The sequence below is a fragment of the Crinia signifera genome, chromosome 8, assembly GCF_055691185.1.
Source record: "Crinia signifera chromosome 8, ASM5569118v1, whole genome shotgun sequence".
Lineage (NCBI taxonomy): Eukaryota > Metazoa > Chordata > Amphibia > Anura > Myobatrachidae > Crinia > Crinia signifera.
The window spans coordinates 16,962,601-17,034,689 of record NC_139224.1 but is presented as its reverse complement, the minus strand read 5'-3'; the positions used below and the strand labels follow the sequence as shown (position 1 = coordinate 17,034,689).

The following is a 72,089-nucleotide window of genomic DNA, read 5'->3' as shown; positions in this document are numbered from 1 at the left end:
CCTGCTGTAACCACACCTAAAACCTGCTGTAACCACTCCTCTCACTCCTGCTGTAACCACTCCTCTCACTCCTGCTGTAACCAATCCTCTGTTCTGCTGTAACCACTCCTCTCACTCCTGCTGTAACTACTCCTCTCACTGCTGCTATACCCACTCCTCTCACTCCTGCTGTAACCACACCTCGCTCCTGCTGTAACCACTCCTGCTGTGGCCATTCCACTCTCCTACTGTATTCTCTCCTCTCTCTCCTGCTGTAGCCACTCCACTCCTGCTGTAACCACTCCTCTCACTCCCGTTGTAACCACATCTCTTTCCTGCTGTAACCACACCTCACTACTGCTGTTTGTCTACTATAACCACTCCTCTTTCCTGCTGTAGCCACTCCTCACTCTATGACCACTCTTCTCACTCCTGCTGTAACCACATCTCTCTCCTGCTGTAACCACATCTCTCTCCTGCTGTAACCACTCTTCTCCTACTGCAACCACATCTCTCTCCTGCTGTTACCACACCTCACTCCTGCTGTTTGTCTCCTACTATAACCACTCCTTTTTCCTGCTGTAGCCACTCCTCACTCTACTCTCCTGCTGTAACCACTCCACTCTCTCCTGCTGTAACAATGGCCTGTCTCCTAATGTAATGTAACCACATCTCTTCTCCTGCTGTAACTAAACCTCGCCTCTTGTAAATGCTCCTCACTCCTGCTGTAAACACACTTCACTCCTACTGTGTCACTCCTAATATAACCACTCCTGAGGCCCCAACATGAAGGGGCAGTGACATGATGTGGGACGACCTATAATATTGTACCTAGGGGCAGCCTGGACCCTAAAATGTACCCCTAGATGCTGGAAGGCACACTGACTGCTGGTAAATGTAGTTCTGACATCCGCTGCCTCCACTACACGACATGTGTAGTGGAGGCAGCGGATTAATACACTACATGTGGGGTAGGGTGTCACACACACACACACACAAATATATTACTATACTCGCCCTGCTGCAGTAACCTGGCTCCCATCACTAGATTCAGATGTGGAAGCTGAATAATTATAGACTAATTAAGCTAATTGGTGAATTAGACCTCAGGGGGAGTGCCACTGGGGTCCCGCATATATGTCCTAAAATAAATGGCTTTAGGATAAATGGACCAGTAGTGATATCATGGGTCCGCCGCAGGCCCACAGCCCCATGTGGAGCGTCACAGGGGTGAGCATCTGATCATCAGCCACCTTTGGTATCGATGTTATACAATGTGGGTGTTACCCAACCCACGTCCGAAAACATGTTGGAATGTGAAAGTGGCCTCACAGTGTATGCACTGCAGACACTATGCATACATAATAAGCATCTGGCTGCCGTCACATTTAAAGCTGCAGAACCAGTTTCTGATTAATATGGGGGGGGGGGGGGGGGGGTCTGAGATGAAGCTCTATGGGGGGGGGGTCCATGACTAATATTTAGATATCAAAATCTTGATAAAGAACTGAGTATACAGTATAATATACATTATGAAAGATATATATTAAATTAGTCTATTTATCTAGGCTTCCTTGTCAGGTCCATTTACCATATGGGCACATTGGAGAAAACACATGAAATGAATACCAGTGGTGGGGCTGGCTTACTGTCTGTAGTGGCCCCAGCGCAACTTGTGTGGACCCTAACCAATGAATTGTCAATAAGACATGCTGGCGATTTTATTAGAGGACTCCCAGCACACTCTGTGGTGCCCCCCAGTCCACACTGGGCCACACAGATACACATTCCACACTGGGCCACACAGATACACATTCCACACTGGGCCACACAGATTCAGGAGCCTGTTGGATGTCCTTACCCCCTACCCTGCATCTATTACTATGTCCTTACCCCCCTACCCTGCAACTAATATTGTGTCCTTACCCCCTACCCTGCACCTAATACTGTGTCCTTACCCCCCTACCCTGCACCTAATACTGTCTCCTTACCCCCCTACCCTGCATTTATTACTGTCCTTACCCCCTACCCTGCAACTATTACAGTATCGTTACCCCCTACCCCGCAACTATTACTGTGTCCTTACCCCCTACCCTGCATCTATAACTGTGTCCTTACCCCCTACCCTGCACCCAATACTGTGTCCTTACCCCCTACCCTGCATCTATAACTGTGTCCTTACCCCCTACCCTGCATCTATAACTGTGTCCTTACCCCCTACCCTGCATCTATTACTGTGTCCTTACCCCCCTTCCCTGCATCTATTACTGTGTCCTTACCCCCTACCCTGCATCTATTACTGTGTCCTTACCCCCTACCCTGCATCTATTACTATGTCCTTACCCCCTACCCTGCAACTAATACTGTGTCATTACCCCCTACCCTGCACCCAATACTGTGTCCTTATCCCCTACCCTGCATCTAATACTGTCCTTACCCCCCCTACCCTGCATCGAATACTGTCTCCTTACCCCCCTAACCTGCATCTAATACTGTGTCTTTACCCCCCCTACCCTGCATATAATACTGCATCCTTACCCCCTACCCTGCATCTATTACTGTGTCCTTACCCCCTACCCTGCATCTATTACTGTGTCCTTACCCCCTATCTTGCATCTGATTCTGTCCTTGCCCCCTACCCTGCATTTATTACTGTGTCCTTACCCCCTACCCTGCACATAATACTGTGTCCTTACCCCCTACCCTGCAACCCAATACTGTCCTTACCCCCCCACACCCTCAGTAGCGCACGCAGGGGGGGTTTCTGAGTATCCAGAAACCCCCCCAGGAGTCCAAGGGCCCTAGGCTGAAATCTGAGGGTCTCCTCTTTCCATCGGTATAAGAATTTTAAAAATCGGCCCTGGGGAACCGGAGATATCTGACTTCAAAGCAGTGGTCCCCATCCAAGCCTGTTAATTGCTCTTCCCAGTCAGATATTTCAGGTTCTGTCTGACTTATGCTGTGTACACACGGGGGCGATAGGGGCTGAAATCGCTGGGAATATGGTCGCTGAGCGACCATATTGCCAGTGATTGGAGTGTGCACCAGCGATAAATCGCTCGGTGCGCGCTCCCGTTTTCAGCCCCTGAATGGTCGCTGGTCGGAGGAACATGCTCCTCCGACCAGCGACATCCCCTGCCTCTTCACCCAGCAGTGTTTAAATTTTCATCTGCGACTATCTCTGGTCGCAGATGAAAACGGGACATGGGGCAATATGATTGCTGAGCAATATATTGCTAGCAATATATTGCCAGCGATCATATTGCCCCGTGTGTACACAGCATTAGAGTTTTGCTGAGGGTATATTCCAAAAGCTGGGACTCTCCCCCTTTGATGGACACTAGAAGCTTGTCTCTCCTGTTCCCAGAACCAGAGATATCAGCCTTCCAGCAGCTGGTTACTGCTCCAGCTCCACACACCTGGTATGTAGTATTATATACTCGTTGGCAGATTGCTCTGCCTCCTGAACTCTGATCCCCTAGTCCCCAATACCATTTGGTGGGATTCTCTAGTTTTTAATTCCATTAAAATCTAAGAAATCTATTTCCGAGAACTGGAGATATCTGCAGTCAAGCAAGCTGTCCTCCCACCAGAAAGTTATGAATAATAAGCCCACTCCACTATACACCCCTCCTCTGCATATTAAACATCCTCTACCACCCTGAAAGTTATTTATCAGGGCCCCTTCATTCAGCCCAATGTCCCCTTCTCTCACCCCATCACCCCCCATCTGTGCAGTAAAGGTGTAATTAGTGGAAATCGCTGATCCAAGCCCTACATGCTGAGTGGTTGATATAATACCCCCAACCACCTGGGGGACATCAAAGCTTCCCCCACCCCGCTGGAGGATCGGTAGGGGCCCCAATACATTGCTATGCCCAGGGGTCTACACTGCTGTTGACGCCCCTGTATATATATATATATATATATATATATATATATATATATATATATATATATATATGTGTGTGTATGTATATATATATATTATTATTATTTATATACATTTGGTCCATCTATAATACTTTAACTGATCCGGCATATACTGTGTCACCTGTCCATCTCCGTGCTTTGCTCCGCCCCTCTGGAAACCCCCTTCTGAAAATCCTGCGTTTGCCACTGACCCTGCACCTAATACTGTGTCCTTACCCCCTACACTGCACCCTATACTGTCCTTACCCCCTACCCTGCACCCTATACTGTATCCTTACCTCCCACCCTGCAGCCACTAAATACTATTGGATACGAATCACTACGACATCAGAGAATACGAATGAGAAGAATACGACAGTTTTGTAACTGTATTCTCTTATCACTGTGCGTGGATTAGGGATGGCCATCGTTGCCATTGCCATTGATAGTGCTAAACTATGCAATGGATGACCATCGATATTTTTACATATCGATGGTCCTCCATTGTGTTTGATTGATTGGCCTGTGGGCCAATAAAAACACGGGGGCGGGGCTTCACGGGTGTCGGGGGCGGAGCTATGCTCCGTGTCCCGGCACTTTGCAAAAAAAAAAAAGCAAAACATCGTTTTGCTATTCCATCCATGGAGGGAAATCATCTGGTTCTCCCCCATCGATGGCAAAAGTATTCGACATCGGCCATGGACCATCAATGATTTCAAATCATCGATGGTCGATGGCCATCCCTAGCGTGGATCGGCCGTATATAGGGGTCTTAATAAATTTCCCCCTTAGTGTCTACAAAAGTGTACAATAATGTGTGGCAGAAACAGAAAGCAGGACACAAGCTCACGTCACAGGCAGAGGATGTGGGATTATAAATCATGTATGAGTGTTTACAATGCTTTGTGGTTTATACAGCAAACCACAGTCATTAGGGATTATCGGGCAGAGAGAGGCGGCTTTTAGACACATTTCTATTAAGTATAAACCACATAGATGGTAACTAGGCAGGAAATACAGCACGGAAGCTTGTGGCCAATGTGCCCAGTACACAACGATGGACATATCTGGAATCGCAAATCATACATACCATTACCAACACATTATTGTGGCCAGTTCAAAGTCAGTCATAAAATGCTATAAGATCCCTCCCCTCAACTGCAGCTTCCTCCCATTGGCTGCAAATCCCTCTCCCTGGCGGCAGCTTCTTTCTCCCATTGGCTGCAGATCCCTCCAATCAGCTGCAGATCTCTCCCATTAGCTGCAGATCCCTCCCTCTAGCTGCAGCTACCTCCCATTGGCTGCAGATCCCTCCCCCTGGCTGCAGATCCCTCCCCCTGACTGCAGCTTCCTCCCCTCGGCTGCAGATTCCTCCCCTCGGCTGCAGATCCCTCCCCCTGACTGTAGCTTTCTCCCCTCAGCTGCAGATCCCTCCAATCAGCTGCAGATCTCTCCCATTAGCTGCAGATCCCTCCCTCTAGCTGCAGCTACCTCCCATTGGCTGCAGATCCCTCCCCCTGACTGCAGCTTCTTCCCCTCGGCTGCAGATCCCTCCCCCTGGCTGCAGAACCCTCCCCTCGGCTACAGATCCCTCCCCCTGACTGCAGCTTCTTCCCCTCAGCAGCAGATCCCTCCCCTTAACTGCGGATCCCTCTCCTCAGCTGCAGATCCCTCCCTTAATATACAGATCCCTCCCATAGGCTGCAGATCCCTCCCTTGGCTGCAGACTAGGATGGCCATTGACCATCAGTGATTCTAAATCATCGATGGTTTATGGCAATGTCAAATACATTTGCATTCAATGGGGGGAGAACCAGGTGGTTTCCCTCCATCGATGGCACAGTAGAACCAATGTTTTTTTTCAAGGTGCCGTAACACAGAGCATAGCTCCGCGTCCTGACAAGCCTGAAGTCCCGCCCCCACATTCTGATTGGCCCACGAGCCAGTCAGTCAAAGAAAATGTATAGCCATCGATAGCTAAAACTATCAGTCATCCCACACATCGTTTATTACCATTGATGGCTGATTGCAGTATCACCATCGATGACAACCATCAATGGTGACTGCCACCCCTACTGCAGACCCCTCACCCTGGCTATTATAGAGTAGGAGGCACCGGCATAATGCGGACCGGGGGATTTTCCTATGGGAACACCCAGGATTTCATGGACGTTCCCATGATAATTCCCCTAGGAGGTCGGAACGGGCAGCTTATGTCAGCTGTCCGCCCTGTCCTTGCACATGGTGCCCGCAGCTCTGAGATGCCACAGAGGTGTCTCTGATCTGCGAGCGATGAAGAAATCATTCGATGGTCACAGCAGCATTGCGACTCAACCAGAATAAGGACCATTGTGTAATGCACTATGAGCTGCCTGTGATCTGGGTGAATGTATTACAGAGAAGGAGGCACCGGTGTAATGTGAGGCACAGGCAGGTAGGTGGACTCTCCGGGACATTGCACTATGTGCTGCCTGTGATCTGGGTGGAGTAATGTATTACAGAGAAGGAGGCACTGGTGTAATGTATTACAGAGAAGGAGGCACCGGTGTAATGTATTCCAGAGAAGGAGGCACCAGTGTAATGTATTCCAGAGAAGGAGGCACCGGTGTAATGTGAGGCACAGGCAGGTAGGTGGAGTCTCCGGGACATTGCACTATGTGCTGCCTGTGATCTGGGTGAATGTATTACAGAGAAGGAGGCACCAGTGTCATGTGAGGCACAGGCAGGTAGGTGGACTCTCCGGGACATTGCACTATGAGCTGCCTGTAATCTGGGTGAATGTATTACAGAGAAGGAGGCACCGGTGTCATGTGAGGCACAGGCAGGTAGGTGGACTCTCCGGGACATTGCACTATGAGCTGCCTGTAATCTGGGTGAATGTATTACAGAGAAGGAGGCACCGGTGTAATGTGAGGCACAGGCAGGTAGGTGGACTCTCCGGGACTTTGCACTATGAGCTGCCTGTAATCTGGGTGAATGTATTACAGAGAAGGAGGCACCGGTGTAATGTGAGGCACAGGCAGGTAGGTGGACTCTCCGGGACATTGCACTATGAGCTGCCTGTAATCTGGGTGAATGTATTACAGAGAAGGAGGCACCGGTGTAATGTGAGGCACAGGCAGGTAGGTGGACTCTCCAGGACATTGCACTATGAGCTCCCTGTAATCTGGGTGAATGTATTACAGAGAAGGAGGCACCGGTGTAATGTGAGGCACAGGCAGGTAGGTGGACTCTCCGGGACATTGCACTATGAGCTGCCTGTAATCTGGGTGAATGTATTACAGAGAAGGAGGCACCGGTGTAATGTGAGGCACAGGCAGGTAGGTGGACTCTACAGGACATTGCACTATGAGCTGCCTGTAATCTGGGTGGAGTAATGTATTACAGAGAAGGAGGCACCGGTGTAATGTGAGGCACAGGCAGGTAGGTGGACTCTCCAGGACATTGCACTATGTGCTGCCTGTGCTCTGGGTGGAGTAATGTATTACAGAGAAGGAGGCACTGGTGTAATGTGAGGCACAGGCAGGTAGGTGGACTCTCCAGGACATTGCACTATGTGCTGCCTGTGATCTGGGTGAATGTATTACAGAGAAGGAGGCACCAGTGTCATGTGAGGCACAGGCAGGTAGGTGGACTCTCCGGGACATTGCACTATGAGCTGCCTGTAATCTGGGTGAATGTATTACAGAGAAGGAGGCACCGGTGTAATGTGAGGCACAGGCAGGTAGGTGGACTCTCCGGGACATTGCACTATGAGCTCCCTGTAATCTGGGTGAATGTATTACAGAGAAGGAGGCGCCGGTGTAATGTGAGGCACAGGCAGGTAGGTGGACTCTACAGGACATTGCACTATGAGCTGCCTGTAATCTGGGTGGAGTAATGTATTACAGAGAAGGAGGCACCGGTGTAATGTGAGGCACAGGCAGGTAGGTGGACTCTCCAGGACATTGCACTATGTGCTGCCTGTGCTCTGGGTGGAGTAATGTATTACAGAGAAGGAGGCACTGGTGTAATGTGAGGCACAGGCAGGTAGGTGGACTCTCCAGGACATTGCACTATGTGCTGCCTGTGATCTGGGTGAATGTATTACAGAGAAGGAGGCACCGGTGTCATGTGAGGCACAGGCAGGTAGGTGGACTCTCCAGGACATTGCACTATGAGCTGCCTGTGATCTGGGTGAATGTATTACAGAGAAGGAGGCACCGGTGTAATGTGAGGCACAGGCAGGTAGGTGGACTCTCCGGGACATTGCACTATGAGCTGCCTGTAATCTGGGTGGAGTAATGTATTACAGAGAAGGAGGCACCGGTGTAATGTGAGGCACAGGCAGGTAGGTGGACTCTCCGGGACATTGCACTATGTGCTGCCTGTGATCTGGGTGGAGTAATGTATTACAGAGAAGGAGGCACCGGTGTAATGTGAGGCACAGGCAGGTAGGTGGACTCTCCGGGACATTGCACTATGAGCTGCCTGTGATCTGGGTGGATTAATGTATTACAGAGAAGGAGGCACCGGTGTAATGTGAGGCACAGGCAGGTAGGTGGACTCTCCGGGACATTGCACTATGAGCTGCCTGTAATCTGGGTGAATGTATTACAGAGTAGGAGGCACCGGTGTAATGTGAGGCACAGGCAGGTAGGTGGACTCTCCGGGACATTGCACTATGAGCTGCCTGTAATCTGGGTGAATGTATTACAGAGAAGGAGGCACCGGTGTAATGTGAGGCACAGGCAGGTAGGTGGACTCTCCAGGACATTGCACTATGAGCTCCCTGTAATCTGGGTGAATGTATTACAGAGAAGGAGGCACCGGTATAATGTGAGGCACAGGCAGGTAGGTGGACTCTCCGGGACATTGCACTATGAGCTCCCTGTAATCTGGGTGAATGTATTACAGAGAAGGAGGCGCCGGTGTAATGTGAGGCACAGGCAGGTAGGTGGACTCTCCAGGACATTGCACTATGAGCTGCCTGTAATCTGGGTGAATGTATTACAGAGAAGGAGGCACCGGTGTAATGTGAGGCACAGGCAGGTAGGTGGACTCTACAGGACATTGCACTATGTGCTGCCTGTGATCTGGGTGGAGTAATGTATTACAGAGAAGGAGGCACCGGTGTAATGTGAGGCACAGGCAGGTAGGTGGACTCTCCAGGACATTGCACTATGTGCTGCCTGTGCTCTGGGTGGAGTAATGTATTACAGAGAAGGAGGCACTGGTGTAATGTGAGGCACAGGCAGGTAGGTGGACTCTCCAGGACATTGCACTATGTGCTGCCTGTGATCTGGGTGAATGTATTACAGAGAAGGAGGCACCGGTGTCATGTGAGGCACAGGCAGGTAGGTGGACTCTCCAGGACATTGCACTATGAGCTGCCTGTGATCTGGGTGAATGTATTACAGAGAAGGAGGCACCGGTGTAATGTGAGGCACAGGCAGGTAGGTGGACTCTCCGGGACATTGCACTATGAGCTGCCTGTAATCTGGGTGGAGTAATGTATTACAGAGAAGGAGGCACCGGTGTAATGTGAGGCACAGGCAGGTAGGTGGACTCTCCGGGACATTGCACTATGTGCTGCCTGTGATCTGGGTGGAGTAATGTATTACAGAGAAGGAGGCACCGGTGTAATGTGAGGCACAGGCAGGTAGGTGGACTCTCCGGGACATTGCACTATGTGCTGCCTGTGATCTGGGTGGATTAATGTATTACAGAGAAGGAGGCACCGGTGTAATGTGAGGCACAGGCAGGTAGGTGGACTCTCCGGGACATTTCACTATAAGCTACCTGTGCTCTGGGTGGAGTAATGTATTATAGAGAAGGAGGCACCAGTGTAATGTATTCCAGAGAAGGAGGCACCGGTGTAATGTGAGGCACAGGCAGGTAGGTGGACTCTCCGGGACATTGCACTATGAGCTGCCTGTAATCTGGGTGAATGTATTACAGAGAAGGAGGCACCGGTGTAATGTGAGGCACAGGCAGGTAGGTGGACTCTCCGGGACATTGCACTATGAGCTGCCTGTAATCTGGGTGAATGTATTACAGAGAAGGAGGCACCAGTGTAATGTATTACAGAGAAGGAGGCACCGGTGTAATGTGAGGCACAGGCAGGTAGGTGGACTCTCCGGGACATTTCACTATGAGCTGCCTGTGCTCTGGGTGGAGTAATGTATTATAGAGAAGGAGGCACCAGTGTAATGTATTCCAGAGAAGGAGGCACCGGTGTAATGTGAGGCACAGGCAGGTAGGTGGACTCTCCGGGACATTGCACTGTGAGCTGCCTGTAATCTGGGTGGAGTAATGTATTACAGAGAAGGAGGCACCGGTGTAATGTGAGGCACAGGCAGGTAGGTGGACTCTCCAGGACATTTCACTATGAGCTACCCGTGCTCTGGTTGGAGTAATGTATTACAGAGAAGGAGGCACCGGTGTCATGTGAGGCACAGGCAGGTAGGTGGACTCTCCGGGACATTGCACTATGAGCTACCTGTGCTCTGGGTGGAGTAATGTATTATAGAGAAGGAGGCACCAGTGTAATGTATTCCAGAGAAGGAGGCACCGGTGTAATGTGAGGCACAGGCAGGTAGGTGGACTCTACAGGACATTGCACTATGAGCTACCCGTGCTCTGGTTGGAGTAATGTATTACAGAGAAGGAGGCACCGGTGTCATGTGAGGCACAGGCAGGTAGGTGGACTCTCCGGGACATTGCACTATGAGCTGCCTGTAATCTGGGTGAATGTATTACAGAGAAGGAGGCACCGGTGTAATGTGAGGCACAGGCAGGTAGGTGGACTCTCCAGGACATTGCACTATGAGCTGCCTGTAATCTGGGTGAATGTATTACAGAGAAGGAGGCACCGGTGTAATGTGAGGCACAGGCAGGTAGGTGGACTCTCCGGGACATTGCACTATGTGCTGCCTGTGATCTGGGTGGATTAATGTATTCCAGAGAAGGAGGCACCGGTGTAATGTGAGGCACAGGCAGGTAGGTGGACTCTCCGGGACATTGCACTATGAGCTGCCTGTAATCTGGGTGAATGTATTACAGAGAAGGAGGCACTGGTGTAATGTGAGGCACAGGCAGGTAGGTGGAGTCTCCGGCACATTGCACTATGAGCTGCCTGTAATCTGGGTGAATGTATTACAGAGAAGGAGGCACCGGTGTAATGTGAGGCACAGGCAGGTAGGTGGACTCTCCGGGACATTTCACTATGAGCTACCTGTGCTCTGGGTGGAGTAATGTATTATAAAGAAGGAGGCACCAGTGTAATGTATTCCAGAGAAGGAGGCACCGGTGTAATGTGAGGCACAGGCAGGTAGGTGGACTCTCCGGGACATTGCACTATGAGCTGCCTGTAATCTGGGTGAATGTATTACAGAGAAGGAGGCACCGGTGTAATGTGAGGCACAGGCAGGTAGGTGGACTCTCCGGGACATTGCACTATGAGCTACCTGTGCTCTGGGTGGAGTAATGTATTATAAAGAAGGAGGCACCAGTGTAATGTATTCCAGAGAAGGAGGCACCGGTGTAATGTGAGGCACAGGCAGGTAGGTGGACTCTCCGGGACATTGCACTATGAGCTGCCTGTAATCTGGGTGAATGTATTACAGAGAAGGAGGCACCAGTGTAATGTATTACAGAGAAGGAGGCACCGGTGTAATGTGAGGCACAGGCAGGTAGGTGGACTCTCCGGGACATTTCACTATGAGCTGCCTGTGCTCTGGGTGGAGTAATGTATTATAGAGAAGGAGGCACCAGTGTAATGTATTCCAGAGAAGGAGGCACCGGTGTAATGTGAGGCACAGGCAGGTAGGTGGACTCTCCGGGACATTGCACTATGAGCTGCCTGTAATCTGGGTGGAGTAATGTATTACAGAGAAGGAGGCATCGGTGTAATGTGAGGCACAGGCAGGTAGGTGGACTCTCCAGGACATTTCACTATGAGCTACCCGTGCTCTGGTTGGAGTAATGTATTACAGAGAAGGAGGCACCGGTGTCATGTGAGGCACAGGCAGGTAGGTGGACTCTCCGGGACATTGCACTATGAGCTGCCTGTAATCTGGGTGGAGTAATGTATTACAGAGAAGGAGGCACCGGTGTAATGTGAGGCACAGGCAGGTAGGTGGACTCTCCAGGACATTGCACTATGTGCTGCCTGTGATCTGGGTGAATGTATTACAGAGAAGGAGGCACCGGTGTAATGTGAGGCACAGGCAGGTAGGTGGACTCTCCAGGACATTGCACTATGAGCTGCCTGTAATCTGGGTGAATGTATTATTACAGAGAAGGAGGCACCGGTGTAATGTGAGGCACAGGCAGGTAGGTGGACTCTCCAGGACATTGCACTATGAGCTGCCTGTAATCTGGGTGGAGTTGTCTCTCTCCCTCCCTGTCTCACTTGATACTTCCCTACACTGGAGCCTCAGGGAACAATCTCCACCTCCTCCCAGTTCCCCGTCCCAGTCTAACCAGAAGTTCCAGTGAGTAGGAGAAGCAACAGCCGGACCCCGAGTCTCCCTGCACCTGGGCTGCCCAGGTAAGTGCCTCTGTGGTGTGTGTTGGGATTTGGGCTGAGTGCTCCTCTGTCCGGCTGGTTGCTGTTGGATATGGTCTGTGCTGCAGGAACACTCTAGGAAAGTGTATGTGATAGGGAAAGTGTATGTGATAAGGAAAGTGTATGTGATAAGGAATGCAGTACCTAAAGGCGGCTCCCTTTCCATAGAGCTGAAGAATGCTGCAATCACCTATGTACTGGACACCCTGTAGCTGGAGTACCGGCAGCAGCTGTGATTAATAGTCAGGCCTGAGGTATATTACGCTGCGCACCTATCAGTCAGTAACAGGAGCTCCAGCATCTTATGTTTTAGTATGTGCCTCCATGGGGTGCGAGGTGAAACCTTGCAATGCTGATGAATGTGACTGTCAGGCTCTGATGATCGCTGCGCAGTGATTCCACATATCGGGATAAGGAATCTCCCCAATCACCGCTCTATACACTCCCACATGTAAACACAGATGTCTGCAGCTCAAGGAGGGGTGCAGGCAGGGCCCCATGTAAAGATTCTGGGTCCCTGATAAACTGTGATTTTGAGGCCCCATCCTGAAAGAGAATTTGGAAAATGTTCCGTCTCTGTGTCCTGCAATAATTCTATGTTCTGGGTTGGAAGCAATAAAACATCACATTTGGTCTCTCTGGGGCGTATTCACATAGCTGCCTGACTTGTGCTGTATATCCCGGGTAAGTACCCGGAGTCATGCAGCTACTGCCCGCAGTTATCACCTCACTTATAATGAGGAGAAATATGATGTAAGTGAATAGATCTGGGCACACTCTGGAATCTGTGCCTTACCTATATGTTAGCCACGGGGCATGCCACGGAATATGGGGCTTATCTATACATTGGCCACGGAATATGGGGCACTCCACGGAATATGGGGCTTACCTATACGTTGGCCACAGGGCATGACACGGAATATGGGGCTTATCTATACATTGGCCACGGAATATGGGGTTTACCTATACATTGGCCACAGGGCATGCCGCAGAATATGGGGTTTACCTATATGCTGGCCACAGGGCACACCACAGTATATGGGGGCTTATCTGTACATTGGCCACAGGGCATGCCACGGAATATGGAGATTACCTATACATTGGCCACAGGGCATGCCACGGAATATGGAGCTTACCTATACATTGGCCACAGGGCATGCCACGGAATATAGAGCTTACTGTGGGATATAAGTAAACCTGAGCGGTAAGTCCTGCCCCATGGGGTGAGCTGGGGGTCCCAGTGGCTGCACGTGGGGTGCTAATTGTTCCTGTATAGTACTCATTGGATCTGTGTTACCGCAGGCCTGTGTGTCGGTGCTGTGCTGGTCCCCCGGCATGTGAGCGGACCGATGCCTGGCAGGCTGGCAGCCATATTGCCCACGTCAGACATGACTGGCACCGCAGCAATGCCGTCTACACGTGGACATGCGTTTTTTTTTCTATTTGTTTGGTGTCATTGTTGACACCTGTGCACGTGGCCCCCAATTAATGTACAGGGGCCCCTCGCATGACTTGCTTTTCTCGTTGTCCAAAGTATCAAGAAAAAATTGTGAAAACTCATGTCAACCTTTTCTTGTGTCAACCTTTTTTCAGTGTTGGACATTTTGGGGTCGTCCTATCATCCAGATACCGTGCCACGGGACCCCAAACGGTGTGTATCCACCCATAATGGCGGGGTATGGTGCCCTTACAGCCAGCAATAGATCTGATCCCCTCTTGGTGTGTACAGCTCCCAGTATTAGAATGTGGGGCCCGCTGGTGCACCCAGGGAATGGGTTAGACCAGTGCTTGGACTTGTAGTTCTTCTGCAGGTAGACAGCTGCCGAGTGTGCTGGGCCTTGCAGTCCTCCCAGAGCCCTTTATCATATGGCAGAAGGCATCTGTGTGTTACATGGTTGACCACCTGGTACCAGCTGGCACCGAGTATCCCAGAGGTGGAGATTGCAGGTCCCTGGGGGTGGGGGGCTGGTGGGATTGCAGGCCCTGGGGTGGGGGGCTGGTGGGATTGCAGGTCCCTGCGGAGTCACGTTCCCCTCTGCGATGTTTGCTTTATGTAATATCATTTCTGTGTCACCATCGGTAGCAGACACTCCTTTATTTACTTAGTTTCCCCGTAAGGCTGCATTTCCTCTGCACTAACAGCCGCGGTTATTACATAACTGCAGCCATGTACAGCAGAGGTCACCCAGACTGTTATGGCACTACAAGTAACAGCAGGCAACTTGTAATTCATAGGTTGTGCTTGGACATGTAGTTCCAGAGAAAGTGGATTGCTGGATGGGTTTGCTGATACTTATAGTTTCCCAGCACTTTCATAGTGTGTCTGGGGCGGTACACGTGAAACCATAATGCTGGTGTACTAAGGCGAGTGTGGGGGGTGGGGGGCGGTAGTAGAATGCCTGTATTATTTGTAGAATTGTCAGTGTGCTGGGACCTATGTAAATGCTGGACCTGTGGTCAGAGGCAGAACTCTGGGAGGCAATGGAGTCATCTGCCACCGGGCTCCTGCTCCCAAAGGGGCACCTCTCCCTCGGAGTTTAAATCAGTTATTTAAAAGCCAACGATATTGCTTCTGTGGCTGAGTTCTGAAATATATATATATGTTCTATCTATCTATCTATCTTCTGAACATAATATACATATTTTATATAAGTTATATAGGGTTGTGTGTGTACGTATGTGTGTGTGTGGGGGGGCACCAATATATATCTTGCCTCCGGGCAACTAGAACGAACTTACGCCACTGCCTGTGGTATCAGGTCAGGGAGAGCCCTATCGGCATCTGTCAGCAGAGAAAGGAAATACAGACACAGGAGAAAAGGAAGACACAGATACTCGGAGGCCGGGAAGTGAGGTCACGCTCACTGCCAGCAACTACAGTGCACTGAACCACTGCAGGGACACAGCAAGGTCTGGGTGCAATGCTGCTCGGCAATCTGTGACTAAGGGCCCAATTCAGACCACTAGCTGTGAGTGCTCGCAGCCCAGTGAGCAGGTAGCTGCTACCTGCCAAACGCATGCCCCCCTATGCCGTGGCTTATGAGTGGCTGGGCGGAGGCCTTCACTGGGCGATGCTCTGGCCTATGGGTGACTGGGCGGAGGTCTGCACTGGCCGATGCCGGGGCCTCTGGGTGCCTGGGCCGAGGCCTGCAATGGCCAGTGCCGTGGCCTCTGGGTGGCTGGCCGTGGCCTCTGGGTGGCTGATCAGAGGCCTGCACTGGCCGATGCCGTGGCCTCTGGGTGGCTGATCAGAGGCCTGCACTGGCCGATGCCGTGGCCTCTGGGTGGCTGGGCTGCGGGCTACCATAAGCTATGCTTAGCCCTGGGCCTTGCATTGCACACAGAGATTCTCCAGCTGTGACCCTGTCTGACATCCGGATGGTAATGACCTCGGCTAGAGATCACACTTTGTGCATTGTAGTACAGAGTCCACACTGCACATATGGGATCACTTATAGCAATTCCACAGTGACTGAGACCTGCTTCCTGAGCCTTATGGTGTGTACACACTTGTACAATGTGCATGAGATTTTGACTATATAGTCAAAATCTCATCTGGATCGCATGCAGATCGCACAGGTTTTAATCCTTGCGATCCTGATGCGCGCTCCCGTATCGCAGCCAGAAAGTCTTGGCTGCATAGATTATATAGTGCAGATCTGCACTATATAGTCTAAATTGTATGCAGATAGTCTGAATTGTAATATAGTCTAAATTGTACAAGTGTGTACACACCTTTAGACTGCTTATAGTTCGTACAAACCTTTAGCACAAATCTCAGTGTGTGTATGCCCTTAAGTGCTGCAAATGTTTTGCTATTTACTATTTGTGGGTCTCTTCCTAGTGATGTCACCGATCCCTAGTGACTGGAAAAAGGTGCACTCTCAGTGATGTCACTGGCTCCTAGTGACTGGATAGGCCACACTCTCAGTGATGTCACTGGCTCCTAGCCGCACTCTGTGATGTCACTGGCTCCTAGTGACTGGATAGGCCCACTCTTGGTGATGTCACTGGCTCCTAGTGACTGGATAGGCCCACTCTTGGTGATGTCACTGGCTCCTAGTGACTGAATAGGCCCACTCTTGGTGATGTCACTGGCTCCTAGTGACTGCATAGGCCTCACTCTCAGTGATGTCACTGGCTCCTAGTGACTGCATAGGCCTCACTCTCAGTGATGTCACTGGCTCCTAGTGACTGCATAGGCCGCACTCTCAGTGATGTCACTGGCTCCTAGTGACTGGACAGGCCGCACTCTCAGTGATGTCACTGGCTCCTAGTGACTTAGCAGGCCGCACTCTCAGTGATGTCACTGGCTCCTAGTGACTGGACATGCCGCACACTCAGTGATGTCACTGGCTCCTAGTGACTGGAAAGGCTGCACTCTCACTGATGTCATTGGGTTTTGGTTGGAATGTCTCCTCTGTTATTTACCTGGTCATGTCTGTTGCTCTGAGACCTGTTGCTCGTACCTTACTTGCAGAGCTCTTGTTTGTAACGTGCCGGGTGGGATGCGCTAAGCATGGTGTCCTGTCACTCTCAGAATGCATATCGGCCAAACGCCACATGCATGAAGACACAGGACACACAGGACAGCTCTTGCGGTAAGAGCCATATGTCCTATCTGTGTATTGGGGTACTGGGAGGGATCTAACTGGATCCCTCCCAGCTGGTAGGTGCGACAGAAGCCCATAAGCTACTATAGAGCATCGCCATTTAGATGTGCTTTGCCGGATTACGCCATATCACTATTCTAAGTGACACATTTATTGCCCACATGCGCCTGGATACTCAGCATCCCACTCTCACTCATATCCGATCGATGATGTCTAGATTAACAATCATGTGGTTGACAACTAATGGTCAAATGTTAGTTAGATGCCTAAACATAGTCGACAGTAAAAAAAAATCGATGCAAACAAAAGGTCGACGGGCAGTGACGAGGTCGACATGAGTTTTTCCAGATTTTTTGTTTTGTTTTTGTCGACCTGTTCATACTTTACCTTCCAAGTGCCTGAAGCACCTGTGTCAACAGACATAAAAATGTGAAAACTTCATGTCGACCTTATCACTGTCAACCACGTTCCCATCAACCATTTGCTTGCTTCGATCTTCTGTTATAGATTCACATTAATAAGACGTCTAATTAGAAGCGTTTGTCCAGTAGTGGGCGACCATGTGATTGTAAATGTAGACATTGCTGATCTTCTATAACAGGACCACTCACAGGTATTGCTGCATCCAGCTCCAACACTGGATCTAGAACCTCGTGTCTCCCATATCCCCATCTCACCACACACACTGACCTCTCTCAGGATCTCGTATCTCCATCTCACCACTACACGCTGACTTCTCTGAGGACCTCGTGTCTCCTGTATCTCCAGCTCACCATTACACGCTGTCTTCTCTCAGGATCTTGTGTCTCCTGTATCTTCAGCTCACCACTACATGCTGACCTCTCAGGACCTTGTGTCTCCTCTATCTTCAGCTCACCACTACATGCTGACCTCTCAGGACCTCGTGTCTCCTGTATCTTCAGCTCACCACTACATGCTGACCTCTCAGGACCTCGTGTCTCTTATATCTCCATCTCACCACTACATTCTGACCTCTCTCAGAGCCTCGTGTCTCCTGTATCTCCAGCTCACCACTACATGCTGACCTCTCTCAGGACCTCGTATCTCTATCTCACCACTACACGCTGACTTCTCTCAGGACCTTGTGTCTCCTGTATCTCCAGCTCACCACTACATGCTGACTTCTCTCAGTACCTCGTATCTCCTATATCTCCAGCTCACCACTACACGCTGACCTCTCTCAGCCTCATGTCTCCTATATCTACATCTCACCACTACACGATGACTACTCTCAGGACCTTATGTCTCCAGCTCACCACTACACGCTGACTTCTCTCAGGACCTCGTGTCTCTTGTATCTCCAGCTCACCACTACACGCTGACCTCTCAGGACCTCGTGTCTCTTATATCTCCATCTCACCACTACACGCTGACCTCTCTCAGCCTCATGTCTCCTATATCTACATCTCACCACTACACGCTGACCTCTCTCAGGACCTCTTGTCTACTGTATCTCCAGCTCACCTCTACACGCTGACCTCTCTCAGAGTCTCGTGTCTCCTATATCTACATCTCACCACTACACGCTGACCTCTCTCAGGACCTCATGTCTCCTGTATCTCCAGCTCACCACTACATGCTAACTTCTCTCAGGACCTCATACCTCCTGTATCTCCAGCTCACCACTACACGCTGACTTCTCTCAGGACCTTGTGTCTCCTATATCTCCATCTCACCACTACATTCTGACCTCTCTCAGAGCCTCGTATCTCCAGCTCACCACTACATGCTGACTTCTCTCTGGACCTTGTGTCTCCTGTATCTTCAGCTCACCACTACATGCTGACCTCTCAGGACCTCATGTCTCCTATATCTCCATCTCCCCACTACATTCTGACCTCTCTCAGAGCCTCGTATCTCCAGCTCACCACTACACGCTGACTTCTCTCAGGACCTCATATCTCCTGTATCTCCAGCTCACCGCTACACGCTGACTTCTCTCAGGACCTCGTGTCTCCTGTATCTCCAGCTCACCACTACACGCGGACCTCTCTCAGGACCTTGTGCCTCCTGTATCTCCAGCTCACCACTACACGCTGACTTCTCTCAGGACCTCGTATCTCCTGTATCTCTATCTCACCACTACACGCTGAATTCTCTCAGGACCTCGTGTCTCCTGTATCTCCAGCTCACCACTACACGCTGACTTCTCACAGGACCTCGTGTCTCCTGTATCTCCAGCTCACCACTACACGCTGACTTCTCTCAGGACCTCGTGTCTCCTGTATCTCCAGCTCACCACTACACGCGGACCTCTCTCAGGACCTTGTGCCTCCTGTATCTCCAGCTCACCACTACACGCTGACTTCTCTCCGGACCTCGTTTGTCCTATATCTCCAGCTCACCACTACACGCTGACCTCTCTCAGGACCTTGTGTCGCCTGTATCTCCAGCTCACCAATACACGCTGACTTCTCTCAGGACCTCATGTGTCCTATATCTCCAGCTCACCACTACATTCTGACCTCTCTCATGACCTTGTGTCTCCTGTATCTCCAGCTCACCACTACACGCTGACTTCTCTCAGGACCTTGTGTCTCCATCTTACCACTACACGCTGACTTCTCTCAGGACCTTGTGTCTCCATCTCACCACTACACGCTGACTTCTCACAGGACCTCGTGTCTCCTGTATCTCCAGCTCACCACTACACGCTGACTTCTCTCAGGACCTCGTGTCTCCTGTATCTCCAGCTCACCACTACACGCGGACCTCTCTCAGGACCTTGTGCCTCCTGTATCTCCAGCTCACTACTACACGCTGACTTCTCTCAGGACCTCGTATCTCCTGTATCTCTATCTCACCACTACACGCGGACCTCTCTCAGGACCTTGTGCCTCCTGTATCTCCAGCTCACCACTACACGCTGACTTCTCTCCGGACCTCGTGTGTCCTATATCTCCAGCTCACCACTACACGCTGACCTCTCTCAGGACCTCGTGTGTCCTATATCTCCAGCTCACCTCTACACGCTGACTTCTCTCAGGACCTTGTGTCGCCTGTATCTCCAGCTCACCACTACACGCGGACCTCTCTCAGGACCTTGTGCCTCCTGTATCTCCAGCTCACTACTACCCGCTGACTTCTCTCAGGACCTCGTATCTCTATATCACCACTACACGCTGACTACTCTCAGGACCTCGTGTGTCCTATATCTCCAGCTCGCCACTACATTCTGAACTCTCTCAGGGATTTTGCACCCCTCACACTAAGGGGCCTATTTACCAAAGGACATTGTATGTATTCTCTGAGAAGGGGCAATGAATAGCCTGTAGGGTAATTCCCTCCCCCCCCCCCCACCTTCAGAAACAAAACGTAATGCATTCCAAAGCTTGACACTAGTCATAACCTATGAACTACTTACCAGAAACGGGAATCATTACCAGGAGAGGGATCTGCATGATCCCTCCCTGGCAATGTCCAATCGCTCATGCACAGAAATGCGGCCGGCTCCCTGACCCTGGGTATAAGTTATGATAAGTGGCAGTGATGTCGGTGTTCACAGTAATCTGCATTCACCTTGCCTAAATGTGTACCTGTTTCAGGCTGCTGTTCCTGTGATTGGCTGTGTCCCCTGACCTTACGCCGGTGACATCTCAGCAACACAGCGCCTCTATTCATAAACTATTATTGAACTTTGGATGTTGACTGGGGAGATAGTGAGTAATTCAGTTCCTGCTGTAATTCTGCCGCCGTTCTGTAGAAGTGAAGCAATTCTCTGCCCTTATTCACCAGAGACTTGGCATGTTCTACCTCCGGGTGCTGGATGTTGTGGATTTTGCGGCAGGACGCTCTGGGTGGGTTCTTCGCGGATTCCCCTGTCTTGTTTTAGGTGCGACTCCCGTGCAGGAGTTTGCAGCAGCCTCTCATGCCCAGTAAAAGGAGCAAGCTGTCGTGTGACGGCCCCATAGCAGCCAGGACCTCGAGATCGGCGTCTGGAGGAGCAGAGGACACAAGATATTGGGATACGATAGTCACTCGGTTGGCCCTATAATGGCCGACATACATTGGGTCAACCAACTGAACACCTGAAATAGGTCGACATGGCTAAAGTCGACACAAACATTTGGTTGACAGTCAAAAGGACGACACGAGTTTTATGAGCCGACATGCGGTATTTCATGCCCTACCATCCACTGTGCCATGGTGCGATAATATATGGGCAGCGAGTCATGTCAGGAGACGCTGTAAACTTAGAGGGTGTTCGTGTCGACTATGTCGACACCCGGGACAAAAAAAAAAGTGAAAACCTCATGTAAACATTTTGACTGTCGACCTTCCAACCCTGTCAACCTATTTCAGGTTCAACCTTCAGTGGTGGACCCTATGACCCATGCCCCAATATAATGACAGGGAACCTCTGAGAAACCTGTCGCCTGGATCCACCAATAACAGGAGCAGAGATGACCTCAGTGCAGTGAGTGGGTCTTGTGGGAATTCCCTGTGTGTAATGGTTTCACGTCACGGAGAGGGATACATTCCCCAGAGCTTGTCCAGCCCCACCCTGAGGGCATGTATTATTGTAGCCAGGAATGCAGGAAGGGCCGTGGCCGCAGGTGATGGGGATCTGCCAGTTACTAGACACCAGTCATCCAGGTAGTGTATACAGAGGTGTGTTCCTGCAGCTGTGTGCACTAGTGTATTCAGAGGTGCGTTCCTTCAGCCGTGTATACAGAGGTGCGTTCCTGCAGCCGTGTGCACTAGTATATACAGAGGTGCGTTCCTGCTGCCGTGTGCACTAGTGTATACAGAGGTGCGTTCCTGCTGCCGTGTTCACTAGTGTATACAGAGGTGCGTTCCTGCTGCCGTGTGCACTAGTGTATACAGAGGTGCGTTCCTGCAACTGTGTGCGCACTAGTGTATACAGAGGTGCGTTCCTGCAACTGTGTGCACTAGTGTATACAGAGGTGCGTTCCTGCAACTGTGTGCACTAGTGTATACAGAGGTGCGTTCCTGCAACTGTGTGCGCACTAGTGTATACAGAGGTACGTTCCTGCAGCCGTGTGCACTTGTGTATACAGAGGTGCGTTCCTGCAGGCATGTTGCACTAGTGTACACAGAGGTGCGTTCCGGCATTTACGGTGCACTAGTGTATACAGAGGTGTGGTCCTGCCTTCATTCTAGGGTTAATTTTTGTTGGGAGCCAATTAGCCTACCAGTATATTTGTGGATTTGTAAAGTGTTAGTTATCAGTGTTAGTTATTCCAGTATTAGTTATCACAGTGTTAGTACAGTGTTAGTTATTACTGTATTAGTATCAGTGTTATACCAGTGTTAGTACAGTATTATTTATCAATGTTATTACAGCAATAGTTATCACCGTGCTAGTACAGTATTAGTTATTATCAGTGTTATCACAGTGTTCGCAGTGTTAGTACAGTACTAGTTATTATCACTGTTAATTATTACAGTACTAGTTATCAGTGTAAGTACAGTATTAGTTATCAGTGTTAGTACAGTATTAGTTATCAGTTATTTATTACAGTATTAATTATCAGTGTTAGTACAGTATTCGTTATTATCAGTGTTAGATATTACAGTGTTAGTACAGTATTAGTTATCAGTTAGTATGTATTAGTTGTTAGTTATTATCAGTGTTATTCTCAGTGTTAGTACAGTATTAGTTATCAGTGTGTGTGCAGTCTTAGTTATTAATTATCACGATTATTACAGTGTTAGTATAGTATTAGTTATCACAGGGCTAATACAGTGTTAGTTATTATCACAGTGTTACTTATTATTAGTGTTCAGTGTTTTTTTTATCAGTGTTAGTACAGTGTTAATAATGATCAGTGTTAGTACAGTGTTAGTTATTATCACAGTGTTAGTTCTGTGTTATCACAATATTAGCACAGTGTTAGTTAGTATCACAGCGATAATACAGTGTGAGTTATTATAACAGTGTTAGTGATCAGTGTTAGTACAGTGTTAGTGATCAGTGTGATTACAGTATTATCACAGTGTCAGTTAGCACAGTGTTAGTTATTATCAGTGTTAGTTCAGTGTTATTATCAGTGTTAGTACAGTGTTAGTTCAGTGTTATCACAATATTAGCACAGTGTTAGTTATTATCACAGTGTTAGTGCAATATTAGTTATCACAGTGTTAGATCAGAGTTATCACAATATTAGCACAGTGTTAGTTATCACAGCGATAGTAGAGTGTTAGTTATTATCACAGTGTTAGTGCAGTATTAGTTATCACAGTGTTAGTGATCAGTGTTATTACAGTATTATTATCACAGTGTCAGTTAGTACAGTGTTAGCTATTCCAGTATTACTAGTTTGGGAGTAGTTACAGTCATTATGCTGCAGGTTACAGAGTAATTAGGTGACTGTATAATTGTTTAGGTAGTATTTTATAGTAACTGTACCAGTAATTATATAGCGCCCGGCTGCCCAGCTGCCCAGCATTTGCCATTTAGAATCTGGACAAGAAGGCATACAGAATGGTGGCATGCTAACAATAAGGGGCATTGCTATTTGGAAGAGATGTACTAAGGCTTGGCGAGAAATAAAGTACTAGCCTTCTGCTCCTAGCTGCCATGTTACAGGGTGGGTATGACAAATGGCAGTTAGGGTTTGTGGGTTGGTACTTTATCACTTTACAAGGCTTAGTACATCTTGCACAGGGACCGTACCACTGTCACAGGACAGCTGACATGTAACACACTGATCCCTCGTGGACTCTACATCTCTGCAATGTAAGGAATCTGTTTCAGGGCGCGGGGTCCTTATAGTGTCTGCAATACAGGGACGTATAGAGCCTGGGGTACTCTGCCCCCTCCATCCTGCCGGTGGGAACCCTTCTCCCAATCTGTGCAGTAACTGGTATGATTGCGGCATGTGCCAGTGTGGTTTTCTGGAATTAGTGTCGGGCATGGTGCCACATTATGCTACATCTACTCCTGGAGCCGCGCCCGCTGTGCCTGGTATGCTACATGTACACCTGGAGCCGTGCCCGCTGTGCCTGGTATGCTCTATGTCCCTACTTCCTCTCCTGGCAGTTAGAGGAGTATTGATGTACATTTTGACCTTGTCAGTATTTTTACCGTCGGTCAATGGTTGTCAGTATTTTTAATGTAGGTAAATTGACCGCATTATTTATTTATATATATATATATATATATATATATATATATATATATATATATATATATATATATATATATATATATATATATATATATATATATATATATATATATATATATATAGGAACATATCTACCCGGCACTCTGCTTGTGTAATCAGGTAACTTGCTGCGGTGCCATCCAAGGAGCATAGGAGATCCAATATACCATAGGAAGAAGGCGGCACTCTCACAGGCTTGATTCAAATTTTAAAAGTCCTTTATTGCAGCGGTCCTACGCCGTTACGGAGTTACCTCCGTCATCAGGGACACAATAGCATGCACAAAATACCAACATTAAATACAAGAAAGCAAACATTTAACACACCCCCCATGTCACTCCCGATTGGCCACACACTCACCCTCCCCCGTCAGCATCCCGCCGCACACCTGTCAGCCCATAACACGATCAGCCTGCAGTAACACACCGGGCGGGGAGCACGTCACTCTCACTGACCTGCTCTTCCGCACCACGTGACCGGACAGGCCGCATCGCGCCATTGGACGATCCACATGCGCGTCATCAATGCTAGACGGAGAATGAACGGGCGCAGAGTATGACCTAATCGGTATCTATGGAAACAATAAACAAACATAAGTAAACTGAATAAAATAACGATCGGCAACGATCTATAGTATAAAAAACATAAAATATAGTATTAACGTTTGCACAGCAATCCATTCAATCTGAAAATATCCCTACACAGGTAGGATAAAGCATGTTATGCAGGCATTTACGTATAATATATAACATGTTACGCAAGACAGCATAATAGAAGGGCATACATTGGACAACATGATTACATTCTTTCTATATATTCCTGAAATGTTACAAAAGCAGGCCTACAGTATAGCAAGGTGGAACTAAATAAAACACTGGAGCCCCAGCGTCTCATTCAGACCACCAGGAGACATAGTCCCCAAGGAGAAGATCCAACGGCTCTCTCTCTGGAGAAGAACTTTATTCCTATTCCCCCCTCTAATGGACAGAGGCACGTGATCAATGATCATAGTGCGTATAGAGGCCACACTGTGTTTGAATAGTAAACAGTGACGAGCCACTGGTTGGTCACTGTGTCCACTGGATTGGGCTTGGTGGATAGAAGACCTATGTAGGGCCATGCGCTCCTTGAATGTGCGCTGGGTTTTCCCCACATAGGTCAAACCACACGGGCAAGTCAAGGTGTAAATAATGTAAGATGAAGAACAAGTTAAGGGAAACTTAATGTAGATTTTATAACCTTTATGAGGGTGTGTAAAAAAGTTCCCCACTGCCATTGACCTACACGTGGTGCACCCAAGACACCGAAAGCATCCATTCTTTCTGGACAAGAAGTGCTGACCTGGATTTTTCTTATCCCAACCAGTGATGTCATATTTGACAATTCTATCCTTGATGCTACTCCCCCTGGTGTAACTGGGGAGCACCCTGGAATTGTGTAAAAGCGGCAAATCTTTATCAGTGGAGACCATAGGCCATAGCTGCTTAACCTTTTTGGTTTTTTGCTCAGACCCAACTGAATATCGATTGACCCAGGGAACACGTTTAGTCATGTTATCTGCGGGCGGACTAGGTTTGGATTGCAAAAGTTGTTCACGGGGCATGGCAAGTACTTTTTCTTTCAAAATATTCAATTCACATCTAGAATACCCCCTTGATATAAATTTTTCCACCATGGCTTGTAATGCGGTGGGGACCTCTTCAGGGTTCGATGTTATCCTTTTAACACGTAATAACTGTGAATAAGGGAGCCCTTTACGGAGGGGGGTAGGATGGAAACTTTCATTTCTCAATAATGTATTTCTATCAGTCGCTTTCACGAATAAGGAAGTGCTGATTACAGCATCCCTCTTCGATATGGCGACGTCCAAGAATTGTACATTATCAGTACTCATGGTGTACGTGAACCCGACCACACTGCCACTGTGGGCGTGGTCCGCAAACACCTGCTCCAAACTTTCTTTGTCCTGGTTCCAAAAAATCAGGAGATCGTCAATGTAGCGTTTGTATACCAACACCTCAGATCTCAAAATACCATCCCTGAAAAACATGTTCTGTTCAACGTGATGCATAAAGGCATTGGCATATGCCGGGGCCACTGCTGACCCCATGGCACAGCCTGCCACCTGTAGATAGAATTTACCTTCAAAGAGGAAATAGTTCCTAGTTAACACAAAAGTCAACAAAATCATGAAAAACTCAATGGGGGGACCCATGTATTCCGTGTCACCTGAAATCAGCAACCGTACCGCCTCCACACCTGCATCATGGGGGATACAGGTGTAGAGGCTGGTGACGTCCGCCGTACACATGACACAATCATTATCCAGTACATTTAATCCTGAAAGATTATCAAGAATCGATAAAAGGGTAGTGGTATCTCTTAAATAGGATTTCAACCTCTGGACACAAGGATTCAAAATTGTGTCCAGATACACGGCCACCGGGTGCATCAAGGACCCCCTGGACGAAATAATAGGTCGTCCTGGAGGATGCAGAGGGTCCTTGTGCACCTTCGGTAGGGTGTAAAACAAAGGTACCACAGGGTACTCAACCGTCAAAGCTTGTTTAAATTCCACATCAAGGTACCCATCTCTAACAGCAGTATTCAGAATCATATCTAACTCCTGTTTAAATACAACAGTAGGATTTTTGGCAAGGAGCTTGTAAGTCTTGGAATCCCCCAACTGTCTGAGGCACTCAGACCTATAGTCTTGGAAGTCCTGAACAATTACAGCACCCCCCTTATCTGCATTACGCACAATTATGTCCCTCCTTTTAGCCAGATTATTCAAAGCCAGTTGTTGTGGCATGGACAGATTATACCTGGTATGTGTGCGGACCGACTCCACCGCACCCAGCTGATCCATCATCCTGGTAAAAGTCCTCACCGAGGGACTAATGGAAGGGGGGTCAAACCTCGACCGGGGGGGCGATCTTTTTTAACTGTTCAGGTAAGGTCACTTTATCCACAGTGGGAGCAGCAGGGGTGGTTTTACCAAAATGTTCTTTTAAACGTAACGTCCGATGGAGTTTATACGTATCCACCTTCCACTGGAATGCATCTGCTTTGATGGTGGGGACGAAGGATAAACCTTTAGCCAAGACTTCAATCTCTGTTGTAGTTAGTGGTACTTTGGACAGGTTAAAAACTAAATTCTTGCTTTCCTCGGTGGACGAGTGCTTACTCTGACGGCGGTTTTGCCCTGCCCTCCTCGTCCTCTTCCTTTGTGACCAGTTGCTGCAGTCCCAGTTGGCACCCCTAAAGGGACACCTGCAGTATTGGAGATGGAACAAGAGGACTCACTTTCACTCTGGGAGGTACTCGATCCTTGATTAGAGTGCTGGAATCTCTGTGGCTTGCGTCGGCCATAATTCGGGCGTCCGCCCTCTTGGAAGTTGCCAGCATTAAGCCACGGATACACCCTCCGTTGATCATAGTCAAGCTGAACTTTTTTTACCTTTTCTTTTTTAAAGGCTATAAGGTCATGCCTGTATTTGTCCATCTGGGTTTGAAGTTTATCAAGCCAGTTATTATGGCTGTCCTGAGTAAACGTAATGGAGTGAGCTGTCTCAAAAGTAGTGATTTGTTGCTGCAGATCTTTTTGCTCCCTAGTGGCTTCTTCGATAACCAGCAGGAGCAAATCTTGGGAGCATTTATTCAAGACACCAATCCAACGTCGGCAGAAGGCGATGTTATACCTGCCAATCGTTGGTGTGTTTTTAACTCTAAATCCCCTGGGAATCTGTTTTCTGCGATAATAGTCAGATAAACTGACACTGTGGCACATAAAGTCACATTCCCTTTGTTTCAACCGCAGTAACTGATTGTACAGAACATCAGGGGTTAAAGGTAAGGAGACATCCTCAAACTGCTGCTTTGATAATATAGCTTCAGCGTCAGCATCACTTAAACTCACCGCTTCACTCAGGTCTAATCTCATAAAGTCCAAAGCCTCATCCAGAAGCTGGCTTGCAGCCATTGTTGCGTGCAAACGTTATTACAATAAGAAACAAGAAGGTGTTCTATATGGAGAAACACTCACTTCCAGCTTCCATAAAAACAGTCCCGGACATACAAGGGGAAATTTTATCAGCACAAGTCTTTGGATATAGGTGCCATGGAAAGACTAATCCAGCATAAAGGAGCCACGTGGTGCGGAAGAGCAGGTCAGTGAGAGTGACGTGCTCCCCGCCCGGTGTGTTACTGCAGGCTGATCGTGTTATGGGCTGACAGGTGTGCGGCGGGATGCTGACGGGGGAGGGTGAGTGTGTGGCCAATCGGGAGTGACATGGGGGGTGTGTTAAATGTTTGCTTTCTTGTATTTAATGTTGGTATTTTGTGCATGCTATTGTGTCCCTGATGACGGAGGTAACTCCGTAACGGCGTAGGACCGCTGCAATAAAGGACTTTTAAAATTTGAATCAAGCCTGTGAGAGTGCCGCCTTCTTCCTATGGTATATATATATATATATATATATATATATATATATATATATATATATATATATATATATATATATATATATATATATATATATATTTGGCTACATCTGTCACTCAAAGTGTGTCTGGAGCTATAACGCTGACTCACATGACAGAGAACCAGCCCAGTGAGCCCACAGACAGTGCCAGACACCCTCTGTCTCTCCATGTTACACAGCAAAGACACAGCTACACACCAGACACACCAGGTGAGCGCCCCACACCTCCATACCTCCCAACATGACCCTCTCCAGGAGGGACAGAATGCTCTGTTTGTGGACTTCCATCTTAATTTATGATTGTCATCACCTGTAATTTTAAACAGGGTAATTGATAAGAAAGGTGTTTAAGCACAGGTGATGGTAATCCATAAATTAAGAAGAAAGTCCAGAAACAGAGCAATGTGTCCCTCCTGGAGAGGGTCATGTTGGGTATGCACCTCCCTCCCTCCCCCCCCCCCCCCCCATATTCACGGCATCCCCACGATTAAATGGCACATGCAAAACACTGACATGGCTATGGTCGACAATGAAAAAGGTTGACAAGATTTATTTTTCACATTTTCAATGTTTTCATATTCATTCTCATGTGTCGACATGGACACCAATGAAGTGCCACACTTATGTCAACATTTACATGTGTTGACCTTTCTGTGTTGATTTTTTCTTGTGGCGATTCGCGGCACCCCCTGCGACCCCCCTCCCGCGATTTGCAGCACACCCCCCGCAATTCGCGGCACCCCCGGTGACTCCCGCGATTCGCGGCCCCACCCCGTGACCCCCCCCCTCATGCGATTCGCGGCACCCCGCGACCCCCCCTCCCACGATTCGCGCCAACCCTCCGGGCCCCCCCCTCCCACGGTTCACGGTGCCCCCCACGACCCCCCCCTACCGCGATTCCCCACCCCTGACCCCCCCCTCCTGTCATTGCGGCAACCCCCTGCCCCCGCGACCCACCCTCCCGCGATTCACTGCAACCCCCCGCACCCCCCCATCCCACGATTCGCGGCACCCACACCCCCCCCCCCCGCGACCCCCCCTCCCGCAATTCACAGCATCCACCCACGAACCCTCCTCCCGTGATTCGCGGACACCCCTCACCTCCTCCCCCCCCACCCCCGCGCGATTCACGGCAACCCCAGGATTAAATGGCACATGCAAAACACTGGCACGGCTATGGTCGACATGAGTTTTTGAAGATTTATTTTTCTTTTTTTGAATGTTTTCATATTCATTCTCATGTGTCGACATGGACACCGATGAAGTGCCACACTTATGTCAACATTTACATGTGTTGAACTTTGATTTTTTTCTTGTAGCAATTTTTTTCCAGTGACAACTATGAACTATGTGCACGTCAACCTAGACATCATCAACCAATTCTTTGTAGAATATATAACACCTGTTCAGTTTTACTGTAGGTGTTTTAAGTCAGACCTTTTACTGCTACTATTACTGTTTATGTAAATGCATTCTGAATGACAGCAACATCCTACCATCCTTCTACAAGAATATCTAACCAACTAGGTGATTCATCGCGCCCCGTGCCCCCCCCTCCCGCAATTCGCGGACCCCCCGCGCACCCCCCCTCCTGCGATTCGCAACCCCCCTCGCGCAATTCACGACCCCTCCCACGCTTTGCGGACCCCCGCCGTCTCCCGCGATTCGCCGACACCTGCGCCCCCTCCTTCCCTTGATTCACGGCACCCCCGGTGCCCCTCCCGCAATTCACGGCACCCCTAAGCCCCTCTTTAGTCCCCCGTATAATCACACACCCCTATCACTACCCAGCTTCCTGCTCTCCTGAACCGTAACTTCCACCACTGGGGAGTCGCTGACGCTGTTTTGCCTACATGCCCCTATCATGCCTCATAGCCCAGCCTCCTGCTCTCATGCACCCGAACTCCCACCCAGTAGGAGGAGACACTGACTCAGGGCCACCATCCTGTACTGCCACGCTGGACCCTAACCCACTGGCAGAAGCTGCACAGTGTCTCCCACCCTCCTCTTTAGTCCCCCTTATGCCCACACACCCCTATCACTACCCAGCCTCCTGTTTTCCTGTGTCGTGACCTCCGCCAGTGGGGAGCCGCTGACTCAGAAACACCCTACTATACTATTGCACACACACACACCTAAACAACATGCACACACAGCCCCCCCCCACACCCACAAATGTCACTGTACCATCCACACTATCAATGTACATCTTACTCTGTAAACGCTTTTTAATTAAACAAAACAATGCACACCCCCTTCCACATCATATGCTCTCTATTTAACACATTTCACCTATAACTCAAGTTGCAATACAGGCATCTTACATACAATTCCAACCATCTTTCTCATATACAAATGTTCACAAATTAAGGGGGCGCAGCCCCTTACGACTGTGTAAAGAGCGCCCGCAGGGCGCAATGAATCACCTAGTATATGTGTGTATATGTGTGTGTGTATATATATATATATATATATATATATATATATATATATATATATATATATATATATATATATATATATATATATATATATATATATATATATATATATATATATATATATATATATACAGTATATATATACATCGTTAACCTTTTGTATAACCTTGTGTTTGCAATAAAGCAACCTATTTTGCATTGAGAAAGTCTCTGAGTGCCGCCTTTGCCATCCTCCATATTGTGGACCTACCAGGGCCGGTGGATGGCACCAGTGCAAGTTGCCACTGGAATATTTTTGCGGAGTGCCAGATTTTCTGTGTACATTATCTATCTATCTATCTATCTATCTATCTATCTATCTATCTATCTATCTATCTATCTATCTATCCTCTCAGAGGAGTGGTTACAGATGCAGTGGCCGGACATGTCAGGAGCTGGCGTGCGGTGGGTGTTACATGTCCCAGATGTTACAGTAGTTAGTGGCCTAGTGCCGGATGTTTTAGTCGTCAGAGGCAGCGACTGGAGCCTAATTCCCCCAATAACTGGCTCCGTTCAGTATAGTCCCAGGCCCCCGTCAGCGGATCACATCGCCGTTTATGGGCTGACGTTCCCGGGAGAGAAGTCTCTGGATAATGTGTGAGGGTTATGATAAGTGTGTGATTATTTTTGTCCAGGATTGTGAAACTGTCTCTCTGTAAGCATGTTCCATGAGCGGAGGAATGTGTATCTTTTTTCCAGCATGAGGGTGCGACGTCTCAGCCTCCAGCACACATGTAACGTCTTGTCCGGGAGCCTCCTCTGTAAGCTGTATCCAAATGATGGTGAGGGGTATAGTAGCCAGGGAGACCCACAATATGTTCATTGTATTCATGTTACAGGTGTGCGCCACCCAGCAATCTGCGCCCATCATCATCATACGTCATTCCTCCCCGTCTGCCCCTGACCTGTGTGGGTCCATACATGTGTGTGTATATATACCTCTGTCTGTATACTGACTCTGTTCTTCCTGCACAGGTACCACAATATGGACGCTGTGCGGTCTTTGCTGTGTCCACCACTGAGGTGAAAGCAGATCCCCCTTGGGCTTCCTCTCCATATATCCATCATGTGGAACATTCCCAGGCTATTATTTATGCTCCTCCTTGCTCGGGACACCTTGTCATGGCAGTGCCCGGTCACATCCTACCCTACTCTAGACCCAAATGTCCCCTACCAGTTGCCCACCTTCACCGCACCAAGTACTATACAGAATGTGGCAGCCAAAGAGCTCCTGCTCTTCCTGGCCATCACTAACCACCTGTACGTCCTTAGGGGCACAGACCTCCAGCTCATGCAGGACCTCATCACTGGACCCACCAACAGCTCCCACTGTCCCCTCTGCTCCAAATGTAAAATGGGCAGTGCCCTCTCAGACCAGGCGGAAGATACCGAAAGCAAAGTTTTGGTGGTGGACCCCATGGAAAACCTTTTGTACAGCTGTGGCTCTTCTCTCCGAGGTCTTTGTTTTCTGCATGAATTTGAAGACTTTGAAATAATGGACTCCCACTGCCTCTTCCGGGGACAGGATAATTCTAATTCCTCCTGCAGGGACTGTATAGCTAGCCCCCTTGGGACGAAGGTCAGGGTTATGCTCCACATAAGGAACGTTTACTTCTTCGTGGCATCCACGTTAGACTCACGCGGGACCGATAAATATAGCACCACGTCCATGTCCATAAGGAGGCTCCTCTCGTCTCAGGATGGCTTTGCAGGAAACTTTCACTCGTTGACTGTCCTCCCGCTATATATGAACAGCTACCCCATACATTATGTCTACACCTTCAACACTACAGACTTTGTCTACTTCCTGACGGTTCAGATGGAGAGCACGGAAACCAGGAACTACCACAGCAGACTGATCCGCCTAAGTGCCAAGGAGGAGGAGATGAAGAGGTAAGAGCGGTGCATGTGCTAGGCTGGATCGCAGAGCTATTGGCGGATATGCAACATGGTCATGTGCCAAGACCTGGTGATGACACCTTGACTTTAGATCTGCACTCTCTAAAATCTCAAAAGGTTATCATATAGTTATTGCAGTTTAAACAGGTGAGTCCATGTGTTGTCTGCCTAGGGCCTCGTTGTCATCACTAAATGGCCCCTATGAGGCTGGCAAATGAGCTGTGAAAGGAAGCTGATTGTCTTTTTTAATACTTAAACTTCTCACTAGGATGATGCTTTGGGGCGGTTGGCTTGTGCTGACCTGGGTAGTCCTATGCCCTTGACTTGAACCTTTAGTGTTGGGGACCTACCAGACAAGGTCACCTGGTCATGGTTGGAAGGCCCATGTGTTAGGCCAAAATTATACTAAGCACCTGAAATTTACAGTCTTATATTGCAGAGTTTGTCATAATTATTCTGATTAGCGTGTTTAGTATGTAGAGTGTAGCTGTACACCAGCAGGCTTCAATGACTTTATTATAACCAACTTGTGTAGCACTGAGTAATGGCGGGTTGTCCATAGACCTGAAGGGTCTCCTGTTGATCATTGTATCTCCAGCACTCTGTACATTCACATCTCCCTGTATTAATGGCTCTTTCTCTGGGCGATCTCTTCTAGTTATCGGGAACTGGTCCTGGACTGCCGGGTTGAGCAGAAACGCAGACGCAGGTCAGAACCCCAAACGTTCAACATTGTGCAGGCGGCTCACGTTGTGGCCGTGGGGAAGGACCTGGCTTCTGAGCTGTCTTTGGATGCTGATAATCTTGTGCTGTTTGCGGCCTTTGCTCAGAGCGAACCCCAAAGTGCAACACCCCGTAAGAAGTCCGCCCTCTGTGCCTTCCCCCTGAAATTCATTGACTTGTCCATCAGGGATGGGATGAGGAAATGCTGCAGTATCGCGTACAAGGAGAAGCTCCAGAGGGGACTTCGCTACTACCAGACCGAGACCTACTGCCCCCAAAACGTAAGGACCAGGGCCAAGAAGAAAGAATTATGGGTAAAAGCAGGAGCCCTACATAACAATAGGTGGTGGCGGTGGTGGGGGTGTCAGGTCCAGAGACAACAAGGAGAATTAGAGCAGTAAGATCATTGTAGACAGAGGGGCAGGTGGCATGACTCAGTGTAACTGGGGTGGGACTGATGGACTGGTATAAATGTAGGAGCTACACTGTATATCCGGCTTCTCCGTCAGACCCGACTACTTCTCCGTCTGTAAAACAAATAATGCATGCACTACATATACAATGTATACAGGTGACTCCCATGAGGTTACCGGGTATCAGTCACTATTGCCCTCTAAATGCCCAGATATATTCCAGTAGCAGAACAAAATACGAAGGACCCACTGGGGCTGATCCAGTTAGCTGCAAGGTTCTGGGGTGTGTTACCTGTCCGCTCATGTTGCGGCCGTAGCATCCTGTGTTACCTGTCCGCTCATGTTGCGGCCATAGCATCGTGTGTTACCTGTCCGCTCATGTTCCGGCCGTAGCATCGTGTGTTACCTGTCCGCTCATGTTCCGGCTGTAGCATCCTGTGTTACCTGTCCGCTCATGTTCCGGCTGTAGTATCATGTGTTACCTGTCCGCTCATGTTCCGGCTGTAGCATCGTGTGTTACCTGTCCGCTCATGTTCCGGCTGTAGCATCCTGTGTTACCTGTCCGCTCATGTTCCGACTGTAGCATCGTGTGTTACCTGTCCGCTCATGTTCCGGCCGTAGCATCCTGTGTTACCTGTCCGCTCATGTTCCGGCTGTAGCATCCTGTGTTACCTGTCTGCTCATGTTCCGGCCGTAGCATCGTGTGTGAACTGTCCGCTCATGTTCCGGCCGTAGCATCCTGTGTTACCTGTCCGCTCATGTTCCGGCTGTAGCATCCTGTGTTACCTGTCTGCTCATGTTCCGGCCGTAGCATCGTGTGTGAACTGTCCGCTCATGTTCCGGCCGTAGCATCCTGTGTTACCTGTCCGCTCATGTTCTGGCTGTAGCATCCTGTGTTACCTGTCCGCTCATGTTTCGGCCGTAGCATCCTGTGTTACCTGTCCGCTCATGTTTTGACCGTAGCATCCTGTGTTACCTGTCCGCTCATGTTCCGGCCGTAGCATCGTGTGTTACCTGTCCGCTCATGTTCCGGCTGTAGCATCCTGTGTTACCTGTCCGCTCATGTTTTGACCGTAGCATCGTGTGTTACCTGTCCGCTCATGTTCCGGCTGTAGCATCATGTGTTACCTCTCCGCTCATGTTCTTCACTCCTTTCTGCCGGCATGTCCACAGTTGCAACGGGAACTGCTTGTGATGGGCGCACAGGCACCACACCATAGCAGCCTTTCGGCTAGCTGGTTCGGGCCCGCAGAGTAGCCGCACAGCGACTTTGTTCAAATCTGTTTATAAACCAGGGTCTGTTTCCCCAGGTGAATGAATCTGCGCCGGTCCTAGACCGCAGCTGTTGGAACGTGCCCACGCTGGTAACCCCACCCATGACCCGTCTGGACCTGTTTAGCGGAAAGATGAATGGTACCTTGCTCACCTCTCTTTACGCCACCGTCGAGGAACCATTAACCATTGGACACCTGGGCACTTCTGATGGGAGAATGATACAGGTGAGCAGTCAAGCAGACCATATATACAGTATGGGGGTATATTTATATTGGGGTACAGTGCTGCAACCATTGTGACCCTGTTACTCCCCACACCCAGGTAATACTGCAACGCAACAGCAACCCTCTCGTTCTGGCCAACTTCTCCCTAAGCCGCAATGACTCTGTGTCACCTGAGGTCACCCGCATTGGGGACAATTTGCTGTTTGTCACTGGGAACCAGGTGAGTGGAGTTTTATGGTGGTGTCTGCTAGAAGGGGGTGATGCTGGAGAAGGGTCCCCATGTCTGACTCTCCCTACAGGTGACAAAGGTCGGTGTCGGAGGACCCGGGTGTCGCCACCTCCTTTCCTGCAGTCGGTGCCTGCGTGCGCCGCTTTTCATGGGGTGTGGATGGTGTCGGAATGGCTGCAGTCGGGAGGAGGAATGTCAGGGGGAATGGAACCAAAATATCTGCCCTCCGAGGATTGATGAGGTAGGAATCTCTCCGCTGCCTCCTATATAACCACAAAGTGAGCTGCATAGTAGATGTTCTAAGCCATGGGGAGAGATAAAGTAGCAACTGTTCAGCTCCTAACTGTCATGTCACAGGCTGCATTTGAAAAATGCTGGTTTTCAGCCGGTTGGCTGTTACTTTATCGCTCTCCAAGCCTTAGTGCATCTGCCACTTACATTCTTAAAGCCAGAGAGGCTCTTGTAGAGTTGGACACCAGCATAAAATGCAGCGAGATAAAAGCTGCTTTCCCGCTTGTGTGCTGAACTGGTGCAATAGTAACACATGCACCAGGTGGGATGCGGTCATTTGGTCTACTGCATTATGGTAGACAGTCATTAGGTCGAATCCATTAGGTCGACATGCTAAAAGGTCGACATGACTCTAGGTCGACATGGGAAAAGGTCGACATGATTCTAGTTCGAAAGGTCATTAGTTCGACAGGTCATTAGTTCGACAAGGTCATTAGTTCGACATTGTCTATGTCGACATTCACAAGGTCGACATGGAGTTTTTCACTGTTTTTTGAGCCAACATGTGCCGACAGGCGGTATTTCATGCCCTACCATCCACTAGGGCGTGGTGGGAGAATAAAATAGTGTGCCGAGCGTAGCGAGGCACCGTGCCCGACGCATAGCGAGCGCAGCGAGCGATGCGAGGGGATGCAGTGCACTTTAAACTGTGTCCATGTCGACTGTGTTGACATTCAGGTAAAAAAAACAGTGAAAAACCCCATGTCGACCTTGTGAATGTCGACATAGTCAATGTCGAACTAATGACCTTGTCGAACTAATGACCTGTCGAACTAATGACCTTTCGACCTAGAATCATGTCGACCTTTTCCCATGTCGACCTAGAATCATGTCGACCTTTTAGCATGTCGACCTAATGGATTCGACCTAATGACTTTCTACCATAATGCAATAGACCAAATGATCCCAACCCCACCAGGTTTATGCCAGAACCAGTCCACTCCTATGTCCCAGCGTTCCGCAGTCTGCCACCAGCTCCACGTTTTGTAATATCTTTATCTTTGCTGCAGTTTTATCCCCGTATGGCTCCGCTACGTGGCTCTACCACCATCACCATTTGTGGGTCAGATTTCCAGTCTCACCAGGTGTACAATGGACCTGCCAATGCAGAGATCACCCCGCAGACTCACACAGTGACCGTGGGACCACGAGAATGCGTTGTGGACCCTAAGAGGAGCGACAGGAGAAGGTAGCAGACGGATAGAGCCCACATCTAGGGCGCTGAGCTCCACCAAAGTCACCCTATAACCGCTTCTCTTCTCCCCGCAGCCTTGTCTGCACCTTACAGACTGGTGGGCCCCCGGATGCCGCGTCATCCGCCAATGTCACCGTAATAATCAATGAGAATCAGAGAGACTTCAACTACTATATCGCTGGCAGCAGCACAGCGGGTGGCTTCAGCTTTGTGGTACGGAACCTACCTGTAATGGAAAGTGATACGGCTATTGTATGTGGCTCCTCCGCCTGTGTCCTGTCTTCTGCACCTTTACATGGCAGCTCCGTGGACCCTGGTTCTGTGTCCAGCCAGGAGATGTGTCGGAGATGAATCCCACAGAGACCACAAAGTGATACAAGATGTGTTAGACACAGACCTAGTCGTTTGTAATGTAGGGTGGACACAGAGCTGGCCCATGTCCCTGATGTCCCCTTATCTGTGTTCCTTCGCAGGAGCCAGTTCTTACGTCCGTGTCTCCATCTTTTGGACCATTGGTTGGAGGATCTAGACTGACGCTGAAAGGACAAGATCTGGTTGCAGGAGAGACCCAGCGGGTGTATTTAGGAAACATGGAATGCCCTATGGACAATAAGTGAGGACTTTAAATTCAATACACACCGTTGGTACTGGAGGGGAGGATTGCATGTGGGGAGGGGGGGTGGTGGGTGGGATCAAACTTAGGCAGTGAGGGGGAAGATCACACGTGGGTGGTGAGGGGAAAGATCATAGAGAGGAAGATAATGTGGGTGTTGAGGAGTCAGTGGCTATAGTCGGGGGTGCATTGTGAGTCTATGTAGCTTCATGGATGTCTAGACCTAAACATCTATTTAATTTCCCTCAGGTCTTGTCCCAAAGGGGACCTTTGCTGCGTTTCGCCACCGGTCGCCTCCGTTGGACCCACAAATATCTCCTTGTGGCTGGATGGAGTCCAGACTTACTACCCCCAACCGTTCATTTACAAACCTGATCCACGGGTTGAGAGCATCCAGCCACTTTGCAGCTTGGTTAGGTGAGTACCTGACCGTACTGACGTCACACAATACAAGCTGTCTACCCCACTTGGCTGATTAGCTGGTATCAGAAATTGGTGAGGTGTGTACACAATCGCATAACGGGAATTAGGATGAGACCGTAGAGACATACTAATAGTTGTGTTCTATAGGTCATGGACTAGTACACCGCACATATTGGGCATCACTGGGTACCGACATAACTCCATCACCAGCCTATAACCGACATTCATTCCTCTCTACGAAACTCATTTTTGTGTTTCATGGGTGCACCTTTGTGTTTTTGGGCTGAGACAATTGTCCTACAAGAACCTGTAGATGTTTGGGCAGCGACAGGCCTTTGGCTCGGGTGAAGCGGTGGATTCCATCTCCTCCTGTGTAATATATTTTTCCTATAAAGTATTGTAGAGACATTGGAACATGATAAATATGTTCCCTTAGAAAGGGCCAAATTATCTGGAAATGTCAGGATTAGTTGGGTTGTAAACGTGGCCAGACTTATGTATTGAGATTCCCAGCAGAACGGGGAACGGTCACTGGTTTGAGAACTTCCAGCCATAGTAAAGTGGCTTCTTGATTTACAATCCCAATCCCTTGTCTCCTACAGCGGATCCTCCCTCACAATTCTGGGGGCCAACCTGGATTCAGTGTCCAGTGTAACAGTCTCGTATAAAGGCATGAATAAGGTCAGAGCTCCATTGTGTGTTGTGTCTAATGTGTCGCTTTGAAATCTCCCAATTATCTCAGAAGTGATCAGCAGGCCCATACATACACCATTCAATTACTGTTTTAGCCATGTATATTGCTGCCAGAGATCAGTGATTGCGGGGCCATTATTGTGGCAGGCTGACTCCCCATTATGTTATTTGTCATTTTGTAAAATAATTACTGGCCTACCCTGGTGTCTACCCAGTTCAACCCTGGTGTCTACCCCACCCATATCTCCCGTTCAACCCTGGTGTCTACCCCACCCATATCTCCCCAGTTTAACCGTAGTGTCTACCCCATCCATCTCTCCATATCGTCCCAGTTCAACCCTAGTGTCTACTCCACCAATATCTCCATATCTTCCCCAGTTCAACCCTGGTATCTACCCCACCGGGATGCGGTCAATATACCAGCGGTCGGAATCCCGACCGCCGCAATGCCGGCACTTTGTCCCTCTATGGGTGTCCATGACCGCCGGCATATCATACCGGACCCACCCCACCAAAATCTCCATATCTTCCTAGTTCAACCTTGATGTCTACCCCACCCATATCTCCATATCTTCCCAGTTCAACCCTGGTGGCTGCCCCACCCATATATCCATATCTTCCCCAGTTCAACCCTGGTATCTACCCCACCAATATCTTCATATCTTCCTAGTTCAACCTTGATGTCTACCCCACCCATATCTCCACATCTTCCCAGTTCAGCCCTGGTGGCTGCACCACCCATATCTCCCCAGTTTAACCTTGATGTCTACCCCACCCATCTCTCCCCAGTTCAACCCTGGTGTCTACCCGACCCATATCTACATATCTTCCCAGTTCAACCCTAGTGTCTACCCCATCCATATATCCATATCTTCCCCAGTTCAACCCTGGTATCTACCCTACCCATATCTTCATATCTTCCCAGTTCGACCTTGATGTCTACCCCACCCATATCCCTCCATATCTTACCAGTTCAACCTTGATGCCTACCCCACCCATACCCCTCCATATCTTCCCAGTTCAGCCCTGGTGGCTGTCCCACCCATATCTCCATAGTTTAACCTTGATGTCTACCCCACCCATCTCTCCATATCTTCCCAGTTCAACCCTGGTGTCTACCCGACCCATATCTCCCCAGTTAAACCATGGCGTCTACCCCACCCATATCTCCACAGTTTAACCATGGCATCTACCCCACCCATATCTTCCCAGTTCAACCCTGGTGTCTACCCCACCCATATCTCCCCAGTTCAACCCTGGTGTCTAACCCACTCATATCTCCATATTTTCCCAGTTCAACCCTGGTGTCTAACCCACCTATATCTCCATATCTTCCCAGTTCAACCCTGGTGTCTACCCCACCCATATCTCCATATCTTCTAAGTTCAACCCTGTTGTCTACCCCACCCATATCTTCATATCTTCCCAGTTCGACCTTGATGTCTACCCCACCCATCTCTCCCCAGTTCAACCCTGGTGTCTACCCGACCCATATCTACATATCTTCCTAGTTCAACCCTGGTGTCTACCCCACCCATATCTCCATATCTTCCCAGTTCAACCCTAGTGTTTACCCCACCCATATCTCCATATTTTCCCAGTTCAACCCTGGTGTCTACCCCACCCATATCTCCATATTTTCCCAGTTCAACCCTGGTGTCTACCCCACCCATATCTCCATATCTACCCAGTTCAACCCTGGTGTCTATCCCACCCATATCCCCATATTTTCCCAGTTCAACCCTGGTGTCTACTCCACCCATATCTCCATATCTTCCTAGTTCAACCCTGGTGTCTACCCCACCAATATCTCCATATCTTCCCAGTTCAACCTTGATATCTACCCCACCCATATTCCTCCATATCTTCCCAGTTCAGCCCTGGTGGCTCCCCCACCATTATCTCCCCAGTTTAACCTTTGATGTCTACCCCACCCATTTCTCCATATCTTCCCAGTTCAACCTTGATGTCTACCCCACCAATATCTCCCCGGTTCAACCCTGGTGTCTACCCCACCAATATCTCCCCAGTTCAACCCTGGTGTCTACCCCATCCATATCTCCATATCTTCCCAGTTCAACCCTGGTGTCTACCCCACCCATATCTTCATATCTTCCCAGTTCGACCTTGATGTGTACCCCACCCATATCTCCATATTTTCCCAGTTCAACCCTGGTGTCTACCCCACCCATATGTCCATATTTTCCCAGTTCAACTCTGGTGTCTACCCCACCCATATCTCCTGAACATCCCAATCCAACCATGATGTCTACCTCACCCATAGCTCCAGATCATCCCAGTTTAAACATGTGTGCCACCCAGGTTAGGAGTTTTGTCTCCATAGTCCGCTTAAATCTGTTATCACCTGGGTTTCCACTCCATAAATGAAACCGGAAACAGCACGGCACTGCAACAACTCCTTTCTCAAAAGGAGAAAACCAATACAAATCCTCTTGAGAAAGGGGTTGCCCCGAAATGAGCCGTTGAGGTTCAATAAAACCACTTTGAAGCTGCAGTGTCGTGCTGTCTCCTGTTTCATTTATGGAGTGGAAACCCAGCTGTTTCTGTATTTCAGCAATGGCATGCAGGCCACTTTATTCCCATTGTGGGTTGGGTAGTGCCGGTCCATACTCTTTTATATATAATTATATATATATATATATATATTATATAATATTCAGTCACCCCTTCTGTTCCGCAGGTCTGTGGCGGGGTCTTCTCCTCTGATCGTATCGTCTGCAGCACCCCACAGTTAAATAGTACAGAGGCGGAGCGATTTCCAAGGAAGCTGAGTGTGCTCCTGGACGGATATATATATAACACTCCTAAAAACTTTGAATATATTCAGAACTATGTTGTTCACCCTTTCGAAAATGAGGAGAGGCGCTTCCCGCTGAATAAAGGGGAGACGGAGATCGCGGCACATGTAAGACGCTGGGGTGTGAGCAAATACATGCATACTACACAATAGGATTAACAATACATATAACAAGGTATACAGCAGACATTATTGGGGGGGGGGGGATCACAAAATAATATGATGTTATCACAGGATCAGTCGGTGACCTGGTGCCTGGGGGTGTGGGGCGTCGGTGTTCAGAGGCCCGGTGTGTGCCAAACAGTGGGCCCCTATCTGTACCCACGTGGTGATGGTCGGACATGTTGCTGGCACCACATGCTGTGATCTAGGCAGCGGTAGTGCCCATTTGTCCTCATATTGCAGCATAACTACCCGGCTGCTGCACAATAATTACAGACAGAACATTCATGAAAAGATTCTTTATTACTTTAATTAAATATTATATTTCGGTGGCTGTTTAAATATTTATATTCTGAATCTATTTTTAACTTGATCACTAACGGTAAATGAAATCCGGAGCCTGAGTCGCCATATATGAAGAGTTCCGATAAATTGACCCTCTCCTGCCCAGGTGCGTGTGGCCGAGGCAGCGGCGCTGGTCCCCGACATCACACTGTACCCCCCTAATAAGGATACACAGAGATAAATGGCCGCTAGACCAGGCGGGGATAAGGCACCGATGTGCGACACACTGGGCCAGATGTACTAAGCTTCAAAAGTGATAAAATGCAGAGTGTTAAACCACCAGCCAATTGGCTCACAGACTGTTTGAAAAATGAGAGGTAGGAGCTGATTGGCTGGTGGTTTATCCCTTTACAAGCTTAGTACAACTGGCCCAGTGTGTCGCACATTGGCGTCTTATCCCCACCTTGTCTACCGGCCATTTATCTCTGTGTATCGTTATCAGGGGATCAGATAAGCTTAGTACATCTGGATTCCATGCTCATACACAGAATAGCGTGTCTGCCGTGGGGCGAGGAGCGACCGCGGGGCTTACACCAGTCTGTGGCTAATTCTGTCTTCTCCCCATGCAGCATAAAGCTCTGGAATCGGCAGCCAGATGTTTTAATGTCTCCATGACCATCGGGGGCCGAGAGTGTTACCCCAAAGTGCTGCAGAATGAGGTCACCTGCAGGATTCCCAAGGATATGGTCATACCGCCAGATGGCGCTGTGGTACAGGTACAGACACTGCATACTGCCAATGCTAATCTGCCTCTCACACACGCATGACCTACCAGAGCTTGTGTCATCCTATGTACACCATTACATGTGTGTGCTGGTAGCTTCTGCTCTGCCGTGTATCATCTCCCCCTGCCTAGTGCCTCACCTTGTCCTCAGGTGTATATGCCCTCTGCCTAGTGCCTCACCTTGTCCTCAGGTGTATATGCCCTCTACTTAGTGCATCAACCTTGTCCTCAGGTGTATATGCCCTCTACTTAGTGCATCAACCTTGTCCTCAGGTGTATATACCCTCTGCCTAGTGCATCGCCTTGTCCTCAGGTGTATATATCCTCTGCTTCGTGCATCACCTTGTCCTCAGGTGTATATTACCTTTGTCTAGTGCCTCAATTGTCCTCAGGTGTATATAACCTCTGCCTAGTGCCTCACCTTGTCCTCAGGTGTATATAATCTCTGCCTAGTGCCTCAGTTTGTCCTCTGGTGTATATAACCTCTGCCTAGTTCCTCACCTTGTCCTCTGGTGTATATAACCTCTGCCTAGTGCCTCACCTTGTCCTCTGGTGTGTATAACCTCTGCCTAGTGCCTCACCTTGTCCTCTGGTGTATATAACCTCTGCCTAGTGCCTCACCTTGTCCTCAGGTGTATATAACCTCTGCCTAGTGCCTCACCTTGTCCTCGGGTGTATATGCCCTCTACCTAGTGCATCGCCTTGTCCTTAGGTGAATATATCCTTTGCTTAGTGCTTCACCTTGTTCTCAGCTGTATATAACCTCTGCCTAGTTCCTCACCTTGTCCTCTGGTGTATATAACATCTGCCTAGTGCCTCACCTTGTCCTCTGGTGTGTATAACCTCTGCCTAGTGCCTCACCTTGTCCTCTGGTGTATATAACCTCTGCCTAGTGCCTCACCTTGTCCTCTGGTGTATATAACCTCTGCCTAGTGCCTCACCTTGTTCTCAGGTGTATATAATCTCTGCCTAGTGCCTCACTTTGTCCTCTGGTGTATATAACCTCTGCCTAGTTCCTCACCTTGTCCTCTGGTGTATATAACCTCTGCCTAGTGCCTCACCTTGTCCTCTGGTGTATATAACCTCTGCCTAGTGCCTCACCTTGTCCTCTGGTGTATATAACCTCTGCCTAGTGCATCACCTTGTCCTTTGGTGTATATAACCTCTGCCTAGTGCCTCACCTTGTCCACTGGTGTATATAACCTCTGCCTAGTGCCTCACCTTGTCCTCTGGTGTATATAACCTCTGCCTAGTGCCTCACCTTGTCCTCTGGTGTATATAACCTCTGCCTAGTGCTTCACCTTGTCCTCTGGTGTATATAACCTCTGCCTAGTGCTTCACCTTGTCCTCTGGTGTATATAACCTCTGCCTAGTGCATCACATTCCCTGGTGTATATACCCTCTGCCTAGTGCTTCACCTTGTCCTCAGGTGTATATAACCTCTGCCTAGTGCTTCACCTTGTCCTCTGGTGTATATAACCTCTGCCTAGTGCTTCACCTTGTCCTCTGGTGTATATAACCTCTGCCTAGTGCTTCACCTTGTCCTCTGGTGTATATAACCTCTGCCTAGTGCATCACATTCCCTGGTGTATATACCCTCTGCCTAGTGCTTCACCTTGTCCTCAGGTGTATATAACCTCTGCCTAGTGCTTCACCTTGTCCTCTGGTGTATATAACCTCTGCCTAGTGCTTCACCTTGTCCTCTGGTGTATATAACCTCTGCCTAGTGCCTCACCTTGTCCTCTGGTGTATATAACCTCTGCCTAGTGCATCACATTCCCTGGTGTATATACCCTCTGCCTAATGCTTCACCTTGTCCTCAGGTGTATATAACCTCTGCCTAGTGCTTCACCTTGTCCTCTGGTGTATATAACCTCTGCCTAGTGCTTCACCTTGTCCTCTGGTGTATATAACCTCTGCCTAGTGCTTCACCTTGTCCTCTGGTGTATATAACCTCTGCCTAGTGCCTCACCTTGTCCTCAGGTGTATATAACCTCTGCCTAGTGCTTCACCTTGTCACCGGATGTACAGTATATACCCTCTGCATAGTACCATACTTGCCTACCTGACTCTCTCCTTCAGGGAGAAAATGCTCTGGTCCTGGGCTTCCCTGGTAATGTATGATTGCTGTCACCTGTGGTGACACCTTTCTTATCCATTACCTAGCTCACCACAGGTGATGGCAATCATACATTACCAGGGAAGTCCAGGAACAGAGTAGTTTGTCCCTCCTGGCATGGGCCATGTATGGCATTCTCTTGTCCTCGGGTGTACTGTATATAACTGGTGCTAGATGCTTGCATTACCTTGTCCTCGGGTGCATATACCCTCTTCCTAGTGCTTCACCTTGTCCTCGGGTGTATATACCCTCTGCCTAGTGCTTCACCTTGTCCTCAGGTGTATATAACCTCTGCCTAGTGCTTCACCTTGTCCTCTGGTGTATATAACCTCTGCCTAGTGCTTCACCTTGTCCTCAGGTGTATATAACCTCTGCCTATTGCTTCACCTTGTCACCGGATGTACAGTATATACCCTCTGCATAGTACCATACTTGCCTACCTGACCCTCTCCTTCAGGGAGAACATGCTCTGGTCCTGGGCTTCCCTGGTAATGTATGATTGCCAGCACCTGTGGTGACACCTTACTTATCAATTACCCAGCTCACCACAGGTGATGGCAATCATACATTACCAGGGAAGTTCAGGAACAGAGTAGTTTGTCCCTTCTGGCATGGGCCATGTATGGCATTCTCTTGTCCTCGGGTGTACTGTATATAACTGGTGCTAGATGCTTGCATTACCTTGTCCTCGGGTGTATATAACTTCTGTCTGGTGTTAGATTGTTTTATTACCTTGTGCTCTGGTGTATATACCTGGTGCTAGATACTTGCATTACCTTGTCCTTGTGTACTTTGCATTACCTTGTCCTCAGGTGTATATACCTTCTTCTTGGTGCCAGATGATTGCATTACCTTGTCCTCGGGTGTTTATAACTTCTGCCTGGTGGTAAATTGTTGCATTACCTTGTCCTCAGGTGTATATAACTCTGGGTTGCCTACCTGACCCTCTCCTTCAGGGAGAAAATGCTCTGTTCCTGGCCTTCCCTGGTAATGTTATGATTGTCAGCACCTGTGGTGAAACACCGTTCTTATCAATTACCTAGCTCACCTCTGGGGAAGGTCATGTAGGCAACCCTGCTATAACCTCTGCCTTGTGTTAGATTGTTGCAGGACCTTGTCCTCAGGTGTATATAACCTTTGCCTAGTGCCTCAATTGTCCTCAGGTGTATATAACCCCTGCCTAGTGCCTTACCTTGGGGGTTATTTTGGTTCACTCTTTCTGACAAATTCCTTCTTAGATGGACAAAACCATGTGCACTGCAGATGGGGTAGATGTTACTTGTGCAGAGAGAATTAGATTTGGGTGGTGTTTTACTTCAAAGTGAGATCTATATTGCAGTGTAAAAATAAATCAGTCAGTATTTTCCCTGCACAGAAACAAAATAACTCACCCAAATCTAATTATCTCTGCACATTTTACATCTGCCCCCCTGCAGTGCACATGGTTTTGTCCATCTAAGAAGGATTTTGTCTGAAAGAGTGAACCAAAATAACCCCCCTTGTCCTCAGGTGTATATATCCTCAGCTTAGTGCTTCACCTTGTCCTCAGGTGTATATACCCTCTTCCTAGTGCTTTACCTTGTCCTCTGGTGTATATAACCTCTGTCTAGTGCCTCACCTTGTCCTCTGGTGTATATAACCTCTGCCTAGTGCTTCACCTTGTCCTCAGGTGTATATACCCTCTGCTTAGTGCTTCAACTTGTCCTCAGGTGTATATAACCTCTGCCTAGTGCTTCAACTTGTCCTCAGGTGTATATGCCCTCTTCCTAGTGCTTCACCTTGTCCTCCGGTGTATATACCCTCTGCTTAGTGCTTCAACTTGTCCTCTGGTGTATATACCCTCTTCCTAGTGCTTTACCTTGTCCTCAGGTGTATATACCCTCTGCCTAGTGCATCACATTCCCTGGTGTATATACCCTCTGCCTAGTGCTTCACCTTGTCCTCTGGTGTATATACCCTCTGCCTAGTGCTTTACCTTGTCCTCAGGTGTATATACCCTCTTCCTAGTGCTTTACCTTGTCCTCAGGTGTATATACCCTCTTCCTAGTGCTTCACCTTGTCCTCCAGTGTATATACCCTCGGCCTAGTGCATCACGTTAAAACAGAGAAAGGCAAAGTACTCTCTTTGTTTGGGGGCACGCTTTAATAAAAACTTAACGTTTTATTATCGATCATTAAAAAGTGATTTTAACATGGTATCGGACATACATGACACACGTAACATATATACATGAAAAAAGTTCCTTATTCAAGATCCCCGCCTTGTATAAACGATATTGTCTGCCTTCCCAGGGTTTGACCAATAATGTGGGTCACATTCCCTGGTTGATTGATATCAATGAGGTGAGACTGTTATATTTTGCGGTTATGGTAACGAAATTACTAGAGGACACCTCTATATTGTAGGTGAGTTAGCGAATATACTCTAATGTGTTTGTCAATGTCTAATCTCCAAAGCTATATATCAGTCTATGGCATTGACAAACAGATACAGAGTACCCCTGGTATACTTAGAAATAGGGGGAAATTTTGAGCATATGCACATGAGTAGTTTCTGTGGCTGTAACAATCTGGTTTGCACGTATTATACCAATAAAACAAATGGTGAGTGGTAGTCAGAATGGAAATAAGTTAGAATTTTGAGGGTTAGATAGATTTATATAGAAAAAGATGTGTTAGTATATCCCTGCAGTGTGATTGTTTGCACGGCAACTGCTGCTGATTGTCGTTTGATGGATTGATTTTATCAATCCCCACAATTGAGCGGGTTGGATCCGTGTGACAGTTGCAGATATGGATATTTAAACAGTGGGTTGCTCCTGTTCGCGTTAGAGAAGAGACCTCCCTGGTTGGCTGCCACCCTTGCAGGGAATTGTCACTTCAATCATGAATGGGTGTACCCGAAATGTGGTAATAGAACAGAGACTAGATTGGTTACACCTACAGACTCCTCACATGCTGCTTTCTCCCATGTGCTGTATGCATTGATGGGCGATGAGCGATGCGTCTCTTCTCAAGTGTACCAGAAAAATAGGATTAATTTGGAAAAGACAATACCACAAATGTAATTTTTAAAGACAGACAGTATCATGCAATAATTTTTCAGCTAGAAAAACAGAGTCATAACTTCTATAACTGTTTAGCCATTAATGCAATCAGTGGTCTCCTAATCTGGACTTTCTATAGACTCTATTATCAGATAGTGCAATTTATGACAAACACAGAATTATGTTTATTCCCCTCTGGGGGGATCTTACCACCTCCTAGTAGGATAAATGGGTGCTAGCATATACTCCTTGTGCGTTTGGAAGTGCTGAAGATTAACGCTCCCTCAGGGGTCTCTTGGGTCAGATGAGACTGGTATCTCTTGTCTGGTTTGTAAGTAATTGGGTGGACAAACGGCCGTTTCGCGGTACTCCCGCTTCCTCAGTGTCCTGAGGAAGCGGGAGTACCGCGAAACGGCCGTTTGTCCACCCAATTACTTACAAACCAGACAAGAGATACCAGTCTCATCTGACCCCTGAGGGAGCGTTAATCTTCAGCACTTCCAAAGGCACAGATCCAACCCGCTCAATTGTGGGGATTGATAAAATCAATCCATCAAACGACAATCAGCAGCAGTTGCCGTGCAAACAATCACACTGCAGGGATATACTAACACATCTTTTTCTATATAAATCTATCTAACCCTCAAAATTCTAACTTATTTCCATTCTGACTACCACTCACCATTTGTTTTATTGGTATAATACGTGCAAACCAGATTGTTACAGCCACAGAAACTACTCATGTGCATATGCTGAAAATTTCCCCCTATTTCTAAGTATACCAGGGGTACTCTGTATCTGTTTGTCAATGCCATAGACTGATATATAGCTTTGGAGATTAGACATTGACAAACACAATAGAGTATATTCGCTAACTCACCTACAATATAGAGGTGTCCTCTAGTAATTTCCTTACTTTCACCGCAAAATATAACAGTCTCACTTTATTGATATCAATCAACCAGGGAATGTGACCCACATTATTAGTCAAACCCTGGGAAGGCAGACAATATCGTTTATACAAGGCGGGGATCTTGAATAAGGAACTTTTTTCATGTATATATGTTACGTGTGTCATGTATGTCCGATACCATGTTAAAATCACTTTTTAATGATCAATAATTAAACGTTAAGTTTTAATTAAAGCGTGCCCCCAAACAAAGAGAGTACTTCGCCTTTCTCTGTTTTGACTCTACCTTACTCTCTGGGGAGCACCTCCACACAGTTTATCTCTGTGCTGAGGCACATCAATTCAAAAAACCGTGGATACTTTATTTATGATATTTACCTATAAAACAACTATTGGTGGGTATTAGTGCATAGGTAAAACTGTCCTATTTCCCTTTTTCCTATGTTCACACTAGTGCATCATGTTCCCAGGTGTATATACCCTCTGCCTAGTGCTTCACCTTGTCACCGGATGTACAGTATATACCCTCTGCCTTGTGCCATACTTGCCTACCTGACTCTCTCCTTCAAATGCTCTGTCCCTGGACTTCCCTGGTAATGTATGATTGCCAGCACCTGTGGTGACACCTTTCTTATCAGTTACCTAGCTCCCCACAGGTGAAGGTCATGTAGGCAACCCTGCTATAACCTCTGCCTTGTGTTAGATTGTTGCATGACGTTACCTGGTGCTATATGCTTGCATTACCTTGTCCTCATGTGTATATACCTGCTTACTAGTGCCAGATGATTGCATTATCTTGTCCTCAGGTGTACTTACCATGTACCTTGTTCTCAGGTGTATATACCTGGTGCTATATGCTTGCATTACCTTGTCCTCATGTGTATATACCTGCTTACTAGTGCCAGATGATTGCATTACCTTGTCCTCAGGTGTACTTACCATGTACCTTGTCCTCATGTGTATATACCTGCTTCCTGGTTTTTAGATGATTGCATTACCTTGTCCTCAGGTGTACTTACCATGTACCTTGTCCTCATGTGTATATACCTGCTTCCTGGTTTTTAGATGATTGCATTACCTTGTCCTCAGGTGTACTTACCATGTACCTTGTTCTCAGGTGTATATACCTGGTGCTAGATGCTTGCATTGCATTGCCTTGTCCTCAGGTGTATATACCTGGTGCTAGATGCTTGCATTACCTTGTCCTCAGGTGTATATACCTGGTGCTAGATGCTTGCATTACCTTGTCCTCAGGTGTATATACCTGGTGCTAGATGCTTGCATTACCTTGTCCTCAGGTGTATATACCTGGTGCTAGATGCTTGCATTACCTTGTCCTCAGGTGTACTGTATATACCTGGTGCTAGATGCTTGCATTACCTTGTCCTCAGGTGTATATACCTGGTGCTAGATGCTTGCATTACCTTGTCCTCAGGTGTATATACCTGGTGCTAGATGCTTGCATTTCCATGTCCTCAGGTGTTTATACCTGGTGCTAGATGCTTGCATTACCTTGTCCTCCGGTGTATATACCTGCTTCCTGGTGCCAGATGCTTGCATTACCTTGTCCTCAGGTGTACTTACCATGTACCTTGTTCTCAGGTGCTAGATGCTTGCATTGCATCATACCTGGTGCTAGATGCTTGCATTGCATTGCCTTGTCCTCAGGTGTATATACCTGGTGCTAGATGCTTGCATTACCTTGTCCTCAGGTGTATATACCTGGTGCTAGATGCTTGCATTTCCATGTCCTCAGGTGTTTATACCTGGTGCTAGATGCTTGCATTGCCTTGTCCTCCGGTGTTTATACCTGGTGCTAGATGCTTGCATTACCTTGTCCTCCGGTGTATATACCTGCTTCTTGGCGCCAGATGATTGCATTACCCGGTCCTCAGGTGTATATACCTGCTTCCTGGTGCCAGATGCTTGCATTACCTTGTCCTCCGGTGTATATACCTGCTTCTTGGCGCCAGATTGAATTACGCGGTACTCAGGTACCTGCTTTCTGGTGCCAGATGCTTGCAATACCTTGTCCTCAGGTGTACTTACCATGTACCTTGTCCTCAGGTGTATATACCTGCTTCCTGGTGCCAGATGATTGCGTTACCTTGTCCTCAGGTGTACTTACCATGTACCTTGTTCTCAGGTGTGTGTGGATGGGTTTTGCACCGAGCTGGGCCAGGTGGTCATAGTCAATCTGCTGGATCCTGTGCTGGGCATAGTCCTGGGGACTGTGGCATCGCTGCTGGTCTGTGCCGTGTTGGTCTTCGTCCTCCTGAGAAGATGTCGGCCCCATAAGAAGAACGGTAAGGAGAGTGACCCATACGGAACCGTAACTGGGACCGGGGTGACCAGGAAGCACCATAATAACCAGGCTTTTTATTTCTAGTGACCGAGAATTTGGAATTACTGGCAAATAACAACAGGGATCCCATCTTGTCTCCCATCCGTGCTCATTTTTCGGACTACAGAGAATCTTGTAAGAGGCCACATTACTGTCTGTACCCTTCCTCCTTTACCCTGGTCTGCTCCTCCCTTACCTCAGCTCCGTGCCCGCGGCAGCCCTAACACCGATCTCTCTCTACCCATACAGATGTCCCTACCAGCAGCTCTGGCGGAGCATCCCTCCACGGTGGCATGTACACTGGCGGCAGCATTGCGGCAGGTTCCATGCCGCTTATCCTCACCAGCTTACTGGACAACCTGCGGCCAGAACTGTTGGAAGAAGTGAAGGACGTCCTGATACCGGAGAGCCGCCTAACCACGCACCGTGATCAGATCATTGGGAAAGGTCAGGACCCACCCGGTCACATTATACAGAGCCTAGAACCGGCCTGTATACAGATCAAACCCCAATGCACAACATCTGTATATTCACTGAGATGCCATGGCCACAGGTGCTGCGCTGAGGGGTGCAGGGGGCGGTGAGAATGGGATGGGTGCGATTACACAGCAGCGTTGGTTGGCACGGTTGGACAGCTGGGTTGGGGGTGGGTGCAGTTACACAGCTGGGCTGGGTGGGTGCTGTTAGGCAGCTGGGTTGGGGGTGGGTGCGGTTACACAGCTGGGCTAGGGGGAGGGAGGCCCGCGGTTACACAGCTTAGCTTGAGGGGGCGCAGTTACACAGCTGCACAGTGGGCGGTGCGGTTACACAGCAGGGCTGGGCCGTGCGGTTACACAGCAGGGCTGGGCCGTGCGGTTACACAGCAGGGCTGGGGCGTGCGGTTACACAGCAGGGCTGGGGCGTGCGGTTACACAGCAGGGCTGGGGCGTGCGGTTACACAGCAGGGCTGGGGCGTGCGGTTACACAGCAGGGCTGGGCCGTGCGGTTACACAGCAGGGCTGGGGCGTGCGGTTACACAGCAGGGCTGGGCCGTGCGGTTACACAGCAGGGCTGGGCCGTGCGGTTACACAGCAGGGCTGGGGCGTGCGGTTACACAACAGCGCGTGGTGGTCATGGTTACACAGCAGCACGGTGAGCGCGGTTACACAGCAGCGCGGTGAGCGCGGTTACACAGCAGCGTGGTGGGTGCGGTTATACAGCAGCACGGGGACATGGGCTTGCACTCTCTATGTTCGCCCTCACAGTTACGAGGAAGGGCCACCGCTATTGGACAACATGACACCTATTTTGTATGGTCCTGTAGGCTGTGCTGTGGTACTTAGTGGCCTGTTAGAGTGACTCCGGCTGGGGTATGGCTCCGGCCTGTAGTTATCACCTCCCGGTATGTGACATCTCCATCTCTTCCCTGACAGGACACTTCGGGAGTGTTTACCATGGAACGTACCTCGATGACGACGAGCGCCAAACGCACTGCGCTGTCAAATCTCTGAACCGTAAGGACCCAGCTGGCTGTTACCGCAGTGTGACCCATATCTCTGGCCCATGATATTGCGGGAACCCTCTGCACCCAGGGCATGATGGGAAAGTGCCGCATTAAACTATAACTCTTAACATTTCTCCTTAGTAACCGGATATTGTGGACTTTCTGTGCTGGTTTATATTCCCTCATTATTAATACTGCGGTGCGGGGCAAACGCTAATAATTATGGTTATTAATGATTCATTCCCCTCCCCCCCCTAGATGTAAATCATTATAAATCTGGGACATCCTTATTCCAGCATCCTGTACCCATTGAGAGCTGAATTGCGCGCTGTGGACGTTGCGGCATTGCTGGCGCGGCCTCTCGCAGTAACCCTTTGTCTTGCAGGGATCACCGACGTAGAGGAGGTGGAGGAGTTTTTGCGGGAAGGGATTCTGATGAAGAGTTTCCACCACCACCATGTCCTGTCGCTCATTGGGATCTTCCTGCCGCGCGAGGGTCTCCCTTTGGTCGTCCTCCCGTATATGTCACATGGGGACCTGCGCCATTTCATACGCAGTGAGGACAGGGTGAGTGTACAGAGCTGGTCCCTTCATCCTCTATATGTTCTATCACTCTGGGGCTACAGGGCCACACAGTAACCGGCACACTGACCATCAGGAGAACAGAGGCACATTATGGGTACTGGATGGGAGATGCGCCACCCAGCTCAGGCCTCCCTATAGCGGGCACAGACTCTGGTAATGGCATCACCAATCCCTTACTGACCCATCAGAGCATCCTATCCAGCCACCACAATGTCGCCCCTGGTGCTACAGGACCTGAGGAACATAAAGTAGAGTCTTGTTATATCCTGGGGTTCTGGCCATCAGTGGGCAAAAGCTTTGGTGGGAGAAGCAGTGGAACAGTGATACTTACTCCCATCCTGTGTCTCTCCGCTGTAGAGCCCCACAGTGAAGGACCTGGTTGGGTTTGGGCTGCAGGTCTCCCGTGGGATGGAGTATCTGGCCCAGATGAAGTTTGTGCACAGAGATTTGGCTGCCCGGAACTGCATGTGAGTACCTGCTTGCTGTACCCAATGTCTGGTATCCCCTGTTATATGGGCACCAGAGCCGCGTGGGTACATATAGCAGCCTCCTGTTTGACCTCTGTAACTCTGTGTTTTAGGCTCGATGAGACTTTCCAGGTGAAGGTGGCAGACTTTGGTCTGGCCCGAGATGTGTTTGATAAGGAGTATTATAGTGTCCGTCGTCATAAAAATGCCCGGCTACCTGTCAAGTGGATGGCACTGGAGAGCCTGCAGACCCAGAAGTTCACCACCAAGAGCGACGTGGTGAGATGACCAAGGAGATGGGGCTGATGGGCCTTTATAACCATAAGAGACAAAATATTAATTCTGCTTCATGTGATGTTCTATGTTACTCACCTTATCACCTTTCCCCCTAGTGGTCATATGGGGTGCTGCTGTGGGAGCTGATGACACGAGGAGCCCCTCCTTATCCAGATGTGGATCCCTATGACATTACGCGATACCTATACAGAGGGCGACGTTTAGCCCAGCCCGAGTACTGCCCGGACCCACTGTGAGTTTGCATACCATAAACTGTACCATTCTGCTGTATACTAGGGTGCTATAACAGTAATGACCACTGTGGGGCAGCATTGCCTGTACTGGGCTGTAACAGTAATGACCACTGTGGGGCAGCATTGCCTGTACTGGGCTGTAACAGTAATGACCACTGTGGGGCAGCATTGCCTGCACTGTGCTGTAACAGTAATGACCACTGTAGGGCAGCATTGCTAATATTGTGCTATAACCGTAATGACCACTGTAGGGCAGCATTGTGATGCTGTGCTATAACAGTAATGACCACTGTGGGGCAGCATTGCCTGTACTGTGCTGTAACAGTAATGACCACTGTGGGGCAGCATTGCTGATACTGTGCTATAACAGTAATGACCACTGTGGGCAGCATTGCCTGTACTGTGCTGTAACAGTAATGACCACTGTGGGGCAGCATTGCCTGTACTGGGCTGTAACAGTAATGACCACTGTGGGGCAGCATTGCCTGTACTGGGCTGTAACAGTAATGACCACTGTGGGGCAGCATTGCCTGCACTGTGCTGTAACAGTAATGACCACTGTAGGGCAGCATTGCTAATATTGTGCTATAACCGTAATGACCACTGTAGGGCAGCATTGTGATGCTGTGCTATAACAGTAATGACCACTGTGGGGAAGCATTGCCTGTACTGTGCTGTAACAGTAATGAACACTGTAGGGCAGCATTGCTGATACTGTGCTATAACCGTAATGACCAACCGTAATGACCACTGTGGGACAGCATTGCCTGTACTGTGCTGTAACAGTAATGACCACTGTGGGGCAGCATTGCCTGTACTGTGCTGTAACAGTAATGACCACTGTGGGGCAGCATTGACTGTACTGTGCTGTAACACTAATGACCACTGTGAGGCAGCATCGCTGATATTGTGCTATAACCGTAATGATCACTGTAGGGCAGCATGGTGATACTGTGCTATAACAGTAATGACCACTGTGGGGCAGCATTGCCTGTACTGTGCTGTAACAGTAATGAACACTGTAGGGCAGCATTGCTGATACTGTGCTATAACAGTAATGACCACTGTGGGGCAGCATTGCCTGTACTGTGCTGTAACAGTAATGAACACTGTAGGGCAGCATTGCTGATACTGTGCTATAACTGTAATGACCACTGTGGGACAGCATTGCCTGTACTGTGCTATAACCGTAATGACCACTGTGGGGCAGCATTGCTCCAGTAACAAAGCCGCAGAAAATGTAAATACGTTTCCAGCCAATTTGTTGCAGATAAGAACGTGAATTAAACACTCAGAGCAAATATGGAATTACCATTAATGTAATAGGATTACAATGTATCTGATTACGGCCTCAATTACCCTATTACGCTGCACAGGGGACCAAGCCTGTCCTAGTCCTATCCCATTACTGGCAGCATTACTAACGTACAAATAGCGCTGTTGGCGTAGTGGGAAGGTGCATACCACAGATGTGCACTGGACACTGCAATCGGCTGTGCCGCGCCACCCTGCGCGATGCTTCTAGAGAACATACAGAGAGACCCATGTAGAATGTCTGTGCTTCGCAACCTTGTTCTCTGATCCATGATCTGTCTGTTCCCACAGCTATACACTCATGCTGCAATGCTGGAAGCCGCAGCCTGAGGATCGGCCTACATTCTCCCAGCTGGTGGGCGAGATGGAGGTCATCTCCAACTCCCTGTTAGGAGATCACTACATTAATCTGAATGTTACCTACATAAACCTAGATCGGGACCAGCCCTTCCCCCCCGCACCCCCCGCTTCTGAGGACGAGCTGGAGTATGAGTCTGACGCTTCCGATGAAGAGGAGTCTAATAAGGGAACACTGTGAGGGTCTCGGTATGGGAAGACCATGGCACAGAGCTGGCGTCGGGCATTACAAGGGAAACGGTTTGCTTGGAAATCGGCTGCCCGCGTTATATTCATTGTTCCTCTGTGCTGGGCAGGCCGGATTCCCCTGAGCCTGGAACATTGACGCAGCCCGGGGACGCAAACCAACGTTGGAAGGTGGGCCGTGATCTTCCTATAGGATGCAGACTCCAGATGGGCAGGCCCAGGCCGGTGGGTGCATGTGCCCACTAGACCCGCAGGAGTCTGCTACCATTTACCTCCTGTTACAGAGATAACAAACGAAATGGCGGGGACTGTACAGTTTTATACACAATTGTTGAGGCATGAGCCTCCGAGTGCCTCAGTTATACCTCTAGTTCCTGGTTAAAAGAAAGGCAAAACAAAATGGCTCCCGCCCCTCTGTAGGCTCTACGTGCCTTGGTCTCTGTGGGTCTCTTTAAGGGCATATACTACAGATACCTGCATATCTCTCTCTCTCTCTCTCTCTCTCTCTCTCTCTCTCTCTCTCTCTCTCTCTCTCTCTCTCTCTCTCTCTCTCTCTCTCTCGAACCGGCTGAGAGCCGAGAACATTTTCTAGCAGTCAGATCTACGGTTCATCCTGATCTCAGATTATATTCCAATGTGATCAGTACACAATGTGCTCTCATCCCGCGCTTCATCTTCCCCTGGGGTTACAATCTTATCTCCGCTCTGCGGCACTTTCTGCAAGTACAATGCTGACGGAGAGACGGCGATGTGTCGGTATTGTGCTTTCTCTGCAGCTCTGCTAATACTTGAATTGTATATGATTGTGTGTATATATCTTGGTTACCAGAGGAATATTTTTATATTGAGATTTACTTTGGTTGAAATACTTTCTCGCCCTCATGTTGAGAAGTGGGAAAGGTGTAAATAAAGAGATTTTCTTTCTTAACGTTCCAGTTAATTTGCTTTACAGGAAAAAATGGCTGCGAGAAAGGGGTAATGTAAAGTGTGAGGCCCTGGGAATAGAGGTGTGGAGGGTGACGGCTGTTTGATCTGTGCGGAGGGTGACGGCTGTTTGATCTGTGCGGAGGGTGACGGCTGTTTGATCTGTGCGGAGGGTGACGGCTGTTTGATCTGTGCGGAGGGTGGGGGCTATTTGATCTGTGCGGAGGGTGGGGGCTGTTTGATCTGTGCGGAGGGTGGCGGCTGTGTGATCTGTGCGGAGGGTGGCAGCTGTGTGATCTGTGCGGAGGGTGGCGGCTGTGTGATCTGTACGGAGGGAGGCGGCTGTGTGCTCTGTACGGAGAGAGGCACGGAGGGCGGACATCTGTGCGATCTGTCCGGAGAGAGGCACGGAGCGCGATGGCTGTGTGATCTGTCCGGAGAGAGGCACGGAGGGCGACGGCTGTTTGATCTGTACAGAGAGAGGCACGGAAGGCGACGACTGTGTGCTCTGTCCGGAGAGAGGCACTGAAGGTGACGGCTGTGTGATCTGTCCGGAGAGAGGCATGGAGGGAGGCGGCTGTGTGCTCTGTACGGAGAGAGCCACGGAGGGCGACGGCTGTGTGATCTGTCCGGAGAGAGGCACAGAGGGCGACGGCTGTGTGATCTGTCCGGAGAGAGGCACGGAGGGCGACGGCTGTGTGATCTGTCCGGTGAGAGGCACGGAGGGCGACAGCTGTGTGATCTGTCCGGAGAGAGGCACAGAGGGCGACGGCTGTGTGATCTGTACGGAGAGAGGCACGGAGGGCGACTGCTGTGTGATCTGTCCGGAGAGAGGCACGGAGGGCGACTGCTGTGTGATCTGTACGGAGAGGCACGGAGGGAGGCGGCTGTGTGCTCTGTACAGAAAGAGGCACTGAGGGAGGCGGCTGTGTGCTCTGTACGGAGAGAGGCACTGAGGGCGACGGCTGTGTGATTTGTATGGAGAGAGGCACGGAGGGAGGCGGCTGTGTGCTCTGTACGGAGAGAGGCGGCTGTGTGCTCTGTACGGAGAGAGGCACGGAGGGCGAAGGCTGTGTGATCTGTATGTAGAGAGGCACGGAGGGAGGCGGCTGTGTGCTCTGTATGGAGAGAGGCGGCTGTGTGCTCTGTCCGGAGAGAGGCACGGAGCGCGATGGCTGTGTGATCTGTCCGGAGAGAGGCACGGAGGGCGACGGCTGTGTGATCTGTACGGAGAGAGGCACGGAAGGCGGCAACTGTGTGCTCTGTCCGGAGAGAGGCACTGAAGGTGACGGTTGTGTGATCTGTCTGGAGAGAGGCATGGAGTGAGGCGGCTGTGTGCTCTGTACGGAGAGAGCCACGGAGGGAGGCGGCTGTGTGCTCTGTACGGAGAGAGCCACGGAGGGCGACGGCTGTGTGATCTGTCCGGAGAGAGGCACGGAGGGCGATGGCTGTGTGATCTGTCCGGAGAGAGGCACGGAGGGCGACGGCTGTGTGATCTGTACGGAGAGAGGCACGGAGGGCGACTGCTGTGTGATCTGTCCGGAGAGGCACGGAGGGCGACGGCTGTGTGATCTGTACGGAGAGGCACGGAGGGAGGCGGCTGTGTGCTCTGTACAGAAAGAGGCACGGAGGGAGGCGGCTGTGTGCTCTGTCCGGAGAGAGGCACGGAGGGAGGCAGCTGTGTGCTCTGTACGGAGAGAGGCACTGAGGGCGACGGCTGTGTGAGCTGTACGGAGAGAGGCACGGAGGGAGGCGGCTGTGTGCTCTGTACGGAGAGAGGCGGCTGTGTGCTCTGTACGGAGAGAGGCACGGAGGGAGGCGGCTGTGTGCTCTGTACGGAGAGAGGCGGCTGTGTGCTCTGTACGGAGAGAGCACGGAGGGCGGACGTCTGTGGGATCTGTACGGAGAGAGGCACGGAGGGCGAAGGCTGTGTGATCTGTATGGAGAGAGGCACTAAAGGCGACGGCTGTGTGATCTGTACGGAGAGAGGCATGGAGGGCGACGGCTGTGTGATCTGTCCGGAGAGAGGCACGGAGGGCGACGGCTGTGTGATCTGTCCGGAGAGAGGCACTGATGGCGACTGCTGTGTGATCTGTCCAGAGAGAGGCACGGAGGGCGATGGCTGTGTGATCTGTCCGGAGAGAGGCACGGAGGGCGACGGCTGTGTGCTCTGTCCGGAGAGAGGCACGGAGGGCGACAGCTGTGTGATCTGTACGGAGAGAGGCACGGAGGGAGGCGGATGTGTGCTCAGTACGGAGAGAGGCACGGAGGGAGGCGGCTGTGTGCTCTGTACAGAGAGAGGCACGGTGGGAGGGGGCTGTGTGCTCTGTACGGAGAGAGGCACGGAGGGCGAAGGCTGTGTGATCTGTATGGAGAGAGGCACGGAGGGAGGCGGCTGTGTGCTCTGTACGGAGAGAGGCACTGAGGGTGGCGGCTGTGTGATCTGTGCGGAGGGTGGCGGCTGTGTGATCTGTGCGGAGGGTGGCGGCTGTGTGATCTGTACGGAAGGAGGCGGCTGTGTGCTCTGTACGGAGAGAGGCACAGAGGGCGAAGGGCAAGGCCAGGTGGGCATAGCTGGAACTGTACTTCCCCAAGTCTCCAGCAGGTGGCACACTGCCACTGGGCATGTGGCACAGAATGAGAATTCTGCACTCCTTCCGATCCATTCGGTGGGTTTGACTACAGGTGAAAATGATCGGCTATCATATGTATAAAGCACAGGCCGGCTATAATCAGCGTGTCTTCCCGGGAGCAATTGTAAGGAGCTGGCAGCTGCTCCCTATTTATCTACAGTCAGCGATAATACCTCCCTTTTTAATTTCATCTTTGCAGCCTCATTATTTTACCTTCATTAATACTTCCCTTAAGTCTAAAGCACAATGCGCTGTGATAGCATCTGATGGGTAAGACGACACAGTTACTGTATGTGTGGGCATAAAGGTGCGTACCACCCTATATACGGCAAGTATACACAGTTACTGTATGAGACTAGAGCTGGAGATAATGATGGTGGCTATGACATCACAGGGTGGACATAAAGGTGCGTACCACCCTACATACAGCCAGTACACACAGTTACTGTATGAGACTAGGGCTGGAGATAATGATGGTGACTATGACATCACAGGGTGGACATAAAGGTGCGTACCACCCTACATACAGCCAGTACACACAGTTACTGTATGAGACTAGGGCTGGAGATAATGATGGTGGCTATGACATCACAGGGTGGACATAAAGGTGCGTACCACCCTACATACAGACACAGTTACTGTATGAGACTAGGGCTGGAGATAATGATGGTGGCTATGACATCACGGGGGGGGGGGGGAAGGTGCGTACCACCCTACATATGGCAAGTATACATAGTTACTGTATGAGACTAGTGCTGGAGATAATGATGGTGGCTATGACATCACAGGGTGGACATAAAGGTGCGTACCACCCAGCCAGTACACACAGTTACTGTATGAGACTAGAGATGGAGATAATGATGGTGGCTATGACATCACGGGGGGGGGGGGGGAAGGTGCGTACCACCCTACATATGGCAAGTATACATAGTTACTGTATGAGACTAGTGCTGGAGATAATGATGGTGGCTATGACATCACAGGGGTGGACATAAAGGTGCGTACCACCCTACATACGGCCAGTATACACAGTTACTGTATGAGACTAGGGCTGGAGATAATGATGGTGGCTATGACGTCACAGGGGTGGACATAAAGGTACATACCACCCTACATACGGCCAGTATACACAGTTACTGTATGAGACTAGGGCTGGAGATAATGATGGTGGCTATGACATCACAGGGGTGGACATAAAGGTGCGTACCACCCTACATACGGGGAGTATACACAGTTACTGTATGAGACCAGGGCTGGAGATAATGATGGTGGCTATGACATCACAGGGGTGGACATAAAGGTGCGTACCACCCTACATACGGCCAGTATACACAGTTACTGTATGAGACTAGGGCTGGAGATAATGATGGTGGCTATGATGTCACAGGGGTGGACATAAGGGTGCGTACCACCCTACATACAGCCAGTACACACAGTTACTGTATGAGACTAGGGCTGGAGATAATGATGGTGGCTATGACATCACAGGGGTGGACATGAAGGTGCGTACCACCCTACATACGGGGAGTATACACAGTTACTGTATGAGACTAGGGCTGGAGATAATGAAGGTGGCTATGACATCACAGGGGTGGACATAAAGGTGCGTACCACCCTACATACGGCCAGTATACACAGTTACTGTATGAGATTTAGGGCTGGAGATAATGATGGTGGCTATGACATCACAGGGGTGGACATAAAGGTGCGTACCACCCTACATACGGGGAGTATACACAGTAACTGTATGAGACTAGGGCTGGAGATAATGATGGTAGCTATGACATCACAGGGGTGGACATAAAGGTGCGTACCACCCTACATACGGCCAGTATACACAGTTACTGTATGAGACTAGGGCTGGAGATAATGATGGTGGCTATGACGTCACAGGGGTGGACATAAAGGTGCGTACCACCCTACATACGGCCAGTATACACAGTTCTTGTATGAGACTAGGGCTGGAGATAATGATGGTGGCTATGACATCACGGGGGGTGGACATAAAGGTGCGTACCACCCTACATACGGCCAGTATACACAGTTACTGTATGAGACTAGGGCTGGAGATAATGATGGTGGCTATGACATCACAGGGGTGGACATAAAGGTGCGTACCACTCTACATACGGGGAGTATACACAGTTACTGTATGAGACCAGGGCTGGAGATAATGATGGTGGCTATGACATCACAGGGGTGGACATAAAGGTGCGTACCACCCTACATACAGCCAGTATACACAGTTACTGTATGAGACTAGGGCTGGAGATAATGATGGTGGCTATGACATCACAGGGGTGGACATAAGGGTGCGTACCACCCTACATACGGCCAGTATACACAGTTACTGTATGAGACTAGGGCTGGAGATAATGATGGTGGCTATGACATCACAGGGGTGGACATAAAGGTGCGTACCACCCTACATACGGCCAGTATACACAGTTACTGTATGAGACTAGGGCTGGAGATAATGATGGTGGCTATGATGTCACAGGGGTGGACATAAGGGTGCGTACCACCCTACATACAGCCAGTCCACACAGTTACTGTATGAGACTAGGGCTGGAGATAATGATGGTGGCTATGACATCACAGGGGTGGACATAAAGGTGCGTACCACCCTACATACAGGGAGTATACACAGTTACTGTATGAGACTAGAGCTGGAGATAATGATGGTGGCTATGACATCACAGGGGTGGACATTAAGGTGCGTACCACCCTACATACGGCCAGTATACACAGTTACTGTATGAGACTAGGGCTGGAGATAATGATGGTGGCTATGACATCACAGGGGTGGACATAAAGGTGCGTACCACCCTACATACGGCCAGTATACACAGTTACTGTATAAGACTAGGGCTGGAGATAATGATGGTGGCTATGACATCACAGGGGTGGACATAAAGGTGCGTACCACCCTACATACGGCCAGTATACACAGTTACTGTATGAGACTAGGGCTGGAGATAATGATGGTGGCTATGACATCACAGGGGTGGACATAAAGGTGCGTACCACCCTACATACGGCCAGTATACACAGTTACTGTATGAGACTAGGGCTGGAGATAATGATGTGTTACACCTCCCTCCAACCACCCCTCACGTGCAACACCTCCCTCAAACCTCCTATTATGTGCAACAACTCCTATGCCTTATACCTCCCTCGAACCCCCGTCATGTGCAACACCTCCCTCCAACCCCCCTCACACCTTACTGCTCACTTCAACGCCCCACACATGCAATAACAGTTTTGTTGCATGGCAGTGGGCAGCTCGGTGCTTGGGAGTGGGGGATTGGTGCTTGGGAGTAGGTGGCTCCTTGTGCAACCACGGGAAGCCAATCCCGGGGCATTTTTTCAATCCCGGGATTCGGGATTGAAAAATGCTCAATCCCGGGATTGGCTTCCCTAATTTGAAAAAAATACGCCCCGGCCACCCTGCACATTCACAGAACTTACATTTGCGGGTGCTGGGTGGGTGGGCGAGCGTGCAGATATTGCTGGGAGCCGGGTGGGCTGCAGGTATGTTCGCTGGGCGGGTGGGCAGCTTCAGCCGGGCGGGCGGGTGTACAGCTTCGGGTGAGCAGCTTCAGCTGGGCGGGTGGGCATTTTTGGGTGGGCAGCTTCAGATGGGCGGGTGGGCAGCTTCGGGTGGGCAGCTTCAGCTGGGCGGGTGGGCAGCTTCAGCTGGGCGGCTGGGTAGCTGTTCGGGTGGTCGCGTAGCTTGGCGGGTGGGCGGGCGTGTGCTGATAAGCCGGGTTTCTGGGTGTGTGGGCGGCTCCGCTGTGTGGCCTGCGCAGCGTGACAGCTGACCTCATCACGCTGCGCAGGCCGCACGCCGGGTATGGGAGAAGCCGGGCAGCGTCTGAGCGGGTGCTCAGACGCTGCCCGGCATTAGACTGCACATGTGCAGTCTAATCCCGAAATCCCGGTATTGGAATCTCCAATCCCGGGATTGAAATCCCATCATTTTGGAGGCCAAATCCCGGGATCCCGCCGATCCCGATCCCGGGATTGGCCACCCTAGGTGTGGTGCTTGGGACAGCTGTGGACAGGATGGAATGCATTTAACCCCAGGCGCCCACAGACCCCAATGTCACTGGCTCCCCCAAGCCACCACGAGGTCTGCGGCACTAGTTACAACACCAACCCCGCTGGAGTAAAGCTGCAGCGGCGAAGGAAAGAAGCTTGTCCATTAGTCAGCGGGTCCTCCCACTCTCTGGATCTCCTGGGTGTGTGGGTGTGTCTGCTACCTAAAGGCACACCCCTCTCCCACTGTGTGGTTCTCCTACGTATGGGGGTGTGCCTACTACCTCGAATGGTGAGAGGGCTCGCCTGCGGTGGCATCACAGCACCTCCGTGTGGCTTCCATGGGGAGTATGTATATGAAATTCATGTATGTATATGTCTTGCGCCCTGCTCCAGCTCTAATATGTGCACATGATGTATATGGTGGCCTGGTCCAGCTTGTGCTCACTGTGTGACTGTGGGCCTTAATCTGCTCGATATGGTTGGACCGGATCTGGTTTTTTTTTATCTGCACATGCGTAGCTTTCGCAATGCTCAGGTGCAGTGACCTCACACCGCTCACGGACGGGTCTCTCCGTGCGAAAAAACCTGTCCGCAAGAGTACGGTCATTGTGGGCGGCATAGGGGCGTTTTTAGGGGAGCGGCCGGAATAATGAGGAAAACTGGGCGTAAACATGGGCGTACACGGGGGTGTGCACCAAAAATGTACTGTGCTACAACCGCTCGATCGGCGAACGCACTGTGCATTTTGGGCCAAAAATAGACGGACATCATGTCAAGGTCAGTGGTGTAGCTAGGTGCCACGGCGCCCGGAGCAAGGGCATGTTTCGCGCCCCCCCCAATTTGTAGTAGGTGAGGCTCCTGCGCAGTGAAAAGTGGGCAGAGACCAACATTGTACGACACACCGTAATGCCCATTGCACATTTTAGCAAACTTTGTAATACCAATTACACATAAAGCCAAATGCCATATTGCCAATTACACATAAGGCCACACATGATGCCCATGGCATACTATAGAACACACCGTAATGCCCGTCACATACCAACACACCGTAATGCCCATCACATACTAACACACCGCAATGTCCATTGCATACTATTTAACAAACCGTAATGCCCATTACACATTAAACACATAAGTGCCACTTACCTACATGCTCGATGCCAGGGGCTTCATGCTCAATGCCAAGGGGGACTGAAATTGCTTGTTGCCAAGGGGGACTGAAATTGCTCGCAGGGAGGGTAGGTGTGAGTAATTGATAGGGGAGGGAGATAGTGCAGAGCAGGGTGGGTGGGAGTGATAGTGCAGAGCAGGGTGGGTGGGAGTGATAGTGCAGAGCAGGGTGGGTGGGAGTGATAGTGCAGAGCAGGGTGGGTGGGTGTGATAGTGCAGAGCAGAGTGGGTAGTTGGGTGGGTGTGATAGTGCAGAGCAGGGTGGGTAGTTGGGTGGGTGTGATAGTGCAGAGCAGGGTGGGTAGTTGGGTGGGTGTGATAGTGCAGAGCAGGGTGGGTAGGTGGGTGGGTGTGATAGTGCAGGGTGGGTGGGTGTGATAGTGCAGTGCAGGGTGGGTGGGTTTGATAGTGCAGAGCAGGGTGGGTGGGTAGATTGTGCGATCGTGCAGAGTAGGGAGGGTGGGTGCGATCGTGCAGAGCAGGGAGGGAGTGATAGTGTGGAGTGAGGGTGGGAGGAGTAGTGTGGAGTCCCCCCAGCTGTCAGGGTACAGTGTGCAGTGGCACCCCCACCCCACCCACAGCCGGCAATGCAGAGGTACAATCCGCCTGCCCGCTCCCAGCTCCCCGCTGTGTTCGGCGAGATGTGCACGGTGCTGCTATTTAAAAGTGACATCTCCCGCTGGACCGCGCTAGCCAAAAGGCGCTCACGGTCCAGCAGCCACCAGTTGATTGGCTGCTGGACCGCAAGCGCCTATTGGCTAGCGCGGTCCAGCGGGAGATGTGACTTTTAAATAGCAGCACTGTGCAGTGTGCACATCTCGCCGAACACGGCGGGGGAGCCGAAGGGGGAGACAGAATTGGCAGTACTTCAGCGGGCGAGATGACGGTGCTGGCACGGCTCCGGCGCCAAGATAGCTTTCTGCGCCTGGAGCTTGTACTCCACCGGCACCGCCCTCGCTACGCCTCTGGTCAAGGTAGTTATTTTATAACCATCTACACCCATTCAGTAAGTGTTTTTGTATACTTTAAAAAGCAGGACACTCAATTCACAGAAGTCGACATGTGTCAACTTTTTCACTGTAACACCAACATAACTTTATTTAAAAGTAACAGCAATGTGGGGACACATAGATAGTGAGTAAAATGCAACATTAGAACATAATAAATATACATGTAATGAGGTTTAAAATGTTGTTTTATTGAGGTAGACAATTGAGTTAATAGAAAACAATTATTGAATAACATTTAGAATAATTAATTAATTGTCTTAATTATAGTTGAAAGGCTAGATTAGCAAGGCCATATATGTGAAGGGTATGCCACCGTGCACGGACGTACGCTCATTCTCACGATCGGTGACACACGCTGAGTTTTCCATTGAAAAAAGGCGAGACCCGTCCGTGCACTGTGGCGTACGCTCAGATATACGGAAGATGTCGGTGTGAAAACGGACGCAACCCGTCCGTATACAGTGGCGTACGCTCTGTTGTACGCCAGTTGACGGTGTCTAAGAGGAGACCCGTCCGTATACGGTGCCGTATGCTCAAGTTTACGCCACTCCCCATTGTCGGTGTTTGTGACCGTCCGTATGCTGCTGTTCTGTGGGCGGACTTACGCTCACCGTCCGCGTACGGGAAACGTACGGTGAAACGGACCGTACGTACCTTGCACCGACCTAACCAGGATAAGACCCAGTGTGTATGACTCTGCCCAGCGTTATACACAGATTTGGGTTATTATATAAGAGATATATATTGAATAAAATGGTGCTCAGGTTGTACAGTGGACGCCATGTGTCCTTGCTGTGTTCAGAGCATTCTCTTTCTCCTCAGTTGTCACAGCTGATTCGGGGATGTGGGATCTGATGGGAACGGTGTTCTCTGTGTGATTGAGAACATGGGGGACTGGTACCTTGGGGACAGGCAGCATCTGGTCCGCTCTGACTGTAGATTTAGTATAACGGTGAAATACCAGGTAAAAAGCTGCCTGAGTGTACTTGGCAAAGTGTCAGATCCGCGATGTCTGCGTACGCTGCAGACTATTACCCAGCCTGACCTCCATTGGTTTCTTGTGGTCCGCTGCTGCCTTAGAAGTTTTATTTATCTTTCATCTTTAAGTTCTTTCATTTCTGGCAGAAAAGATTCCTGCGCGTCCTGAGGGAGGAGAGACAGATCCGACCGGAGGAAAACGCAATGTCACATTTTGTAGTAGTTGATGTGACAACAAACTACGGCCTACAGGGACACCTCAAGCCTGAGGCTAAATTTACAGCATGGCTCCCCCTGAGAGCCGGAAAGTTGCCCAGACACAAATATAAGCTGTGCCCTATCATTCGCTGATTAGGGAGCATTTAGCATAAAACACATATTATATATGTCTGAGGATGTGAGGAACGCTTGCAGGCTTGGATTACGTAATGGAATATGGCAGCGGCCCAAGCAACAGAATGTCAATTAGCCAGATCATTAGTGATAAACAGCAGAACTATCTTCCATCGTGCTGCAGCTGGTAGAGATGTCTGTTCCTGACGTCTATGAGACCTCGCCACTTTCCTCTGCATACATCCTACACCCCATCCTGCTCTCATGACCGTCCCAGGCGCTGCTGTTCTAGTAGTTTGTGATGACCAGGGCTGTAACTAGGGTGGTGCTGTAGGTGCTTGGCACAAAGCATTGCTATGCATTGTGAGTGAAGAACTGGCCAGTGGCCACACTCACATCCACTCCTCACCTGAGATCGCATCCACCCATTCACACCAGCTGCTGTATTGTCCATGTACCAATTCGCTAACCGCGACTAAGCACATTACAGAAAACAGTGCTCCGCCATCTCCTGACTCCATGTCTTCTGTAGTGTCTCCTTGGCTGCTGAGAAGTGGTTCCCAGTGACGGCTGTTTTGAAGTCCCGGACCCACCGATTACCGGCAATTTGGACACTGGAGGCTTTGGAACATCTCTGCACTGGCTAAAGTTGCGGTCGCAGCTTCAACACCAATTCTCCTTCCGGCTCAGGACACCATAATGTTCAGTTATGGGCAATTATGATGATGAAAAGAGATCAAATATAGGTTCAACTTGACGTACTGATGTCTTTTTTTCATCCTGATAAATTATGTTACTATGTATGTAAATATATAGGGCCTGATTCTGTGATGGTAACAGTTTTATTTATTCATTTACTATACTTTATTTATACGGCGCCACAAGGGATCCGCTGAGCTCAGTTACAGAAACGAGTAATCAAAATCATTGGAAAAAGTCTCAAGGTGCAAACAGCGACCCTGCTGCCGCCCCACAGAGAAGGACCACAGAAAATCCTCAAGCAAATGGACATATACAACAGACAATGGCGGAGGACGCTGGAGTTTTCTGGCTTTATAATCCAATTCTCATGGATGGTTGAAGAGTTAAATTCAATCACATAAAATTGAAATAAAAAAGAAGTATGAGGAAGGTGTTTCAACTTCTAAGAGATTCAAAAATGTAGATTCAAGAAAAAAACGGGGGGTGTGCACCCCACTCACACAGGGGAAAGAGAAGACGTGTGCATAAAGGTATCTTTAAGAGTAATCAAGGAATGCTGGGGAGACCACATAAAAGATACCTTTATGAGTGGATCACAGTGAGTACGGTATTCTTACCACCTAAAAGTGATTTGGTACCATCTGTCTAACCACTGAGAAGATACCTTTATGCGCACATCCTCTCCTTCCCCTGTGTGAGTGGGGTGCGCACCCCCAGTTTTATTCTTGGATCTACATTTTTTTCATCCTTTAGTTCAACTAACACCTTCCTCATATTTGTTTTTTATTTCAATTTTATGTGATTGAATTCAACTCTTCAACCATCCATGAGAATTGGATTATAAAGCCTGAAATCTCCAGCGTCATCTGCCATTGTCCGTTGTATATGAGTAATCAAAATGGAAACAGTGACTTACAGCTGAATACAATAGAGGACAAGTACAGGGCACAAAACCACAGCTGTACCAGCAAGGGACACTGACATAAGTATCAGGGGGCAGAGAACAAGGGATCCGCATCATCCTATTACAGAGATATAACCCAGGAGACAGTGACTTATGCTGTGTACACACGGGGGCGATAGGGGCTGAAATCGCTGGGAATATGGTTGCTGAGCGACAATATTGCCAGTGATTGGAGTGTGCACCAGCGATAAATCGCCGGGTGCGCGCTCCCGTTTTCAGCCCCTGAATGGTCGCTGGTCGGAGGAACATGCTCCTCCGACCAGCGACATCCCCTGCCTCTTTACCCAGCAGTGTTTAAATTTTCATCTGCGACCATCTCTGGTCGCAGATAAAAACGGGACACGGGGCAATATGATTCCTGAGCAATATATTGCTAGCAATATATTGCCAGCGATCATATTGCCCCGTGTGTACGCTCCTTTACAGCTGAATACAATAGAGGACAAGTACAGGGCACATAACCATAGCTGCATCAGCAGAGGACACTGACATCAAGGGGTAGAGAACAAGGGATCCGCAGCATCCTATTACAAAGTATATAACCCAGGAGACAGTGACATAGCTGAATACAATAGAGGACAAGTACAGGGCACATAACCATAGCTGCATCAGCAGGTGGCACTGACATAAGAATCAGGGATCAGAGAACAAGGGATCCGCAGCGCCCTATTACAGAGTATATAACCCAGGAGACAGTGACTTACAGCTGAATACAATAGAGGACAAGTACAAGGCACATAACCATAGCTGCATCAGCAGAGGACACTGACATAAGTATTGGGGCAGAGAACAAGGGATCCGCAGCACCCTATTACAGAGTATATAGCCCAGGAGACAGTGACTTACAGGTGAATACAATAGAGGACAAGTACAGGGCACATAACCATAGTGGGCACAAGTATCAGGGGGGCAGAGAACTTCAGGATGTGTTACCACTAAAGATGGTTTAAGTACTGTAAGATAAAGAAAATCAAATGAGAGAAGAGGGCCCTGCTTGTGAGTAGTTACATTGTACGGGACAAAAGCTGGGCATAGCAGACGAGCTGTTGGGCAGAGGCGCATAGGCCAAGAGCTTTTGGGCAGGGGGGCATGGGATGAAAGCTATTGGCCAAAGGGGCATGGGCCAAGAGCTGTTGGCCAGAGGATCATGGGCCAAGAGCTATTGGGCAGAGGTGCATGGGCAGTGGTAGTTTGTACCTATGGGCTGCAGGGCTGCAGCCCCACCAGGTAAAATCCGCCACTCTAGTGAAGCCAGATGCAGTCTGCTCTGGCTTCACAGTGACTGGCAGTGACTTCCAATTGGAAGTCTGACCTGCCAGTCACAAAGGCAGTCCCATTGGAAGGTGATTCCTCCCTCCGGGACGTCTTTGTGAGGGCTGCCATGCAAAAACGGCAGATATAGGTACTGCGCACGCGCTGGTCCCGGTGCCTGTAACTTACATTGTACAGGCGCCGGGACCAAGATTGCTTCTATGGGCTGATGCCCAAGCAGCCCATAGAAGTTGGCAGCGACAGGGGGATGCCTGAATCGGGCATCCCCCCTCCCCCAATAAGATAAGAGCCGCTGCTGTGCATGGGCCAGGAGCTGTTGGGCAGATGGGCAGGAGGGCATACAAGGGTAAAGCTGGTAGACATGGGTTATGTAGACTGGGAAGCTAGAGTTAGCTGCTATTTATATAATGGAACTCAAACAAGTCATAACATAAAAGTGTCTTTAGCCGCATTATTAGGGGACTATGACCCTGAGCAGCCTGTCCAGCCTCTTACATCCAGTGCTGTTTGTCAGCAGGAACCAGCAGGAACTCAGTTCCTGAACCTCTTATTAAATATGACATCACCAGGAACTTGGTCCCTGAACCTGTTCTGGGCCAAAAAATCAGTAAGTGCCTTTGTTTCTAAATACAATATATACATCTAAATCTCTCTCTCTATATATATATATTTTTATTTCATTGACCCACCCCCCGACCCGGAGTTCCTGGACCTATTCTTCCAGACTAATAGTACTGCAGTGCTTACATCTCTACGGCTGCCATGCCAGCTGGTCCGCAAAAGTTTATTATGTTAACATGTTTTATTTTAATTTTACAATATAATAATCTGTGTGGGGATCGGGGGGGGGGGGGGGGGGGTGCGGACATTGGAGATATAAGGGGTGTGAGACCAAAGCTTTGTCTATGTCACCCAATGACATTGCACCGGCCTGACTCGCTGGGTCTCTGGCACACGTTACTGCAATGCCGCGCACATGGGAAATGGATGATAGAAGAGCGGCGTACTGTGGCTGGCGTCAGTTTACATAAAGCGATACTGTGTGACATTCATTCGCCCTTGTGGTCTATTGGCTCCTAAAACTCCGTTTCCTAGTGCATTAGTGTCTCGCTGGAAAACCAGAACCTCCTCATGTTTCCATCTGAAGATGCACCAAACCCCCACTTTACAACGAAAACCAAAATAGCAAAATGTGCTCGTAGTAACTGGCCAAAGAACCCATTTGTCGCTTGAATAAAACCATCTGTGAACATCTCTTATTGGCCAAAATCTGATCAGTAGTACATTGAGCGGGATGGGGGTGTGAGAGGGGTGCGATTGGTGGTGGTGAGGGGGGGGGGCCCTGATTTGTGCTACGCAGTTTATTTATTGTCCGGAGACAGATTTAACACTTTTATTTAACTTGACGTTTCTCAAATTGCCTACAACCTTGTGATGTAATTAGCACAGAGATAATGTGTCACATTTCAGATCTGCACTTTAATTGTAGCTTATATTTTTAGCATAACTCCCGG

The 72,089-nt window shown here is 49.4% G+C and overlaps 1 protein-coding gene across 2 annotated transcripts; it reads left to right on the top strand.

The window, feature by feature from the left end:
• The first annotated feature begins 12,267 nt into the window (after positions 1–12,267).
• On the top strand, positions 12,268–57,470 carry MST1R (macrophage stimulating 1 receptor). Of its 2 annotated transcripts, none has more exons than XM_083155844.1 (22): positions 12,268–12,424; positions 32,149–33,066; positions 33,731–34,076; positions 35,519–35,707; positions 35,805–35,927; positions 36,007–36,177; positions 37,238–37,416; positions 37,497–37,635; positions 37,896–38,035; positions 38,285–38,452; positions 39,061–39,139; positions 41,853–42,077; positions 43,046–43,192; positions 51,423–51,582; positions 51,666–51,755; positions 51,870–52,067; positions 53,033–53,113; positions 53,489–53,670; positions 54,046–54,155; positions 54,269–54,434; positions 54,548–54,684; positions 56,291–57,470. In XM_083155844.1, the coding sequence occupies exons 2-22, from the start codon at positions 32,240–32,242 to the stop codon at positions 56,535–56,537; spliced, it is 4,104 nt and encodes a 1,367-aa protein (XP_083011970.1). In that variant the 5' UTR covers positions 12,268–12,424; positions 32,149–32,239; the 3' UTR covers positions 56,538–57,470. The 2 variants fall into 2 exon arrangements, with proteins under 2 accessions (XP_083011970.1, XP_083011971.1); XM_083155845.1 differs by lacking the exon at positions 12,268–12,424 and adding an exon at positions 14,074–14,093.
• The last annotated feature ends 14,619 nt before the right edge of the window (positions 57,471–72,089 follow it).

Coding starts and splice junctions, on each gene's coding strand:
- MST1R (XM_083155844.1), top strand. CDS start 32,240: ATGTGGAACATTCCCAGGCTATTATTTATGCTCCTCCTTGCTCGGGAC. Junction 37,636..37,895: donor CGGGTGGCTTCAGCTTTGTG/GTACGGAACCTA, acceptor GTTCCTTCGCAG/GAGCCAGTTCTTACGTCCGT. Junction 54,156..54,268: donor TTGGCTGCCCGGAACTGCAT/GTGAGTACCTGC, acceptor TCTGTGTTTTAG/GCTCGATGAGACTTTCCAGG.